Source organism: Elephas maximus, chromosome 5, assembly GCF_024166365.1.
Source record: "Elephas maximus indicus isolate mEleMax1 chromosome 5, mEleMax1 primary haplotype, whole genome shotgun sequence".
Classification (NCBI taxonomy): Eukaryota; Metazoa; Chordata; class Mammalia; order Proboscidea; family Elephantidae; genus Elephas; species Elephas maximus.
Window position 1 is genome coordinate 125,589,335 of NC_064823.1, and position 72,089 is coordinate 125,661,423.

The window sequence follows — 72,089 nt, forward strand, 5'->3', positions numbered from 1 at the left end:
AGTATTCCGTCTTTTTCTATACTTTGAAATACCTTCAATAGTAATGGTGTTAAGTCTTCCCTGAAGGTTTGGTAGAACTCTGCAGTGAAGCCATCTGGGCCAGGACTTTTTTTTGTTGGGAGTTTTTTGATTACCGTTTCAATCTCTTTTTTTGTTATGGGTCTATTTAGTTGTTCTACTTCTGAATGTGTTAGTTTAGGTAAGTAGTATTGTTCCAAGAATTTATCCATTTCTTCTAGGTTTTCAAATTTGTTAGAGTACAATTTTATGTAGTAATCTGATATGATTCTTTTGATTTCATTTGGTTCTGTTGTGATGTGGTCCTTCTCGTTTCTTATTCGGGTTATTTGTTTCCTTTCCTGTTTTTCTTTAGTCAGTCTAGCCAATGGTTTATCAATTTTGTTAATTTTTTCAAAGAACCAGCTTTTGGCTTTGTTAATTCTTTCAATTGTTTTTCTGTTCTCTAATTCATTTAGTTCAGCTCTAATTTTTATTATTTGTTTTCTTCGGGTGCCTGATGGATTCTTTTGTTGCTCACTTTCTATTTGCTCAAGTTGTCGGGACAGTTCTCTGATTTTGTCTCTTTCTTCTTTTTGTATGTGTGCATTTATCGATATAAATTGGCCTCTGAGCACTGCTTTTGCTGTGTCCCAGAGGTTTTGATAGGAAGTATTTTCTTTCTCGTTGCTTTCTAAGAATTTCCTTATTCCCTCCTTGATGTCTTCTATAACCCAGTCTTTTTTCAGGAGGGTATTGTTCATTTTCCAAGTATTTGATTTCTTTTCCCTAGTTTTTCTGTTATTGATTTCTAGCTTCATTGCCTTGTGGTCTGAGAAGATGCTTTGTAATATTTCGATGTTTTGGATTCTGGAAAGATTTGTTTTATGCCCTAATATGTGGTCTATTCTAGAGAATGTTCCATGTGCGCTAGAAAAAAAAGTATATTTTGCAGCAGTTGGGTGGAGAGTTCTGTATAAGTCAATGAGGTCAAGTTGGTTGATTGTTGTAAGTAGGTCTTCCGTGTCTCTATTGAGCTTCTTACTGGATGTCCTGTCCTTCTCCGAAAGTGGTGTGTTGAAGTCTCCTACTATAATTGTGGAGGTGTCTATCTCACTTTTCAATTCTGTTAAAATTTGATTTATGTATCTTGCAGCCCTGTCATTAGGTGCGTAAATATTTAATATGGTTATGTCTTCCTGATCAATTGTCCCTTTTATCATTATATAGTGTCCTTCTTTATCCTTTGTGGTGGATTTAAGTCTAAAGTCTATTTTGTCAGAAATTAATATTGCTACTCCTCTTCTTTTTTGCTTATTGTTTGCTTGATATATTTTTTTCCATCCTTTGAGTTTTAGTTTGTTTGTGTCTCTAAGTCTAAGGTGTGTCTCTTGTAGGCAGCATATAGATGGATCGTGTTTTTTTATCCAGTCCATGACTCTCTGTCTCTTTATTGGTGCATTTAGTCCATTTACATTCAGCGTAATTATAGATAAGTAAGTTTTTAGTGCTGTCATTTTGATGCCTTTTCATGTGTGTTGTTGGCCATTTCATTTTTCCACATGCTTTTTTGTGCTGAGACGTTTTTCTTAGTAGCTTGTGAGATCCTCATTTTCATAATGTTTAACTTTGTGTTTATTGAGTCGTTACGTTTTTCTTGGCTTTTTTCTTGAGTTATGGAATTGATATTCCTTTTTGTGGTTACCTTTTTATTTACCCCTATTTTTCTAAGTAAAAACCTAACTTGTATCCTTCTATTTCGCCTTGTATCACTCTCCATCTGGCAGTTCAATGTCTCCTATATTTAGTCCCTCTTTTTGATTATTTTGATCGTTTATCTATTGATTTCCATGATTTCCTGTTGTGTGTATTATTTTGTTTATTTATTTATTTTTTAGAATTAGTCTTAATTTGTTTGTTTTTGTGCTTTCCCTATTTGAGTTGCGTTGATATCAGCACGTTCTGTTTTGTGACCTTGTATTGTGCTGGTAGCTGATATTATTGGTCATCCGGCCAAACAATCTCCTTTAGCATTTCTTGCAGTCTTGGTTTAGTTTTTGCAAATTCTCTAAACTTGTGTTTATCTGTAAATATCTTAATTTCTCCTTCATATTTCAGAGAGAGTTTTGCTGGATATATGATCCTTGGTTGGCAGTTTTTCTCGTTTAGTGCTCTGTATATGTCGTCCCATTCCCTTCTTGCCTGCATGGTTTCTGCTGAGTAGTCTGAACTTATTCTTATTGATTCTCCCTTGAAGGAAACCTTTCTTTTCTCCCTGGCTGCTTTTAAAATTTTCTGTTTGTCTTTGGTTTTGGCAAGTTTGATGATGATATGTCTTGGTGTTTTTCTTTTTGGATCAATCTTAAATGGGGTTCGATGAGCATCTTGGATAGATATCCTTTCTTCTTTCATGATGTCAGGGAAGTTTTGTGTCAGGAGTTCTTCAACTATTTTCTCTGTGTTTTCTGTCCCCCCTCCCTGTTCTGGGACTCCAATTACTCGCAAGTTATCCTTCTTGATAGAGTCCCACATGATTCTTAGGGTTTCTTCATTTTTTTTAATTCTTTTATCTGATTTTTTTTCAGCTATGTTGGTGTTGTTTCCCTGGTCCTCCAGAAGTCCCAGTCTACATTCTAATTCCTCGAGTCTGCTCCTCTGACTTTCTATTGCGTTGTCAAATTCTGTAATTTTATTGTTAATCTTTTGGATTTCTACATGCTGTCTCTCTATGGATTCTTGCAACTTGTTAATTTTTCCACTATGTTCTTGAATAATCTTTTTGAGTTCTTCAACAGTTTTATCAGTGTGTTCCTTGGCTTTTTCTGCATTTATCCTAATTTCATTTGTGATATCTTTAAGCATTCTGTAAATTAGTTTTTTATATTCTGTATCTGATAATTCCAGGATTGTATCTTCATTTGGGAAAGATTTTGATTCTTTTGTTTGGGGGGTTGGAGAAGCTGTCATGGTCTGTTTCTTTATGTGGTTTGATATGGACTGCTGTCTCCGAGCCATCACTGGGAAAGTAGATTTTCCAAGTAGTCAGCTGGTGCGCTGGCTCCTAGTTCTGAAAACAGTCGCTGTCTGCCCGTATTTGTTCGTTTTCCGTCTCTAAGTCTGTGCTTGTTGTTCAGAGTTCGTAGATTGTTATGTATGTGATCGATTCCCTTGTTTTTCCGAGTCTTTGTTGCAAGAGGGATCCGTGGTAGCGTCCACCTAGTCCGCCATCTTGGCCCCCGCCTCTGGTAGTGTTCTTTTAACTTGTGAGCTGTGAGCTCTGACCCAGGTGGCTATGGTCAGAGAAAGTATGGTGAGTGTAACTGGTGATGAGTATGAAGAAGTAAATAGATGAATGTGAGGACTTCACATACAATGGATCAATCTGGATCAATCTCCACATTTTGGGGATTCAATTCATGTATACCTATATCCTTACCATGCAGTTCTATTCTTTCTTCTTTTTCTGGTATTCTTTTTATTCCTATGTTACAGCTTTAGAAATTGCCTTACAGTTATTGGGTATTCTTTTCTTATTTTCATTTTGTTTTCTCTTGCACACCAGTTTGGGGAGAACAAAATTGTGCATGCTCTTGTGCCATCTTTATGATTGTTGCTATGCTTAAGTCCATCATTGCAACCACTGTATATTTTGAGTGACTTCCAACCTAAGGGGCTCATCTTCCACCATTATATCTGACAACATTCTGTTGTTATCTGTCTTACATATGTAGTTCTGCTATAAGAGAAATATTACAAGAAATATCAACAAACAGAAGCTTATTCTCTCACAGTCTAACAGCTAGAAGTCCAAATTCAGGGCATCACCTCCAGCAGGAGGCTTTTTCTCCTTGTCATTTCTGGATGAAGATCCTTGTCATCATACTTCCTTTGGTCTAGGCACTTCTCCATGCAGGGACTCTGGGTCAAAAGGATACACTCTGCTCCCAGTGCTGAGGTCCCCCTGGATCTCTGCTCACTTCTTTTTTTTTTTATCTCAAAAGAAATTGGCTTTAGACAAAATCTAATCTTGTAGATTGAGTCCTGCCTAGTTAACATAACTGCCATTAATCCTTTTTCATTGACATCATAGAGATAGGATTTACAAAACATAGGATAATAATGTCAGATAACAAAGTAGTGGACAATGACACAGTACTAGGAATCATGGTCTAGCCAAGTTGACAGATATTTTGGGAGGACACAATTCAATTCATGACATTCCACTTTTTGATCCCCCCCCAAAATTCATGTCCTTTCCACATGTAAACATATTCACCTCATCATATAATAGCAAAAGTCTTAATTCAACTCCATGTCCAAAATCCAAAAATCCGTCATCTGTGAAATCTAGAATCCAAGTTATCTGCTTCCAAAGTAAAATGGTGGGACAGACACAAGCTAGACATTTCCATTACCAATGGGAGAAACTGGAGGGAAAGAACCATGTCTTGTGCTGAGTTCTCTAGAGAAGCAAAACCAGTAATGCATATAAATATATATAGAGAGAGATTTATATTAAGGAAACAACCCACTTGATTGTAGGGGTTGGAACGTCCCAAGACCTTGAATCAGGATAGAGCCCTTTCCCAATTCACGGAGCCACAGAAGCTGGTGAACCCAAGATGAGCAGATTGGAGAGCAGGGATTCCCACTCACATGTTGTGACGGTCGAGGAATCCCCAAGGTCAGCAGGTAAGACCTCAAGGTTTCTCCTGAGTCACTTTAGCTGCAGGGGCTGGCAAACCCAAGATAGGTAGGCTGGGGAGTAGGACTCTTGCTCGCAGGCTGTGAAGATTGGTGAATCCCAAGATGGACAGGTAAGCTGCTAGCTCAAGTCCCAAGAACCAGAGGTCAGACAAGAGACAGCTTCTGGATCCAGAACAAACCAACAATCTTTGCAAGACGAACAGGAAGGAAGTAGGTGGTGGAAGGTGGAGAAATAAAGGCTGAGGGGGCTGTGAGCCTCTACAGGCCCTACCACTGCCGGTACTACTCAGCAGATTCCATTATGGGGGTGGTCACATAGCAAATTTCAACAGAAAAGTGATCACAACATTATACAGCTGCCAAAACACTGAGAATCATGGGCCAGCCAAGTTGACACACAATCCTAACCATCATAGAAGAGATAATAGGTACCAAGCAAGTCAGCAGTACACAGTACATTAGCCCTCAAGGCTTGAATATAATTCTCTATTCTCTGAGACCATTTACACAATGGCCCTGCCCTCCAGCTTCTAGATATTGGCCACCCTCTCTGGAATCTGGATGGAAGCTTCTTGGCCCTGGGCTTCAGATCCACCTTCCAGGCCCACTGGAAGGACTAATCTGCTGTCCTGGCTTTGGGCACACCCTTCTCCTAGTCCTTATGAATGGCGACTCCACCCTTTAGGACTGAGGAAGCTCTGACTCCTGTACTCCTTGTCACTCAGGTTCTGCTTCCTGTTTCCTTGGCTTCTCAGCCCCTCAGGCCTCCCTGCTTGCCTCTGTCTGCTGTGTGAAGTGTTTCAAAGCTCTTTAGCTCCACCAATAAGTGCCTAGAGGCACCCTACTCTGCCAGTAAACTTCTACTGAAAGATACTCAGCTGTCTTGCTCTGTGGATCGACAAGCCTTGCTCCATCGATAAGCGCTCAGAGGCACCCCACTCCACCGGGAAGCCTCCTGCACAAGGGCACTCAGCTCTTTCACTCTGTGGGTCAGATCCAGCGCTGTCTTATGCTGGTCTCCTGGTTCTGCTGCTGTTTCTCACTGTCTGTTCCTCCTCCAGTGTATCAGCTTTTTTCATTTCTTTCTGAGTCCTCATCAGAATTGTCTTTGATGTCTACAATTCCACTGACAGTCTCTTCAAGACAATCTGGCTTTTACTATTAGGCACTTTAAATGCTCCCAGCCTTTATCCATTTACAGGTTCAAAACCACTTCCACATTGTAGGTATCTGCTAGAGTAACACCCTACTCTTGGTACCAAATTCTGGTTTAGTTATCTAGTGTTGTCATAACAGAAATGCCACAAGTAGATGGCTTTAACAAAGAGGAATTCTGAATTTGGAGTGCCAGCTCCAGGGTAAGGCTTTCTTTCTCTGTCAGCTCTGGAGGAAGATTTAGTCATAAATCTCCCCCTGGTTGAGGAGTTTCTCAATGCAGGAATCCTGGGTTCAAAGGACATGCTTTGCTCACAGCACTGCTTTCCTCCTGGTATGAGGTCCCCCAGGTCTCTCTGCTCTCTTTTGTATCTCAAAAGAGATTAGCTTTGGGCAAAATCTAATCATGTAGATTAAGTACTCCCTCATTAACCTAACTGCCTCTAATCCCACCTCATTAACATCATAGAGGTAGGATTTACAACACATAGGAAAATCACATCAGATGACAAAATAGTGGACAATCACACAGTACTAGTGTAGACAGGTTGACAGATATTTTAGAGGGACACTATTCAATTTATGACATTATCTGTAGGGTTTCCCTGGCTAAGTTTTGGAAGTAGATCTCCAGTTCCTTCTTCCTAGTCTGTCTTAGTCTGGAAACTGCTGAAATCATTCCACCATGGGTGAGCATGTTGGTAGCTCAAATACTGGTGGCATAGCTTGCAGAATCATAGCAACATGCAAGTCACCACAGTATGACTAACTGATAGATGGTGGAAGCTCCTAACTTTAGTTTTGAGTATTTTATTATTATTGTTATTATTATTTGTTCTTATGGTTGATAATGCTCAAGTAAATATTTACACTTGTTCCTTAAATTCCACATCTTAATGACAACATTGTTTACTAAACCCTTCATTGAGGAAACTTCTGCTGGTGCTTGTCTATAAATATCTTTATTTTCTTGAAATAAAGTTTAACTATGTTAATAATTCCAAGTTGAGTTGAGTCTCTATTTTTCTGCTGAGATTCCGATTGCCTTCATATTATTAAAAGTTATGTTTTTATTATTTTTCTTTACATGTGCATATTATTCTCTAACAAATAAATTCAAATATGTTTTATCCATAAAATTGTAAAAACCTTTTTTATTTATATCTTATATGTATTCAACATTTAAAGACTATCAGATTACTTTTCATATTAGAATTTATAGATTATACCTGAAGATTTTTGTTTTATATTGAAATTTAAAAATTGTTCCTGGAAAAATTCATGGCATATGGAAGAACAGTGGAGTATTATCTTCGATTCCTATTTGGTTTATTTAATTTATAAAAAGCTTCTATTTGAATTGATAATTCTTGGATGTTTAACAACTTTTGTTGAAAAGGAGCCTGAAACTTATGATCCAGAGATTTTCAGCGTTTGAGTGATAGTCTTTAATTCATGAATTGCTCACTAAACCTCTCTGCCTTAGGAATTCTTTGAATACTCTGAGCTATTTGGCAGTTATTTTGTAGTTTATTCCATTGGATGCCATGTGACATGCAATCTTCCTAGTGCCCAATTAATTTACATGCTGCAATAATTTTTAAAGTATTTTTAAGTGACAAGCAGAGATCTAAATTTAACTACATATGGTTCAAATTACAGAAATAAGATGACACTCTGATGAGAAATATATCGACTTTCTGGTCCCTGCCTATTTTAAGCAGAAAAAGAATTCATCAAAGATATTAGATAATGGCCTTCTAAAATGAGCCTAAAAATCAGGTTTCATTGCTACAAAATTATGGCAATTATAGAAATAGAATGGATCTAGTGAAAACCCCACTAACCCCCAGGATTTTCACCAATGAATACGGCAGGATGACACATATAGCATTGATGCCTAAACTGGAAACAACAGCTCAGTCATTGCTACTTCTGTAAAGACAAATACGTTAATTTTAATATATTAAAAGTGAGCAATACCGTGCATACTTGCCTCCTCATAAAGCTTGCTGCTTCATGTTGCTCAACCCCCAATTTAAAAAGCATGGATGTCCTTGACTGAGGGAGCCTAGAGCACATGCCTGTACTCTAGCTGCAAGGTATGCTGAGAAGGAAGGACTAATAATGGGAAAAACTGTTTTGAACAGAAATATTATCATCACTTTTCTAAGGTAAGTTTAATTTGAACATTTGCAAGGAATGAGGCTATACAATACCTAGATTACTGGGACAGTTCTTTCTACATTTGCTGTAAGATAACTGTTAATTTTACGAAGTTTAATATCTGAATATATGTATATATATCTTAGAATCAACTACGTAAGAAATAATATTTTTTGTTTATAAATAAAGAAATTGAAAATCCAGTAATGAAATTACTTGTACAGCATGTGAGTTATGGAGCAAAGACAATTTTCTCTTACACATAATACAAGGTTCACGTTAAGTAAAAGGGTAGATATTATTTTTTGGATTCACTGCAGATATAAAAGTCATGTTTTAAAATACTCCCCTTTCTGTTGTTACAGGTCAATAACAGCTAAATTTCTAGTTTATAGAGTCCATTAAAACACACACACACACACACACACAAACACACACACAAGCCTATTGCCATCAAGTTGATTCCCACTCATAGCAACCCTATAGAACAGAGTAGAATTGCCCCATTGGGTTTCCAAGGATCAGCTGGTGGATTTGAACTGACAACCTTGTGCTCAGCAGCCAAGCTCTTAAGCACTGAGCCACCAGGGCTCCAACAAAAAAAAAAAAAATAAATGAATAAAGCCAACATTAATTGGTAAATTATAGATGTTGATTTGAGATTTTAGTTGCTTTGTACAGTGCACATGGGGTTAGGAAAAAAAAATATATATATATAAATATATGTTGTTGTTAGGTGCTGACAAGTCCATTCCAACTCACAATGACCCTATGCACAGCAGACTGAAACAATGCCAGCTCCTGTGGCATGCTCATAATTGTTATTATGCTTGAGCCAATTGTGGTAGCCATTGTGTCAATCCATCTAGTTTAGGATCGTCCTCTGTTTTGCTGACTTTCTACTTTACCAAGCCTGATGTCCTACTCCAGGGACTGATTCTTCATATCAACATGTCCAAAGTATGTGAGATATAGTCTCGCCATCCTTGCTTTCAAGGAACATTCTGGTTGTACTTCTTCCAAGACAGATTTCTTTTGGCAGGTCATGGATATTCAACATCCTTTGTCAATACCACAATTCAAAGGTGTCAATTCTTCTTCAGTCTTCCTTATTCACTGTCAAGCTTTTGCATGCATATGAGACAGTTGAAAACATTATGGCTTGGGTCAGGTATATCTTAGTCTTCAAGGTGACAGTTTTGCTTTTTAACAGATTTGCCCAATGCAGTGCATCTTTTGATTTCTTGACTGCTGCTTCCACGGGTGTTGATTGTGGATCCATGTAAAATGAAATCCTTGACAATCTCAACCTTTTCTCCCTTTATCATAATGTTGCTTACTGGTCCAGTTGTGAGGATTTTTGTTTTCTCTATGTTGAGGTGTAATCCATAATGGAGGCTGTAGTCTTTGATCTTCTTCAGTAAGTGCTTTAAATACTCTTCACTTTCAGCAAGCAAGGTTGTGTCATCTGCACAACACAGGTTGTTAATGAGTCTTCCTCCAATCCTGAGGTCCTGTTCTTCTTCATATACTCCAGCTTCTTGTATTATTTGCTCAGCATACAGACTGAGCTTGTATGGTGAAAAATACAACTCTGAAGCACACCTTTCCTGACTTTGAAACATGCAGTATCCCCTTGTTCTGCTTGAAAAACTCCCTCTTGATCCATGTACAGATTCCTCATGAGCACAACTAAGTGTTCTAGAATTCTCATTTTACAAAATGTTATACATAATTTGTTATGATCCACACACTGGAATGCCTTTGTATCATCAGTAAAACACAGGTAAACATCTTTCTGGCATTCTCTCCTTTTAGCAAGGATCAATCTGACATCAGCAATGATATCCCTGGTCCTATGTCCTCTTCTAAATCTGGTTTGAATTTCTGGCAGTTTCCTGTAGATATACTGCTGCACCCCCACGTGTCTGTCAGTTTATCTCACTGTGGGCGGTTTCATGTTGCTGTGTTGCTGGTGGCTATGCCACCAGTATTCAGTTTGTGTGGACCATAACAAATTATGGATAATATTGGGAAGAATGGGAATTCCAGAACACTTAATTGTGCTCATGAGGAACCTTTACATAGATCAATACGCAGTTGTTTGGACAGAACAAGGGGATACTGATTGGTTTAAAGTCAGGAAAGGTGTGCTTCAGGGTTGTATTCTTTCACCATATCTATTCAATCTGTATGCTGAGCAAATAATACAAGAAGCTGGACTATATGAAGAAGAACAGGGCATCAGGATTGGAGGAAGACTCATTAACAACCTGCATTGTGCAGATGCCACAACCTTGCTTGCTGAAAGTGAAGAGGACTTGAAGCACTTACTAATGAAGATCAAAGACCACAGCCTTCAGTATGGATTGCACCTCAACATAAAGAAAGCAAAAATCCTCACAACTGGACCAATGAGCAACATCATGATAAGTGGAGAAAAGATTGAAGTTGTCAAGGATTTCATTTTACTTGGATCCGCAATCAACAGCCATGGAAGCAGCAATCGAGAAATCAAAAGATGCATTGGGTAAATCTGCTGCAAAGGACCTCTTTAAAGTGTTGAAGAGCAAAGATGTCACCCTGAAGACTAAGGTGCACCTGACCCAAGCCATGGTATTTTCAATCGCCTCATATGCATGTGAAAGGTGGACAATGAATAAGGAAGACTGAAGAAGAATTGACGTCTTTGAATTGTTCTTTTGGAGAAGAATATTGAATATACCGTAGACTGCCAAAAGAACAAAAAAATCTGTCTTAGGAGTACAACCAGAATGCTCCTTAGAAGCAAAGATGGTGACGCTGCATCTTACGTACTTTGGACACATTGTCAGGAGGGACCAGTCCCTGGAGAAGGATATCATGCTTGGCAGAATACAGGGTCAGCGGAAAAGAGGAAGACCCTCAATGAAGTGGATTGACACAGTGGCTGCAACAATGAGCTCAAGCATAACAACGATTGTAAGGATGGTGTAAGACTGGGCGGTGTTTTGTTCTGTTGTGCATAGGGTCGCTATGAGTTGGAACTGACTCGACGACACCTGAAAACAACCACATACTGCTGCAGCTGCTTTTGAATGATCTTCAGTGAAGTTTTGCTCGTATGTGATAATAATGATACCGTTCGATAATTTTCGCAGTTGGTAGGGTCACCTTTCTTGAGAATGGGCATAAATATGGATCTCTTCCAGCAGTTGGCCAGGTAACAGTCTTCTAAATTTCTCAGCATAGAGGAGTGAGCACTTCCAGTGCTGCATCCATTAGCTGAAATACCTCAATTGTTATTCCATCAATTCCCGGAGCCTTGTTTTTCACCAGTGCCTTCAGTGCAGCTTGGACTTCTTCCTTCAATACCATTGCTTCCCTATCGTATGCTACCTATTGAAATGGTTGAATGTTGACCAATTTTTTGGTATTATGACTCTGTGCATTTCTTGCATCTTCTTTTGATGCTTCCTGCATTGTTTAGTATTTTCCCCATAGAATCCTTCAGGATTGCAACTCACTTGAATTTTTTCATTGGTTCTTTCAGCTTGAGAAATGCTGAGCGTGTTCTTCCCTTTTGGGTTTCTATCTCCAGGTCTCTGCACATGTCATCATAATACGTTGCTTCTCTAGCTACCCTTTTAAGTCTTCTGTTCAGCTTTTTTACTTCATCGTTTCTTCCTTTTGCTTTATCTACTTCACGTTCAAGAGCTAGTTTCAGAGTCTCTTCCGACATCCATTTAGGTCTTTTCTTTCTCTCCTGTCTTTTTAATGACCTCTTGTTTAATTCATGTATGATGTCCTTGATGTCATTCCCCAACTTGTTTCGTCTTTGGTCATTAGTGTTCAACGTGTCAAACCTATTCTTGAGAAAGTCTGTAAATTCAGGTGGGATATACTCAAGTTCGTACCTTAGCTCTTGTCAATTTGTTCCAATTTTCTTCAGTTTCAACTTGAACCTGCATATGAGTGATTGATGGTCTGATCTTCCGTTGGCCCCTGACCTTGATCTGTCTGATGATCTTGAGCTTTTCCATTATCTCTTTCCACAGATGTAGTCAATTTTGATTCCTCTGTATTCCCTTTGGCCAGGTCTATAGTCACTGTTTATGTTGGTGTAAAAAAAGATATTGTCAATGAAGTAGTATTGTTCTTGGAAAATTTAATCATGCTATCTCTGGTGTCATTTCTATCACCAAGGTCATATTTTCCAAATGCCCATCATTCTTCTTTGTTTCCAATCACCAGTAATTGTCAGTGCAACCCAATTGCATGTTCAATTAATTTCAGGCTGCAGGTATTGGTAAAAATCCTCAATTTCTTCATCTTTGGCCTCAGTGGTTGTTGCATAAATTTGAGTAATAGTCATTAACTGGTCTTCTTTGTAAGCGTATGGATTTTATCCTATCACTGATAGCGTTGCACCTCAGGATAGATCTTTAAATGTTCTTTTGAAGATGAATGCAATGCCATTCCTCTTCGAGTTGTCATTCTTGACATAGTAGGCCATATTCAGAATGATCCATACCAATCCATTTCAACTCACTAATGCCTAGGATATCAATCTTTATGTGTTCCATTCTCATTTTTGATGATTTCCAGTTTTCCTAGATTCATATCTCGTACTTTCTAGGTTCTGATTATTAACGGATGTTTGCAGCTGTTTCTTCTCATTTTGAGTCATGCAACTTCACCAAATGAAGGTCCTGAAAGCTTGACTTCATCCACATCATTAAGGTTGACTCTACTTTGAGGAGGCAGCTCTTCCCCAGTCATCTTTTGAGTGCCTTCCAACCTGAGGGGCTCATCTTCTGGCACTATGCCAGACAGTGTTCTGCTGCTATTCATAAGGTTTTCACTGGCTACTTCTTTTCAGAAATAGACCATCAGGCCCTTCTTCCTAGTCTGTCTTAGTCTGGAAGCTCAGCTGAAACTTGTCCACCATGAATACAGGTGGCATAGCTTCCAGCACCACAGCAACACACAAGTCTGCACAGCATGACAAACTGACAGACGTGTGGGGGATATATATACCACCACCACCCACTGCCGTTGAGTTGATTCCAACTATTAGCTACCCTATAGAACAGAGTAGAACTGCCTCATAGAGTTTCCAAGGAGTGCTGGTGGGTTCAAACTGCCAACCTTCTTGTTAGCAGCAGTCACACTTAACCATTACGCCACTAGGGTTTCCAGGGGAGATTATATATATATATATATATTCTAAGTAGTTAGTAAATAAATGCCTAAGTAAATGGGTTGAACCTCCCCTAAGACCTCAAGATGGAAAGGAAAATTTGTAAATGCATTGTACATTGACGAACATATTGTAATCCTTATAGAAGTTTTCTATTTTAGAAATTACCTGTCGTCTGCTATGATGAAAATGGATCCAGAGAGAAGTAAGATTCAAAAGAAAGTTTTTTTATAGCCCCAAAAGACCATGCATAATTGAAAATTTTGCTCAAAGGAGAATGATATGAAATTGGTCTTTAGCCTATTAAATTGGCAAGCTTTTTCTTGAGAATTAAATGGCTGAGTAAATGGTAAATCTCAAGAGAGACTAAGAAAATTTCACTTCTGAGATTTGCATACCTCATTCCATGTTTAGAAGTATCTACTTTTGAATTCTGAATATCTGCTTTGTTATATATTAAATAAACTGTGACATTGAGATAACATGGCTATAATGGATTTATTCTATAATCTAAGAAGAGAAAGAATTATGAAATGTATTTTTTTGAGATTTTACAATACTGAGAGGCAATGAACCTCATATTGTGTCTCTTTAATAGATCTGTATCTCAGAAGCTAACATCTAGACTCTTGTTAAAGCATGATATAAAATCATCAAGAAAAGTAGAAAGAAAGGGAGAAAGGAAGGAAAGAAAAAGGTATGGAGGAAGGAAGGAAGGCATGGAGGAAGGAAGGAAGGCATGGAGGAAGGAAGAAAGGCAGGGAGGGAAGGAATAAAGAAGGAAGGGAGGGAAGTAGGGAAGGAGGGAGGGAGAAAAAGAGGGTAGTTTTCTTATTTCTTCCACCTCAAAACTTACATATTGTTTATGCAAGACACACTTCCCTAAAATTTTTTTTCTTTCTGTAATTTTTCAAATATATGTAATAAGAGGGAATCTTGCTATGACAGAGACTATGTTGGATAATGCCATGAGGCTTCACAGGATTAATGAAATGGGGTCAGCGCATGAAGGGTTGCATAGCAGAGAGAATTTTGCCATTTTCCTGTGTCATACAGGTACGTTTGCTATGCACATTCCCTTTCTAACAAGCAATAACACTCTAGTTTAAGGATGCCTTTTTTTGTTTCAGGGTGGTTATTCATGACCTGAGCCTTTGAAAATCAGAACCTCCATATGTGCTACCTAAAATGAATAACAGTATAGTCTAGTTGCATGAAATCATATCATTACTTCTTATTCATCCACAGACATCACGCAGGAAGCGATTGATGTAAGGCCCTCAGCAAAGGCCAACCAGATGATGAGCTCAGCTAAGAGGGCTCCGTAGCTCTGCTGACAGAAAGTACCCACCTGGATATTCATAGGTGTTTTGCAAACTTTGCCTCAACGTCCACAGCTGTCACTCAGACATGGTTCGGAGTACTGATTCTTTTCCTCTATCTGCAGATGTGATTACCCTTGTCTCAGGTTTTTCAGATTAGCTCTGAAGTCATTTTCCTCTTTTTTTCTGGCTTGTCCTGCAAGGTGATCCGCCACCACTCTCCTCCCTGAGTGTTGTATAATCTAGGTTCCCTGTTACCTCTTCCTAACTGTTGATGTAGAGACTCTTGCCCTCCTTCCCTTAGGGTCTTCCATTTTGATTACTTCAAGATCTTTCTTCTCTCAGCACAGTTAGCTCTTGGAAATCAAGGGCTTGGTTACACTATTTCTAATGGGTTCTTACAGGTCTTTTGTAACAAGCCTAACTCTCCCCAAAGAAATATGAATACTTCTTACTGACCAGATAGTGATTGTCAATGCTGGCTGCACATTAGAATAACCTGGAATTTTAAAAATGCTAATACCCAGGCATCAACACATGAATCATATTTAATTGCTCTGAGGTGTAGCCTAAGAATCAGTCATTTTTTAAAATCTGCCCAGGTAGTTTAACATGCAGCAACAGTGAAAAATAATATACATCGAACAAGTGATAAAAAAGTAAAGTACAATGACTAATAATTACAGATGTTACCTTGCTATAACTATTTAACACTATAGAAAATACCAATACAAAGACTGTCATAGATTGAATTATGTCCCCCCAAAATATGTGTCAACTTGGTTAGGCCATGATTCCCAGTATTGAGTGGTTGTCCTCCATTTTGGGATTGTAATTTTATGTTAAAGTGGATTAGGGTGGGATTGTAACACCTTTACCAGGTCACATCCCTGATCCAGTGTATAGGTAGTTCCCCTGGGGTGTGGCCTGCACTACCTTTTAACTCTCAAGAGATGAAATGGAAGCAAGCAAAGAGTTGGGGACCTCATACCACCCAGAAAGAAGCACCGGGAGCAGAGTGCGTCCTTTCGACCTGGGGTTCCTGCACAGAGAAGCTCTTAGTCCAGGGGAAAATTGACAAGAAAGACTTTCCTCCATAGCCAACAGAAAGAGAAAGCCTTGGAGCTGATGCCCTGAGCTTGGGCTTCTAGCCTATTAGACTGTAAGAAAATAAATTTCTCTTTGTTAAACCCAGCCACTTTTGGTATTTTTGTTATAACAGTACTAGATGACTAAGACAGAGGCTTTTTAAATATTAAATAGTTGTGATTTTTTCTAATGTTCAGACTGGCAAGCAACAGACTAATGCAACAAAAGATCCCTTGATAATAAATACGTTACCTTTAAAATTAGTGCTAAGAACTTGACAAAAGTTTCAGTCATGCCATTTTGGAGCACTGGTGGCACAGTGGTTAAGCAGTCATCTGCTAGCCAAAAGGCCTGCAATTCAAATCCACCAGCCACTCCTTGGAAACCATATGGGCCAGTTCTACTTCTGTCCTAAAGGGTCACTATGAGTTAGCATCAACTCGACCACAACGGGTTTGGTTTGTGTTTTTAATTTTGCTTCAAAATATTAACAATAAAAAATCTGGCATAGTGCTTAAGTGTTACGGCTGCTAACCAAAAGGTTGGCAGCTGAAATTCACCAGGTGCTCCTTGGAAACTCTATGGGAAAGCTCTACTCTGTCCTATAGGATTGCCAAGAGTTGGAACGGACTTCCATGGCAACAGGTTTCATTTTTTGGTTTATCACTGATTTGTAATGAGCATAATTCCTGCAGAACATGTTTTAAAATTTAATCTTCATTTTCTTGGAAGGTGGATTTAAAATTGGAAATTGCAAAAAGTGTTTATAAATATACCTGCAACTCATTTTTTTAGAATACAAATGTATCCTATTATTTTAATTTTTTTGATCCAAGCCTCATTCTAGGTTCTGTGGTTATGCCAAAATTTAATAAAATCTCTTTCGTACCATCTGAGAATTTACATTCCACTTGGCATACACCAAATAAAGATGTCATTTAAATAAAACCAAGTTTCTCTATTTTTGTCTTTTTTTTTTTTTTTTTTGGTTCTCACATTGATTGAATCTGAATGCAGCTATACATATCTTGATCAGATTAGGAGAGTAAGATTTGGGATGGTCCTTCTTAAAATGTATATTATTTAAACATAGCTATTTAACACCAAGAGCATTCCAATGATAGAGGTAGAAACTAAAAAAGTTGTTAATGAAGAAAGGCATAATCAAATAAGTATTAGCCAAGATTCCTTAGAAGCATTTCAAATAGGTGCACGACATCATCGCATAAATTGGTTAGATCCCTTTGGCTGGGGAGTGGAGGATATATTTAGTCTAGTGGAAGGCCTGGATTCAATCAGGAAAAAACAATTAAAATAATCCAAGGAAAGATGCTACCTAAACTATGGCCTCTTTTACTTATTTTTCAATACCTTTATGGAAAAATAACTTATTGGATAAGATTTTCTTCTGTGGTGAGAAATAGTCTGCTCCCAGAGAAATATCATTAAGGGCATCATAATGAGCAATGACAGTAAGACTGGGGTGAGCATACAACTTTCCAGTAAGCTTCTTGGACTATAACACACAGGCACATATACTCTAGAATATTTAATGAATATTTACTGCTTTTTACAGTTAAAACTGTGAGTAAAATGACATGTGACATTTCTGTATATATTTAATGTAAGGGAATAAACTTTGTAATGCTGAATTCCACCAATCAAAAAAGTTAGGTTTAGATAAGCTATATCTTAACTAAAATGAATAAACTACCTGGGTGTATAATTTAGTAGAAAGTAGGTAAAATAATTTGCATGAAAAACTGTCAATAAATGGTCTGTACAAAACAGTAATATATTTTGTTTCACTGTACTTTTGCTTTGCATTTTGGAAATAAGCACTGGGCTTTTTTATGTATTGAATAGAATATTAAAGTTTTGACAGTACCATGTTGAATGCAACTTGACTTTTCTGAATTGAATAAAGGAATATCCGTCTTTTCAATAATGTAATTAGTGGTATTGAGGAGCGTCGTGGGACACGCTACGTTAGACAGAGATCACCAAGTAAGCAGCTTATTCTGGTGTATGCCAGAAAGGCATCCAGCAATTTCTATGGGCTTTCAGAGATCAGATAATTTTTCAGTCTCTTCTCAGCCTGATAGACTTCCAAAACAGTGGGTAACATATGTCTGTGGATAATGAAAAAACGGGTTGAATGTAAGGTAAAGCTGCAAGATAACTGGAAAATATTGACAGTAAAATTAGCATTAGAGGATAGCTCACACATATTAAAACCGTATCTTAAAAAAAAAAAACAAAAAAAAAACTGCTGTTGAGTTGACTCCAAATCATGTAAAATTTATAAATTCATGCTTCAAGTACAGTAACAAAAAGAAATCTCTTATTGAAACCCCATTCCATTAGGAAGTCAAATGTTCTTTTATTTCTTTGGGGAAAAAAATTCAGTCCCAGATGCTTTAAAACCACCCTCTTTTCTGTCAGTAGAGGTTCTTCATTTGTATCCAAGCATAGAAAATTCCTCTTTTACTGAAAGTCCCAAGTGGTATTTTATCGTATTTTATTCTCCAAAGCCTTGGGACTATCACATGGTAGGCTTTCAATTGATGCTTCAGTACATATATTAACAACTAAACAATAATCCCTTTATTTAAAATAAAGCTTGATATATATCTGGAAAGCTTGCATTTATGAAAGTATTATTGAATGGTATATAATATTGTATAATCATGATAGTGAATTCAGACATAGAGATTTGGAAATAAGAAAACAAAGTAGAGACTATCTTCTTTAATTATTTTTGGTTCATCTCTAGAACATTGTAGCTTTTCTAGCCCATTTCAAGTACTCAGTACACTTGAATTAATATGTGCTGGAGCAATCAAAGCTGGCATTATGGATCTTAACTATAAGGTGACAAGCGCAAAATTAACCGTGTAGATAGATGGTCTGCATTATGCCCAGGACTTTTTGTTCCATGTATGTAAGTGCCAACATACATAAGATAATGAGATCAATTCTTGGCTTCCAGAAAATTATCCTGTCATTTTGCATTACAGATTTCTAGCTTCCTGGACTGTGAGAAAATAAACTTCTCTTTGCTTAAGTCATCCACTTGTGGTATTTCTGTTATAGCAGCACTAGATAACTAAGACAGAATTCTAACCCTGTGCCTGTAGATGTAATCCTGTTTGGAAATAGTCAACTCTTTGTTATGTTAATGAAATCATACTACTGTTGTGTGTGTCCTAAATCTAATCACTTCTGAGTAATATACAGAGCAGCAAGGACACAGAGACAAGTCCAAATGGAGGAAGACGGAGGCCACACAAGGGTAGGATCACCAAGGGATCAAGGATGTTTGGGCTACAGAGCAGATGCTGGAAGAGACAAGTTTCTTCCTCTAGAGCCAAGCTTCCCCTAAAGTCGGTGCCCTGAATCCAGACTCCTAGCCTCCTGAACTATGAGAAAATAAATTTCTGCTTTTTACAGCCACTCACTTGTATTTTTGCTATAGCAACACTAAGAACTAAGACAACATCCAACTGATATGAGCTCCTGATGGAAGTCAACCAACTGCACATACTGGTATTCTATGTATTCATAGTCTCCCGCTTAATTATGCTACATTATGGTAAACAATGTTTAGGCTCTCGGCTGCTAGTCAAAAGGTTGATGGTTCAAACCCACACAGGGGCTCCTGGGGAGAAAAGACCTGGCAATCTGCTCCCGTAAAGACTACAGCCCAGGAAACCCTATGGGGCAGTTCTGACACATTGAGTTGCCACAAGTCAGAATTGACCTGACAGCACCCAACAACAGCAACAAATGACTCTTTATATACCCCTAGCCAACATTTCATGACTTTTCACAGGAGGTGTTTCAAATCTTTATTCTCCTCAACTCACAGAATCTCCTACTTTTTTTCTTTCGGTAGATATCTCCAACTACTAGTTCTAAGAGCAATAGAAATAATTAAAACCAAATAACCTCTAACCTCAAAATTTACAAATATCTCCACATGTAACTTCCAGTTATTTCCTAATACATAATATAAAGGCTGTCCTTTCTCCTGGGGCTTATCACTCTGACATTGCCCTAAAGCTTTTCTCTTTTTGTATGCTCAGAGACCCTGATTTTCTGGATTATACGTTATCATTTTTACATCTTAAAATTCTCCCTCATTTGAGGCATCTTTCCAACAACATAAGATAGAGATTAAAAAAATGAAAACTTAAAAAACCACAGAAGACACTTGCTCAACCTCTCTTCTCTCTCTATTCAAAGAACCTCTTACTCAGGTCCTTCTACTTCTGAACCTTCGTCTGTCCTTTGAATCTAACATTATCTATACTGAGCCCATAAAATCTCCTAAGCCTACCTGGACTTCTCCTACACAGAAGCATCTAAGTTTTATTTTGCCTGTTTCCTCTGTAGCATTTGACACATTTGACCACATTGGTATCTTGCAATGCTCTCCTCTGTTTGGTTTCATGATAACACACTTTCATCGTTCTTCTTCTAAAATCTTAGGCTACTACCTTGGTATCTTCTATCATATAAATGTTAGTGTAGGTCGAGATTCTTTCTTAGGTCCTCATCTTATTCAGCACACTGTCCCTAGATGATGTCATTTATCCCTAAGGTTTCAACCACTATCTATCTATTGTTTCTCAGTGTCTTTAAAAAAAAAAAGATCTCTTTCTTTCTCAGAATCTTCTGATTTATATCTGATCCTCTTCTGAACTTCTCCACTTCAGTATCTTACAAGCATTTTAAATTAATATGTCTAAAATTGAACTCATTATCATCCCCTGCACCCCAGTCCCAAGTAGTTTCTACCTAATTTTTTACTTCTTCTTTTCTTACATCAAACACCAAGTACTACAGATTATTCTGCCTAAATCCCTTTGGAATCTATCCCTATCCCCACTAGTTCTACATTATTCCTAACTTCCACCTGGTCACCTAGAATCAAATATTATTTTCCTCCCATTCATTTTATTCAATCTAACTCTCTGGGAACATTTACTAACACCCAGATGTTACCTTCTTAATTCATTGCTTAAAACTCTTCGATGGAACATCATTGTCATCCGGTCAAAAAAAAAAAAAAAAAAAAAATTACCTAATAAGCCATTTAAGGCCTTTCCTGACATCTGTTAGACCTAACCCCTTGTTACTTTCTCCTTATGTTATTCACTTCAACTACACTGAACTAATTTAATTTCTCAGTATATGTGTTTTTCTCTCTTACTCAGTTCTTTAGGAGAGTCCTCTCCCTATTCTCTGTGCAAATGCCACCCTTATACGTACACAGACATACACACTCACACATACTCCACTCACTTGTCTGCCTAGTTTATACTCACCATATATGCCTTATTTTAGCTCTCATTTACAATAGATAATTTTCCCAGAACAATTTCTAACACCCATCCTGACCCCCACTTCCAAATTCACGTTGGATGTATGTTCTGTGTGCTTTCTCAGTATCTGTTCTCCCTTTCATAGTTCTTACAACACTAAACTATAATTTCTTATTTATGTATTGTCAACATAGCATGGGTGAAACAAGGGTTATATTTGCTATATTTTTACCATTCATCCCTAATTCCTGCCAAAACAATGCTTGGTATTCAATAGACCCTCAATTATTAGTCTTGGATGCATTGTTCTAATTATACTCTATTCACTGTCCTCAACTTTATCCTCCCCCACTTCCCATCTTTCTGCCTGAGATGCAAAACAGTACTCCAAATCTGAAGAAGTCCTACTTGGAGCTATCACATGGTAGGTTTTCAATTGGTGAAAGTACATGTATTAACTAATAAAGAAAAATCCCTTTATTTAAAACAAAGGTTAATATACCTGGAAAGCTTGCATTTATGAAAGTATTATTGAATAATATATATTACTGTATGATCATGATTTTGTTTTTTGATACAGATAGTGAAATCAGAAATACAGACTCACAAATAAGAAAATGAAGTAGAAACTATCTTCTTTAATTATTTTATGTTTGTATCTAGGACACTGTAGCTTTTCTAGCCCATTTCAGGTACTCAGTACAGTTGGATTAATAAATGCCAGAGCAATCAATGGCATTATTCATCTCAACTGTAAGGTGAAAAAGTGCAAAATTAACCATGTAGATTGCTGTATTATGTTCAGGACTTTTTGTTCCACGTATGTAACTACCAACTGTACCTCTTCATTGGGATAAAAGCACTTATAAGGTAATGAGATAAATTCTTGTCTCCCAGGAAATTATCCTATAATTTTGCATTTTTAAGCCACACTCATTTGACTTTACATTTGTTTTAGGAAGGGGATGTCAATTAAGGCATGCATCAATATAGTATTTTCTTTGGGCGGAGGGATCTAGACCCAAATAAAGTGAATACATGTAAATAGATGGAGCTGATTATTAGAGTTGAGCAAACTATTGGTGTGTGTGTGCATGTGTGTGTGTGTGAGTGCACATGCATGTGTGCTCACCATTCAGTAAGTTTTACTTGTTTGAGTGATTTTTCAACCAGTAATGCAAGTCAATCCACTAAGCCATGAGACAGATTCTTAATACTGAAGTGAATGTTATCAAAACATCATCAGGATTTTGAATGAACCAATGATCACGTGAAAGGAAATTAACAAGCAAAGCAGAGAGGGCTCTGGGGACCATGGTCTCAGGGAACATCTAGCTCAATTGGCACAAAATAGTTTATAAATAAAATGTTCTGCATTCTACTTTGGTGAGTAGCATCTTGAGTCTTAAAAGCCTGTGAGCAGCCATCTAAGATACTCCGCTGGCCTTACCACTCCGGGAGCAAGGAAGAATGAAAAAAACTAAAGATACAAGGGAAAGATTAGTCCAAAGGACTAATGGACTACAGCTACCACTGCCTCCACCAGGCTGAGTCCCATATACCTAGATGGTGCCCAGCTATCACCTAACTGCTCTGACAGGAATCATAATAGAGGGTCCCAGACAGTGCTGGAGAAAAATATAGAACAAAATTCTAACTGGCCAAAAAAAACCAGACTTACTGACCTGACAGAGACTGGAGAAACCCCAAGAACATGGCCCCTGGATACACTTTTAGCTCAGTAATGAAGTCACTCCTGAGATTCACCCTTCAGCCAAAGATTAGACAGGCCCGTAAAACAATACGAGACTAAAGGGGCATACCAGTTCGGGGGCAAGGACTAGAAGGCAGGAGGAGACAGGAAAGCTGGTAACAGGGAACCCAAGGTTGAGAAGGGAGAGTGTTGACATGTCGTGGGGTTGTTAACCAATGTCATAAAACAACATGTGTACTAAATGTTTAATGAGAAGCCAGTTTGTTCTATAAACCTTCATCTAAAGTACAATAATAATAACAATAATTAGCAAAGCAGAAATATAAAATTAAAAGTATGCTACAAGGCCATTTCCTCTCCGCTTATCTAATTGCCCTTCATGCTTTATGGCCTCTAGGTGGCCAATTTTAGCGAGGGCTACGTTTTGCAGAGTAGTTGTCACTAAACTTAAAAGGCAACATTTCCCATTTATACTTGAGGATAAATAATCATATTTAAGTGCAGACAACAATGAAACAATAGACATTATAATTTTATAATATATGTATTATACACTAAAGCAAAGACATTCAAAAGTTTTGTGGTATTTTACTATTCCAAAGAGCTAAATATTGAGCAAATTATGTACACAAGGGACCATTAAGTACCCAAATATAATGCATTTTTAAATTCTGCAGATCATGATCTGGCCCAAAGCTTACCTTAGAAGCATCAATTATATTGTATGGCTTATTAATGAAGAAAATTATGCAGCATTTAAATTCTGAGTATGGTAAAAACCAGAACCATGACAGCCGCACTTCAGCTTTATGCATTGTGAAACCGTTGGTTTACGATTACGTGATAGTATTTTTTACGTGGAACCCGTTTTTCTTTACAGCAAAGTGTCTATTAGAATGAATTTTGACTTAAAGTCTGTACCTATTTTATCAGAGATTATTATTGCCACTTCTGTTTTTCTCTTTTTGGTTACTATTTGCTTGATATGTAATTTTTTCCCATCCTTTGATTTTTAACTCATTTATGTCTTTGTGTCTAAGGAGTGCCTCTTGTAGGCAGCATATTGATGGATCATCTTTTTTTTTTAATCCATTCTTCCACTCTCTGTCTTATGACTAGTGCATTTAAGCCATTTACATTCAGTGTGAATATTGGTACACGTGAATTTACTGCTGCCATTTTGTTATCCTTTTTTTTGTGTGTGTGTGTGATGTTAATGGTTTCTTTGTTCCACTTAATTTTCTGTGCTGAGTTCTTCTTGTTTATGGATTTTCTTTTTGGAATCTTCATTTCTGTTGATTTTGTGTTTACTGAGCCTTTTTAAAAATTTTCTTCTTCATTATTTTAGTGAGTGGACTTATTAATTTTCTTTGTGGGTACTCTGAAATGAATCAGTATCTTCCTAAATTTAAAAGTCTTATATATTGTTGAGGAGCCCCCTTGGGGCAGTCGTTAAGCACTTGACTGCTAACCAAAAGGTTGGGAGTTTGAACCCACCAGCCACTCCTTGGAAACCCTTTGGTGTGGTTCTTCTCTGTCCTATAGGGTCACTATGAGTTGGAATTGACTTGGTGGCAACCAGTTTGTTTGCTTTTTTTTTTTGTTGTTGTTGTTGTAGTTATATATTTATATCACTTTGACTTCCTTTCCTTATGGAATTTCTATAACTGCACCATTTATCTCCCCTTTTAGTTTTGAAGTTGTTGTCTTTTACACATTTACATCACTGGTTCCCTGTTTTCAGTCTTGCAGCTTTATTTTATTTTCGAGGATTCTTTATCTGGTTTTTATCTGAGTGATGCTGTCGTGTATCTTAATTTCAGGTTGTTGTCTGATGTCGCTGGTTCTCTGCCCAAAGGACTCCCTTTAATATTTCTTTCAAGGTTTGTCTCAATTTTACAAATTCCCTTTATTTCTGTTTATTTGGGAATGTCCTAATTTTGCCATTGTATTTGAATGACAGTTTTGCATCCATTGCCTTCTTGTATGCAGGCTTCTGCCAAGAAATCAGCATGTAGTCTTATTGGTACCTCTTTGTAAGTGATATTTCATTTTTCAGGAACTGCTCTCGGAATTTTTTTTGTCTTTGGTTTTTGGAAGTTTGATTGTGATCTGTCTTGGTGACTTTCTTTTGATGCCTGTTTTGTATGGGGTTTGTCGAGTTTTTGGTTGGAAACCTTCTCATCTTTCACGATATTAAGGGAGTTTTGACAATAAATTTCAAAAATTCTCTCTATACTTCTTTTTTCTCCTCCTTTTCTGGAATTCCTATCTTGGGTAGATTATTCCTCTTGATAGTGTCCCATGTAGCCCTTAGGCTTTCTTCATTTTTCTCCTTTCTTCTTTCTGGTTGTTCCCCAAACAAATTAGTATCAAGGAATTTGTCCTCTATTAAGGTGATTTTTCCATTGATTCAAGTGTACTTCTGTATCTTTCCACTGAGTTATCAATTTCTGGTATTTTATTATAATCTTCTGGATTTCCAGTTGCTGTTTTTGAATGCGGAAACCCTGGTGGCATAGTGGTTAAGTGCAGTGGCTGCTAACCAAAAGGTTGGCAGTTCAAATCTGCCAGGCGCTCCTTGGAAACTCTATGGGGCAGTTCTACTCTGTCCTATAGGGCTGCTATGAGTCGGAATTGACTCAATTGCACTGGGTTTGTTTTGGTTTGGTTTGGTTTTTGAACACTTTTATTTATTTTGTTCTTGTATTGTTTTCCCGAATTCTTCTAGAGATTTGTCTGTGTTTTCCTTGATCTCTTTGAGGGTTCTATATATAAGTCTTTTGAATTCCTTATGAGGTAGTACTATTATTATTTCTTCCACAGGAAAGTTTTCTTCTCCTTTATTTTACACACTTGCCTGAATCATTTTATCCTGTTTCTTCATATTATTTTTATTGTTTGCTGTCTCTGAGGCAGTTAAAAAAAAATTAGGTATTATTTATTTATATGTTTCTTTATTGATTGTATATATGTTTGTTTTTTGCCAATTTTTTTTGTTTTGTTTTGATGTATTGGAGCTTTCTTCTCTTTCTCTTTAAAATGTCTTCTTTCATTTGTATTATATCAGTTGTTGCTTTGTGGTTCTGATCTGTGTGTGACTTTGGTGGTGTCTGTTGGGTGGGTGTGATTTCCTCTCACTAGTGGGCATAGTGGGTCACACCCATGTGTGAGTTCTCTGTGGTTAGGCTCCTATAATTGATTGAAGGTAGGAGAGCAGGTACTTTCTTTGATATTGGGTGACAAATATTGAGTGGTCAGGGTCCCTCCACATCCACTGTGGGACTATAGGGTCCTTCCAAGTTGGTTCTAGCAGTTAATGGATCCTTGGAGGTCAGAGCAGGACATCTTCATATCTACTGGAAGGGAGTGCTACCCAAATGGACAGTATAGGCCCAGTGTGCATGCATGAATTGGCATCTTAGTAGATGGTGGTGTATAAAGGGGTTTCAGTGCAAATGCAGATGGCCTACAGGAACTGTTCTGGTGTGGGATGTGTGACACTGCAGCTGGGCAGACACTGGATGAGGCAATACCATCCCTTGTTTTTCATTTTGCAGAGGTAAAGATGGCACCCGTTAGGATGTGACTGGTGTTGCTGGTGAGGTGTTGTGTCTTTCTAGATGACCACTGGCATGGGGGGCAGGAAGTGTGCTTGGGTCACTGGGTGGGTTGCATGGGAGCTCATACCGCCAGTTCCAGAGTGGGTGTGGTTACAGTGGTAGGGGAGGGAGACCTTGATCCTCAAGTCACTGGTCTGGCAGCAGAAGTGCATGCTATAGGTTGCCAGGTATGCATTGCTGTGGTGCAGGGGTGTACAAGGCAGGAGCAAACCTTCGGTCACTGGTCTGATGGTGTGGGAGAGTGTGCTGTAGTGTAGGCACAGCAGCATGGGGTGCGTGGGGCAGGTGCAAACCTCCAGTAGTCGGCTTGATGACTTGAAATTGTGTACCACGGATCATTGGGTGGTGGCGGGATAGAGACACACAACTGGTCATTAGGAGGGCAAGGGTGGAGGAGGGGTGGAGCCTGTTCCCTCAGCCCCAGTGTGGCACTGGGGTACTACCTGCAGAGGGCAGGACCCACCCCAAACCAATGCAAGGAGGTGGGGGTGCTGTTCAGAGTTTGATCAGATGGGGCATGTCTAGGTGCCAGTCCAAGAATCCTCTACTCCATGAGTACTACCCACCCAAATGATCAGAGACCACTGCTGGTGCGAAGTTCTGTCCCTATTTTATGACTTTCTCCCTGTTCTTTGGTCACCTGGATCTCTAGGGCTCTTGCCCACCTTCCTGTGCCTTCCCTCCTTAGATCCAGATCATGTTCTGCTCATCTCTCTTTGCTCTGGCTTTATCTACACAGTATCTCTGTCTCCTATTGAGCATTCTGTGAAGTTGCCTTCTTGTGCTCCTCATCCAGGAATGCTACTTGCTTTGTCTCAAGATGGCCACACTACACTGGGTCAGCTGACAGGGGGCCTACAGTCCACAAATGTCCATATTTGCTGTTTTTATTCAGTTTCTCCTTCCTTTTGGTTTTCGGTCTAATTCTTCATCCTCCCATTTGCTGTTCTTGGTTCCCAGATTGTCACCTGTATCTTTTTCACCTGGTTTCTTGGTTCTTTGCAGTAGAGTTATGGCACGGTTTGTCTGACTAAGCCACTGTCTTGGGCCATCTCCCCTTTTTATACCTATTTCTTGTCAAGTGTTTTATAGATTATATATTCTTAATATAATATATATATTAATACATACCTATGTATATGCATATTGATATGCACCTTTGAAGAGAAAGAAAGATACTCAAATTAGTGAACATTTTGGCCTGCCTTACTCAGAGACAGTATTTAAATTCTGTCTGCCTGCTTAAAAATATGTAATCTTTTTATAGGACTACATGCTAATGAGTCCATTAAGCCCCCATATTCGATATTCTATGTCAGTTATCTATTGGATTTCATTTGTTTGTTTTTGATTGTTGAGTATAGCAAAAAACAAAAAAATAGTATTTTTGTTTAAAAATCTCAAATCTGAGAGTTTCAATCTCCTTTGATCATCAGGAAAAAATGTTTCTAAAATTTTTTATTTAATATTCTAATATGATCTAATATGATTAGTGTAAAACTAATCACAAATCTTGGCTAATGTGATCATTTGGCACTTTGCATGTACAGCATTGCTGTATATTTTATTAAAGCTATTATCTGTAAAGTTTATCATAAATACTTTATTGAAAATAGACACAGAAGAGTCCTCTGTTTTCCATGATGCATTTTGTTATCTCACATCTGAATTCTGTATTACACAGTTCAGTGGGAACTCAGACTAACCTCTCCATGCTGGCATCCATCTCCAATATGGGCAGCAGAACTTTGTTCATTCTGTACTAGAACTTTATTTGAAGTGGGGAACTCACCCAGTCCTCAGCTTTTAAGCAAGCAAGGATGAATTGCCAGGTAACTAACACCCTGTGGAAAATTCTCAAAGAAGGATGCATAAGATTCTAGATATAAATGTCTCTTGACCCCCTTTTTCAAGTGTGCAATGCTGAGAGTAACTCTATGCTTTCAGAAAGTACCATTACAGTAGAATCTCTGTATCTCACAGTAGTGACATCAACAACCTCAATAATGGCTTTTCCTCCTTTTTTGATTCACTCTTAAAGCTGTTGCCTCCTGCATCCTGAGTTTTTGGCTCCCAAATATACCATTATGCCTTCAGAAACTAAGTCTTTACTTCAGACTCTGCTTTGGGTGGAATTCAGACTAAAATCAATCCAATTTCATTAAGTATCTTTCATATATCAGGCATGCTATATAATTTATCTTCATTATAATTTCAAGAAAATTCTATGGCATTGTCTCTATTTCCCCAATTTTGCAGAAGAGGAGAATGTGTGATATAAGGAGTAGCTATCAATTCCAGCTATATCAATCCAATTCCCATGAATTTGCCAACTTCACCTATCCCCAGTACTGTCAGACCCAGGTGCATTTTAAGTTAAAAAATTACTGGGTGATATCCTCAGATGGATAGTACCAGAATTCATTCTCAATTCTTAGACCTAACTTGATCAGGGTTCCTAAAGCTTGGCACCAATGAGACTTAGGCTGAATAATTCCTTGTTGTGGGGGCTGTCCTGTGCTTTGTATTATGTTTAGTAGCACCCCTGGCTTCTATTTATTAGATGCCAGTAATATTTCCCCCTCCTGAAAGTTGTGACAACCAAAAATATCTCTAGAAATTGCCAAATCCCCCTTGGGGGGCAATATTTCCTTCCCCCTACACACATACTGTTTAAAACTACTGTGCTAGAATAAGCTCCAAAAATATAAAGACTACAAAGACTGCCTCACCCTCGTGTTCTCTTCCCCGATATCATTCACAGAGGTTTTCCCACAATCAGGGTTTAGTATGTATATACTACAGAAATGAACAGATAAACTCCTTGGAAATTAAAAAGAAAACACCTAAAAGTTTATAACTCATCTCTCTCAAGAGACAGTGTAAATGATTTACAAGATAGTTTCCATTCCTCCTCTGTCTTATTTGCTTGCTATTACATAAAGGTATCCTTTTTTTTTTTTTTTAAGCAATTAACTTCCAGAGGGAAAAATTCTCCAAAAGAAAATCTAGTTTTTTTAATTTTCGTTTTTGCATTTTTACTTCTTTCAACTAAAACTTTGAATTGGGAATTAAAGGCTCAGTATAATGAATTGCTTTTATTTTCAAATGACTGTAAAGTTGTTTGAGCTCAAAGAAAAACCTCATTTTATAGTTTATGACTTGCGCTATCCCAGTATTGTTCATTAATGCATCTTCCATGAAAGCTTCTCCTGCCTCCATAAAATACATTTCAACTTACTGAATAATATAAGTTTTTCAAGCACAGTGATTTTGATGGCATTATGGGAAAATAGAAAACCCTGGTGGTGTAGTGGTCAAGACTTCTGCTGCTAACCAAAAGGTCGGCAGTTCAAATCCACCAGGTGCTCCTTGGAAACCCTATGGAGGAGTTCTACTCTGTCCTATAGGGTCTCTGGGAGTTGGAATCGACTCGACAGCAATGGGTTTGGGTTTTTTTTGTTTGTTTATATGAAAATAAAAAGGTAAATCTATAGAAAATTAGGTGTAACTAAAGCTGAATTCCCATGATTTATTATGTCTGCAGAATATCTAGGAGTAAGAACCATGAGCTAAATACCTCAGGGTAAAATTTTATCACTTTTTTAGTACTTAAAATATAATAATCTCATCAAATTTATCAGTAAGTTGTTTCAGTGTGTTACATGGTATTTAAGAAACAACTTAGCATTCCTTTATTCATTATAAGATCAATAAACTTGTTCATATTTCCAAAATACAATATTTTGTATCTTCATAAAATCAGTGGTTTAGATGTATTGCCATAATATGTTTGAAAGAATTACATTTATTAGAAAAGTACGTTAAAATCTGTACTGGAGATAAAGTTATTTTCTTTTGTATACCTGGTATCTGTTTTATAGAAGCAAAACCAAACAAACAAAAAATTGTGGTTGATTAAATTAGGGCTTAATATATGGTTATGAATGTGTACTGCAAGGGGATTTTATAAGTGTGGTTTAACAAGATTTAAACACATTTTTACTGTCTAAAATATCTTTCTTCTTAAATATAATTTCTAAATTTTATTATAAGGGCAACCTTTATTCCAAGTTTATTCAGAGATAGTATAACAGGGTATGATGCCTTTGGATCGTGACTACCTGGCTTGAAATATCCCTAGTGCCACAGTAGAACGTAGGTTCAATGAGAAGAGATATTTAATATGTTTTGTCTACTGATGTAGTCCAAGTGCTTATAACAGTGCATGGCACATATTAGGAACTCAAAAAAGATTTCGTAAATAAATGAATGAACAAAATCTTTACATTGCGCATCCCTTTCAAGATGGAATTCTTTTTCACTTTAAATTCTTTGTTGAAATTTGTTTTTATTTCCATTAATGCAATGCATGCTAAACCATTGAGTGTGTCTGAATTGAGTATGTCCCTCTGGACTCTGGGGGGTAGGATGGTGGGACACATCTTATTGGTCTATGGGATGCATATTTCCCTGTGGACAGTGTTACAGGTTGCAGGGCTGCATTCCTCAATGAGACTCTAGAGGAGAATCAGATTCCCTGCCTTTCCAGGCTTTTGGAGCTCTGGTGGCACAGTGGTTAAAAGCTCAGCTGCTGACCAAAATGTCGGCAGTTTGAATCCACCAGCCACTCCTTGGGAACTCTAAGAGTCAGTTCTACTCTGTCCTGTACGGTTGCTGTGGGTTGGAATCAACTCGATGGCAATGGGTTTGATTTTTGGTTGAGTATCCCTTGGCTCCTGGTCTACTTTTATCTTCAAAACCAGCAATTGCTGGTTGAGTCTTTCTCATATTGCATCACTCTGAATCTTCTGCCTCCTACTTCCATTTTTAAGGACCTTCATGATTCCACTGGTCCAACTGGATAATCCTGAATATTCTCTGTAAATTAAGGTCAACTGTTAGCCACCTTCATTCTATCTGCAATTTTAATTCTCCTTTGTTACGTGATATCATATTCATAGGTTCAGGGATTGGGATGTAAATATCTTTAGGGCTACTATTCTGCCTACCACACTTTGCCACTCACCATTCAAGCAAATCTGCGTAAATTACTTAACCATACCGTACTATTCCCATATCTATACAATGTAGAATGTAATAGTTGCAATTTCATCAAGTTGTTATGAGTATTAAGTTATTGCATGTGAAGTTCTTAGAATATAGTACACTGTTATTGCATAATAGAATGTAGTCCTTATTATTATTATTGTTCTTAGTTGCCATAGACTTGGCTCTGACTCATGGCAACCTTAGTGCAACAGAGTGAAATGTTGTCCAGTCCTGCAGCACTATTGTTATATTTGAGCCCATTGTTGTGGCTATTTTGTCAATTCATCTCATTGCCAAAACGAAACCACACCTGCTGCCATCAAGTCAATTCTGACTCATAGCGACCCTATAGGATAGGGTAGAATTTCCCTATAAGGTTTCCAAGGTGGATTCAAACTGCCGACTTTTTGGTTAGCAGCAGTAGCTCTTAACCACTACACCACCAGGGTTTCTTCATCTCATTAAGGAGACCCTCCCTATATTTTACCTCGTTTTTGCTGACCGTATGCTTTACCAAACATGATATCTCCTTCTAGCAATTGGCCTTTCTTGATGATGTGTCCAAAGAAAGCAAGATAAAGCCTCGCCATTCTTGTTTCTAAGGAGCATTCTGGTTGTATTTCTTCTAAGACTGGTTTGTTCATTTTTCCTGGGCAGTCCAAAACCCAAACCAAACCCGTTATCATGTTGTAGGATTATTCTGAGTTTTTTTCCAAAGAAGTAGGTAGAAAGAACTTAGAAAACAAATAAAAAGGCAGAAACAAAAGCACTAACTGGAAGCAGAATTTTCTTTTTCTTTTTTTTTTTATTGTACTATAGATGAAGGTTTACAGAACTAGTTTCTCATCAAACTGTTAGTACACACATTGTTGTATGACATTGGTTAGAGACCCCACAATATGTCAACACTCTCCCTCTCAAAACTGGGTTCCCTATTACCAGCTATCCTGTTCCCTTCTGCCTTCCAGTCCCTGCCCCAGGGCTGCTGTCCCCTTTAGTCTTGTTTTGTTCTGTGGGCCTGTTCAATCTTTCGCTGAAGGGTGAACCTCAGGAGTGACCTCATTACTGAGTTGAAAGGGTGTCCAGGGGCCATACTCTCAGGGTTCTTCCAGTCTCTGTCAGGCCAGCAAGTCTGGTCTTTCTTTTTCAGTTAGAATTTTGCTCTACATTTTTCTCCAGCTCTTTCCGAGAACTTCTATTGTGAATCCTGCCAGAGAAGTCAGTGGTGGTAGCTAGGTGCCATCTCGTTGTACTGGACTCACTCTGGTGGAGGCCGTGGTAGATGTGGTCCATTAGTCCTTTGGACAAATCTTTCCCTTGTATCTTTAATTTTCTTCATTTTTCCTTGCTCCCAAAGGGGTGAGACCAATGGAGTATCCTAGACGGCCTCTCACAGGCTTGTAAGACCCCAAGCACTACTCACCAAACTAGAATGTAGAACATTTTCTTTATAAACTATGTTATGCCAATTGAGCTAAATGTTCCCAGAGACCATGGTCCCCACAGCCTTCAGCCCAGCAATTCGGTCCCTTAGGGAGCTCGGATGTGTCCAATGGAGCGTCCACGACCTTGCCTTGTAAGGTTTTGCTGGCTTGCCTCGTATTGTGTGTTGTTTTACCCTTCACCAAATTTACCACTTATCTATTGTCTATTGTTTTTCCATCCCCACCCTGCCCCTCCCTCATAACCATCAAAGATCTTTTTGTGTGTAAATCTTTTCATGAGTTTTTGCAGTAGTTGTCTCATACAATATCTGTCCTTTTGTGAGTGACTTATTTCACTCAGCATAATGCCTTCCAGATTCATCCGTTATGAGATGCTTAACAGATTCATTCTTGTCCTTTATTGTTGTGTAATACTCCATTGTATGTATGTACCACAGTTTATCCATTCATCTGTTGATGGGCATCTAGGTTGTTTCCATCTTTTCACTATTATGAACAGTGCTGCAATGAACATGGGTGTGCATATGTCTATTTGTGTGATGACTCATTTCTCTAGGATATATTCCTAGGAGTGGGATGGGTGGATCATATGGTATTTCTATTTCTAGCTTTCTAAGGAAGTGCTATATTGTTTTCCAAAATGGTTGTATCATTTTGCATTCCCACCAGCAGTGCATAGGAGTTCCAATCTCCCCACAACGTCTACAACATTTGTTATTTTCTGTTTTATTGATTTGTGCCAGTAATGGCAGAGTGAGTAAGATGGTATCTCATTATGGTTTTGATTTGCACATCTCTGTGTCCTTGGTCACTTGAATGTCTTCTTTGGTGAAGTGTCTGTTCATTTCCTTTGCTCATTTTTTAATTGAATTGTCTTTTTGTTGTAGAGGTGTTGGATTTTCTTGTAGACTTTAGAGATTAGACCTTTGTCTGATTTGTAATAGTCAAAAAAATTTTCCCGGTCTGTAGGTTTTCTTTTTCTTTTTTTGTGAAGTCTTTTGATGATACGAAAAAAAAAAAAAAAAAAACAAACCCGGTGCCATCGAGTCGATTCCGACTCATAGCGACCCTATAGGACAGAGTAGAACTGCCCCACAGAGTTTCCAAGGAGCGCCTGGAGGATTTGAACTGCCGACCCTTTGGTAAGCAGCCGTAGCACTTAACCACTATGGTGTGTAAGTTTTAGAAGATCCTAGTAATCTAGTTTATCCTAGTAATCTGGTTTATCCCATTAATGCCATGTATTAGGGCCCCTAGCGCCATTTGTTAAAAAGACTGTCTTTTCCCCATTTGATGGACTTTGGGCCCTCGTGAAAGATCAGGTGACCATAGGCTGATACATTTACATCTGGATTCTCAATTCTGTTCCATTGGTCAATGTATCTATTGTTGTACCAGTACCAGGCTGTTTTAACTACCATAGCTGTATACTAGGTACTGAGGTCAGAGAGTACGAGTCCTCCTATTTTATTCTTCTTCTTCAATAGTGCTTTAGTTATCTGGGGCTTCTTCCCTTTCCCTATAAAGTTAATGATAAGTTTTTTCATCTTTTAAAGAATGTTGTTGGTATTTGGATCGATATTGCATTGTATTTGTAAAATGCTTTGGATAGAATTGTTATTTTCACAATGTTGAGTCTGCCTATCCATGAGCGGGGTATGTTTTTCCATTTATTTAGGTCTCTTTTGTTTCCTTTCAGTAGTATTTTGTAGTTTTCTTTGTATAGGTCTTTTACATCCCTGGTTAGATTTAATCCCAAGTATTTCATTTTTTTTAGGGGCTATTATAAATGGTATTGTGTTCCTAATTTCCTTTTCATTGTTGTCTTTATTGGTATATGGGAATCCAACTGATTTTTGTATGTTTATCTTGTATCCTGCTAATCTGCTGAATCTTTCTATTAGTTTCAGTAGTTTTCTCATGGACTCTTGATTTTTCTACATATAGTATCATATCATCCGCAAATAGGGACGGATTAACTTCTTCATTACCAGTTTGGATGCCCTTTATTTCTGTTTCTTGTCTTATTGCTATAGCTAGGGCTTCCAACACAATGTTAACTAGGAGTGGTGATAAATGGCATCCTTGCCTTGTTCCTGTTCTCAAGGGGAGTGTTTTCAGCCTCTCTCCTTTAAAAATGTTGACCGTTGGTTTCACATAGATGCCCTTTATTATGTTGAGAAATTTCTCCTCCAAACCTATTTTTTTGAAAGTTTTAATCAGGAACAGGTGTTGGACTTTGTTGAATGCCTTTCCTTCATCAATTGAAATGATCATGTGATTCTCTTCTCTTTTTATATTTATGTGGTGGATTATGTTGATTGATTTTCTAAGGTTAAGCCATCCTTTTATACCTACTATGAATTCTACTTGGCCTGGTATATTACTTTTCTCATATGATGCTGAATTCTATTAGCTAGAATTTTGTTAAGAGTTTTTGCATCAATATTCATGAGAGATATTGGTCTGTAATTTTTTTTTTTTTTTTTTTTTGTGATATCTTTGCCTGGTTTTGGTAACAGAGTATTTTCCCCATTCGATGGACTTTGGGCCATTGTGGCCCTTGGCCCATAGGTGGATGGATTTAAAACTGGGTTCTCAATTCTGTTCTATCGGTCAGTGTATCCCTTGTTGTACCAGTACTAGGCCGTTTTGACTACCTTAGTTGTACAGTAGATTCTGAGGTCAGGTAGTGCAAGTCCTCCTACTTTATTTTTCTTCAGTAGTACTTTACTTATCTGGGGCTTCTTCCCTTTCCATGTAAAGTTAGTGATAAGTTTTTCCATCTCTTTAAAGAATGTTGTTGGTATTTGGATTGATATTGCATTGTATTTGTAAATCGGTTTGGCTAGAATTGTCATTTTAACAATGTTGAGTCAAAATATCCATGAGCATGGCATGCTTTTCCATTTATGTGGATGTCTTTTGGTTTCTTGCAGTAGTTTTGTAGTTTTCTTTATATAGGTCTTTTACATCCCTGGTAGATTTATTCTCAAGTATTTTATTTTTTAGGGGCTATTACACATGGTATACTTTTCCTGATTTCCTTTTCATTGTTCTCTTTATTGGTGTATAAGAATCCAACTGGTATTTGTATGTTTATCTTTTATCCTGTCACTCTGCTGAATCTTTCTATTACTTTCAGTAGTTTTCTGGTGGAGACTTTTGGGTTTTCTACGTATAAAAAAAAAAACATATAGTATCACGAAAAACAGAAACCCAGTGCCATCGAGTCGATTCCGACTCATAGCGACCCTATAGGACAGAGTAGAACTTCCCCATAGAGTTTCCAAGGAACGCCTGGCGGATTCAAACTGAAGACCCTTTGGCACTTAACCACTATGCCACCAGGGTTTCCAATACTATCATATCATCTGCAAATAGGGAAAGTTAACTTCTTCATTACCAATTTGGATGCCTTTATTTCTGTTTCTTGCGTTATTGTTCTAGCTAGGACTTCCAACACAATGTTAAATAGGAGTGGTGATAAAGGGCATCCTTGTCTTGTTCCTATTCTCCAGGGGAGTATTTTCAGCCTCTCTCCATTAAGAATGACTTTGGCCATTAGTTTTGCATCTATCCCCGTTGTTATGTTGCGAAATTTTCCTTCTATACCTATTACTGAGAGTTTTTATCAGGAATGGGTGTTGGGCTTTGTCAAATGCCTTTTCTGCGTTAATTGAGATGATCATGTGACTCTTTTCTTTATATTTACGTGGTGGCTTACGTTGATTTATTTTCTAATGTTGAACCATCCTTGCATACCTGGTATGAATGCTACTTGGTCGTAGGGTATTATTTTTTTGATAAGCTGCTGAATTCTATTGGCTAGAATTTTGTTGAGAATTTTTGCATCTATATTCATGAGGGATATTGGCCTGCAGTTTCTTTTTTTTGTGGTCTCTGCCTGGTTTTGATATGGGAGTTACACTGACTTCATAGAATGAATTTGGAAGTATTCCTTCCTTTTCCATTGTTCTGAAATAATTTGAGTAGTGCTGGTGTAAGCTCTTTTCTGAATGTTTGGTAGAATTCTCCAGTGAAGCCATCTGGGCCAGGGCTTTTTTTCTGTTGTTGTTGGGAGTTTTTTTTTTTTTTTTTTAATTCCCTTTTCAGTTGCTTGTTATGGGTCTGTTCAGATTTTCAACATCATTTTGTGATGGTTTGTGTAGGTAGTGCATTTCTAGAAATTTGTCCATTTCCTCTAGATTTTCAAATTTGTTGGAGTATAGTTTTTGTAATATTCTGTTATTATTCTTTTTATTTCAGTTGGGCCTGTTGTCATGTCCCCCATTTCATTTCTTATCTGTGTTGAGTCCACTTCTGTTTTTCTTTTGTCAGTTTGGCTGGTGGTTTGTCGATTTTGTTGATCCTTAACAAGAACCAACTTTAGGTTTTCTTGATTCTTTCTATTGTTTTTCTATTTTCTATTTCATTTATTTCTGCTCTGATATTTATTATTTCCTTTCTTCTGGTGGCTGTGGGCTTCTTTTGCTGCTCTCTATTTGTTCAAGTTGTGTAACTAATGTTTTGAATTTGTCCCTTTCTTCTTTTTTGATGTGTGCATCTATTGCTATTAATTGACCTCTGAGTACTGCCTTTGCTGTGTCCCAAAGGTTTTGATATATGTGTTCTCATTCTTATTTCATTCTAGGAATTTTTTATTCCATCTCTGAATTCTTCTATTACCCAGTGGTTTTTAAGCAGGGTGTGGTTTAGTTTCCATGTAACTGAATTTTTTTTCCTTTTTCTTCCTGTTGTTAATTTCTACTTTGATGGCATTGTGGTCAGAGAAGATACTTTGCATTATCTCAATGTTTTGTATTTTGTTGAGGGTTGCTCTGTGGCCTAAGGTGTGTCTATTCTAGATAACATTCCAGGTGCATTGGAAAAGAATGGGTATTTTGCAGCTGTTGGGTGGAGCATTCAATATATGTCTATGAGGTCAAGTTGACTAACTGTGTTCTTTAGCTCTTCCGTGTCTTTGATGAGTTTCTTTCTAGATGTTCTGTCCTTTACCGAGAGCGGTGTGTTGAAGTCTACTTTTATTGTGGAACTGTCAATTTCTCTTTTCACTGCTGTTAAAGTTTGTCTTCTGTATCTTGGAGCCCTGTCATTGGGTGCGTAGATGTTTATTATGGTTAAACCTTCATGATGGGTCATCACTTTAATAATTATATAGTGCCCTTCTTTGTCTTTTATGGTGGATTTTGTTTTAAAGTCTATTTTAGCTGAGATCAGTATAGCCACTCTGGATTTTTTTTGGTAGTTATTTGCTTGATACATATTTTTTCATCCTTTAATTTTTAATACACTTACATCTTTGTTTCTAAGGTGTGTCTCTTGTAGACACATATTGATGGATTCTATTTTTTTTATCCATCCTGTCACTCTGCATCTCTTTATGGGTGCATTTAAGCCATTTACATTCAGTGTAATTATTGATAGGTGCGAGTTTATTGCTGTCATTTTGTAGTGCTTTCTTTTGTGGTGCTGACATTTTCTTTTTTCCTCTTGCTCTCCTGTGCTGAGTTCCTTTTGTTTGTGGATTTCTTTTGTTTTGATAGATTTTGTTTTTATTGAAACTTTATGTTTTTCTTCTTTATATTGATGAGTAGGTTTGCTAACTTTTTTTGTGGCTAGCTTGAAATTTACTCCATCTTCCTAGGTTTGAACCAGTCTATTACTTGGTATTGCCTTACCTTCCCCTCCTTTAGAAAGTTCTGTGCCTATACCATTTATTCCCTCTTTTATTGTTCTGATGTTGTTGTTATTTACAGATTAACCTCTCTGGTTCCCTGTTGCAATTGTTTTGGTTTCAGATAATCCTCGAGGGTTCATTTTCTACATTGGTATCTGGCTGGTACGATCTTGAGCACTAGATTCAGGCTGTGGTCCGATATTGTTTGTTCTCAGACTGAAGGACTCCCTTTAATAATTCCTGTAAGTTTGGTTTGGTTTTTACATATTCCCTTAATTTCTTTTTTATCTGGAAATACCCTAATTTCACCATCACATTTGAATAAAAGTTTTACAGGGTATATTATTTGTGATTGGCAATTTTTTCTTTCAAGATTTTGTATATGTCATCCCATTGCCTTCTTGCCTGCATGGTTTCTGTGTAACAATCAGAGTTTATTCTTACTGTTTCTCCTCTGTATATGACTTTTTTTTTTCCCTCAAACTGCTCTCAAGATTTTTTCTTTGTCTTTGGTTTTAGAGAGTGTGATTATGATACACCTTGGTGATTTTCTTTTAGGGTCTATCATATACGGCGTTCATTGAGTTTCTTGGATGGTCAGCTTTTCATCGTTCATGATATTAGGGAAGTTTTCTGCCAGCAGTTCTTCAGTGACTCTCTCTGTGTTTTCTGTTTTCTCTCCGATCACTTACAAATTTTTGGTTTTAATTGTATCCCACATAATTCTCAAGGGTTCTTCATTTTTCTTTGTTCTTTTTTTCTGATTTTTCCTCAGAGTTGTATCCAACTGTTTGTATTCAGTTTTGCTGATCCTGTCTTCCATCATTTCAAAGTTGCTCCTTAGCCCTTCTACAACATTGTCCATTTCTGAAAACTTGTTTATCTTTTGTATTCCTAACTTCTAGTTGTGAATTTATTTTGGCATTTTGTTCCTGTATTATTTTCCTGAGTTGTTCCATTTTTTGTCTGTATTTTTCATGAATTTGCCTGTCTTTTCCATAAATTTGTCTATTTTTTCCTCATTTTTGTCTGCTTTTTGCTTCAACTCTTGGATTGCTCTGAATATTACAGATTTGAATTCCCTATCAGGTAGTTCTAGTGCCTTTTCTTTTACTGGAAAGTCATCTGGTGTTTTTTTTTTGGGGGGGGTGCCTACTGGAAACTTCCTGTCCTTTTTTTTAAAAAAATGTTTTGGTATTGTCTGATCTCTTCGAGACATTCAGTGCTTATTTTCTTCTTTTCCTGATTGTAGATGTGCTTTGTTTTGTCCTGTTTTTTTTGTCTTATTTAGTTATGTCTGAGAAGGTGGGCTGTGCATTCTTTGTTGTTTGCTTGTCTGTAGTCACAATACTTTTCACCTCCATATCCAATGGGCAGTGCCAGTCACTCTGCTATAGTGGAGCAGAGTAGGTCGAGCCAAAGGGGAGGGGCTGGAATGGGTCATTTGTGGCATGTACTAAGGCCAACAGGTGGGCCAGGAATCAGTGCTGGGCAGGTTTCAGTAGCTGTGCCTGTGCTGCTCATGGGTATGATGTTCAGTGCACAATGCAAGTAGGCAGGAAAGAGGAGGGAGGTTGTGATATGTGGAGCTAATATAGGTATGGGAAAGAGAACAGAAAGGAGAGAGACACAGGAGCCAAAAATAAGCAAACAAACAACAACGAAAAAAGAGTGCTAAGGGAGCTTGCTGTTGGAGTGGAGAAATAAGAAACTGAGAAATGGAGAAAAGGGGGAGAAAAAGAAAGTAGAAAAAATGTGGAAAAGAAAAGCCCCCAGGGATCCTGCTGGTGGCTGTGAAAACCCGGGAAGTTGCTCCCAGGATGTGCAGTATAGCCTGGCTAGAGAGGGTATAGATGTCACACAGCAGCAGGTATTCAGGAGATAGGAAAAAAGGTAAGTATAGAGAGACAAGAACTGAGAAATGAAGAAAGACAGAAATGGAAAAAGAAAAAAAAAGAGTGAGAGTAAAAAGAAATACCCCCAGTGATCCTACTTACGCAGCTGCACAGATTCGGGAAGTGGCTCCTATGCCTCGCAGTGCAGCCCGGCTAGAAGGGTGGGAGCAAAATTTTGGTCAATATTTTACTTTTCACTACTACTAGGATCACTGCTACTATTACCACTGCTACATCCCCATTACCAATAGTAACAATCACAGCAATAATAACTAGTATTGTGCCAGAAAGTTTGCCAAAAGCTTTATACTAAATTATTTATTTTTACAAATTTTAATCATTTATGTACAAATGTAGTGCTTTTTCCACATCTATGTATCATCTACATTATTATTCACTGTTTTTTTAACCCATGTAAGCCTAATAGTCTTACTTATTTTAGCCTCCTCTTGAAAAAATGAATGCATATTTTAAGTTTTTTTTTTTTTTTTTCTAATCTTCATTAAAGGACTCTGGTGGTGCAGTGATTAAGCATTTGGCTGCTAAACAAAAGGTCAACTGTTCAAATCCACCAGCCGCTCCTTGGAAACATTATAGGTCAGTTCTACTCTGTCCTGTAGGGTCTCTATGAATCAGAATTGACTCAAGGGCAATGGGTTTTAATCTTCATTAAAGTAAAAACTATTATAATTTTTTTTTTTTTTAAGTTTATCCATACAGCTCTTCAAGTAAGTTCTTTCTCACCATTGGTTTGGTAACTATACTTCGGGAAAAGATTGGATGCATTGTTTACACCCATTTCACAGATGGTAGAATAGAGGTTTATTGACACCGCGTAATTCATTTAAAGTACTTTTCAAAGCAAGTAAGAGGCCTAATTTCTTTATCAGTGTAATTTGCAATCTCGTAGTATGGTGAGTTTTAAGACTGTGGTATGCTAATCAAAATTGTTACTATTTTATCATGAATTTTTTTTCAGGGTGGCTTCTAGTGTTGAGAAAAAGGCAGTGCCAGATATCCCCTCAAGCCATTACAAGCTTTCAAATGCCAAGAGAGCAAGCTCATGTTTATCCTTGGATTGTGCATTTTATTTCTCTCATATCGAGTTATGCATTTGCTTGAGAACATTGTGACATTTATTAATTATCCAGCTGGATTCTCATTTTCAGTAAATGGCACCTTACACAGTGGGGCCATGTCAGACAGGAGCCTTGACTAGGGAACAAATGTCAGTGTGGTGAGGAGACTGCTGAGTGTTTAATAACTACAAATGAAGTACACTGTTAGTGTTATACAGCATCATTCCATCACCCTGTAGGTTTCCATTGTAAGTAAAGATAAAATGAGTTGGACAATCTGAACTGAATCCATTAGTTTTAACTCTGAAAGCACCAGGCAAGTCAAAACTTCTTTAAATAGAATGAATGCTGGAAAGGAAAGAACAAAAAGGTCTTTATCAAATAAGAAAATATTTTCAGCTTAATCAATAACTGTACAATGCCATGGCATTGCAAAATGAATTTGACAATAAGTACTCATAAGCTATTTTTGAGTGCTATTTATTCTCTACATATAATGGAGATAGAGTTGTACGTATGTTGTAACCTTATCTATATATGATAAAACTGAAGAAGACAAGGAAAAACGTTAAAACTAATCCTCAAGGAAAATAACTGAATTGAACCTGTTGCCATTGAGGCAATGTAGGACTCCTTCATAGGTTTTTTTTTTTTTTTTTTTTACTGTAATCTTCATGGAAGCAGATCACTGTGTCTTTCTTCTGCAGGGCAGCTGAATGAGTTTGAACTTCCAACTTTTCAGTTAATAGTTGAGCTCTTAACCTTTTGCTACAACCAGGACCCAGTTCAGTGTTTATAAGCACCTGAGTGCAGTGGTTAAGAGCTTGGCTGCCAACCAAGAGTTTGGCAGTTGGAATCCACCAGGTGCTCCTTGGAAACTCTATGGGGTGGTTCTACTCTGTCCTATAGGGTCACTATGAGTTGGAATCAACTTGATTGGAACAAGTTTTTTGGTAGATCTCTCAAAAATAGACAATAACAATAAAATGAGGACATCGTACATAATAAAGGGTGACATATTGTCCTTACAGCATATAGTATTTCTTTTAGCAAAAAAAATAAAAATTTTGAAATCATCTTAGATTATAGATTACAAAAGGGCAGTGCTTGGCAAGGGTTGAGGGTAAGTAGTAAAAACCAGATTAAACATGAAAATTTCACATTTAACTATTTGTTCAATTAATACCATCTCATTTAGTTCTTTCAGCAAGCCTGTGAATAGATATTATTGTAAGATTATTTAAATCTTATAAAATTAATGTTCAGCAAGTTGAAGGGGAGTCAGAGTCAATTAGAGCATGGGAGATCAAATGTATGATCTTGTCATGACACTACTTTAATCCAGTTGGGTAGTTTTTCAGAGAAATATGGGTGAATGTCAGATTGTGAGATCCATCAGTGGTGGTTATACTGACTCTAAATCACATAAAAAACTTGGACTACATTCCATGGACAGAATTACATGTGCATGGAAAATAGTAGCCAGCATTAAAGAATCATTTACAGAAGCCAAAGCAAACCTGTAGAGGGATAGAAGGGGAAAGAGAGAGAGAATCTTGTTTAAGTGCATCAAGAGTATCATTGGCTCAACTATTGTTAAGCCATTTCTGAAAGTCCCATCATTTGAGCTTCTCTTGCTCCTCCTCAGATGTTAAATCACCTTGGTCATCTTTAATCCATTTCCACAGTCTATTCCGATTTTAAATGACCCAATGAGATAGAGTAGAACTGCCTCACAGGGTTTCCAAGGCTGTAAATCTTTACAGAAGCAGACTGCCACAGGTTTCTCCTGCAGAGCAGCTAGTGGGTTAACCACTGCACCTCCGGCAGCCTGTAATTATCACACCTATATTGGAGGCATTAAATAGAGCATGTAGTTTGGGAAGCAGCAGGTTTGAGTTTGAATTCTTTTCTTCTTTTCTTGCTGAATTTAATTCAAAGTGTTTATCTTTAAAATAGGGGTAAATTCTCATAAGCTGTATATGAACATTAAATAAGACAATGCACATTTGCTCTAGTGAAGTGTAACAGATGTTTACTATGGCATGAGTTTTACAGAAATTTTTTTTCTTCACATCTTCAGGGTTTTTCTACTAATATAGTTAAGTGACTAAACTTAGATGACAAATAGTAAGAGACTAGCCTGTTCTCTTGCAGCTGATATATCTCACAATTTAGCATAGTTTGTTTTGGGAGCTCATTATGGAATTTTACCATCTCTTTATATAAACAAGAGGCAGCAAGGTATAAATACTCTTACTTAAGCAGTTGAACATGGATCCAAAGTATAAAGGAACCCTAGCAAATATGACTTACCTTCAGGAAATGTATGTTTGAAAAGATGCAGTAATAGAATTTGATATGCTTGCTTTTGTCATTTATTTTTGTGAAAAGTACAAATTCTGTGTTATTTCAAAATTATTACAAATTTTTTTTTTGAATAAAAGAGAGGTTGTTATGGAGGAATATTTTTAGGATAATTTAAAAATATAACTTCAATATACCCTCAAGTCTAGTTGCCTAATTATTGTAGTTAATATAACTAATTTAAGAAAATACCTCTAAATTTAATCATGGAGGAGAAAATGCTACTCTCCAGAGAGAGCCAGCTTTAAGTCAGTAGGTGGTACCCTTTCCTTAAAAGGACACAATATTTTCATTTTGATAAACATCATGATATGACTATTATTTATATTTAAAGAGAGAGGAGTAGGTTATCCATATTCTTTTCTGAAGATGCGGTACCATACTAAGCATATCAGAATTTTTCTTTGAAATCATTTCTATGACAGTTCAGCTTGTTGTTAAAATTGTAACTGAATACAAATTAGAATCTTTGTTCTTTTCTTTGTCATCAGCTCTAGGAACTTACTTATTAGCACTAATGACTGCTGTTTTTACATATTTTGACATTAACTTTATTAGAATAAAAAGGAAAAATTATGTCCAAGACATTTACAACAAATAACAAATCTGCTGTCCTGTCAAATATTTTTAAATGAACACTTCATCTTTGAAATGAATATAAAAAAAAATAGCTAAAGTTCTTTCAAAACTTTGTAAGAGCAATGTAATTTTTTTTTTGTTTTAAGTTAGCGTTTTCTAGATAATTTTGCTCATAAAAATACTACTGAGAATTTCTAGTATTTGTGAGGTGTGTAATTCCCTTTCAGTAAACAAATTGCCCTTTGGTCCTGATTCCTGAGAGACAGATCACAGTGGAGGGCAATGAGTAGAGGGCTGACCAGACCAAGAGGGACTACCCGTGGACTCAATGCTTACTGAGTCTCAGGAGGCATGATGTAATCCATCATGGTCCCATGGTGAGGCCAATGAAGGCTTTGGAAGACAGTGGCTCTGGGGAGCTTCCTGAATGGTGAGGGTGAACATCTGCTCTGTGCAAAGTAAGGGCATCCCCTGGGGATATGGAAGCTCTGCGTTTGTACCCTTTTCCCTCCTGGATTAAAGATAGCCTTTTCCCTGGATTTTGTGAGCTGTTCTAATGAACCACTCAACTTAAGAAACAGAGAAGGGATTTTTACCCACTGATGAAGTTCCAGGTGGTAAAGGATGAGGGAGAGAGAAAGAGCCAGTACCCACAGAACTAACCCTGGGTGAATGGGGATAAGAAAGAAAGGGCCACACTAGCACCCGAGGTCTGGACTGACCAGGGAAGGGAAGATGAGTATACAGTTGGCATATGGAGTGGGATTTATTATCCACCACACAGGTGATGTTAGAGAATGGATGACCTTAGCTCCTCTAGACTGGTTTTGCACAATTGCCACAGCAAGTATGGCTAGGTAGAAGCTCAGTATTTTTTAGCGGCTTCTGAAACATGCATGCTCTCTTTAAGTTGTTAAATATATAGAAATAAGTATATATAAATGATGATTTTTATCTATAATTTTATACCATAGGTAGATGAATATAACTAAAAAGGAAAAACACTGAAAAAGATGTAGCAAGTAAGTTAGAGTGAAGAACGTTTGTTTAATATTGATGTGGTTTTTTAATTTAATTAATGATTTACAGCACTCCATTTTTAGTGTGAAAATGTGTTTCACATATCTATTTCCATGTGCTTTATAGCTACCTTTGCTCTAATACAGATGCAAACAAAGCAGAGCCAAGGTAAAATTGAAAGAAAATCTAAGTTTGTGTATCCTAACCTCTTTGTCTACCCACTTTGAACCCATATTGGAAGATATATAATTCTTTCATATTACATTCAGTTTTGCATGGAAATAAAAAAAATAACAATAAACGGAGAAACAGAACTTTTTATTTTTAGTGTGAAAAGTTTTGATACTAATCTGCTAATTATTTTCAATAAAGGAGGTTCTTGTTTTGAACAAGAAAGTAAGTTAAACTCGATCGAACTGGTCGTTTTAACCAAGAGTGTCTCTATTTTCTTTATCAATAAATATATACTTAAGTATCATTTTATATAGCAATTTGAGAGTTTACTACCCAAAACTTACCATGAGATTTAATAAAATCACACCCCAAAAATATACAATTTGCTAAGAATAACATTTATAAAGAAAATAGAATCTTTTTTATAGAATAACATCTCTGGAATGATTTCTGACTGAGGCAGTGAAAATACTCTACACTTGAACATAAAATGAATGTTTTATAGCAAGATTAAGGACCTGAGATGAGACTGGTAGCATGTGTTAGCTGGATTCAGACACACATTATACAAATTTTTATTTTTTTATTTGCTATATTACTTAGTAAATATTTCTTTAAAAATAATTCCAGGAATCACATAAGATTTGGTAAGACCAATGATTTACTCATTGGAAATACCTTTTTCGACAACATAAGCAATGATTATACACATGGGCCTTACCCAATGAAATACACAGGAATCAAATTGACTACATCTGTAAAAAGAGATGATGGAGAAGCTCAATGTCAGTTAGAACTAGACAAGGGTCAACTATGGAGAAGACCGTCAGTTGCTCATATGCAAATTCAAGCTGAAGCTGAGGAAAATTAAAACAAGACCATGAGTACAACCTTGAGTATATCCTACCCAAATTTAGAGGCCATCTCAAGAATAGGCTAGATGTATGAACACTAATGACTGAAGACCGGAAGAGTTGTAGGATGGCATCGAAGACATCATGCCAGAAGAAAGAAAAAGATCGTTAAGAAAACAGAAAAAGAAAGAAAGTAGCTAAAGAAAATGGAAGAAATGAAGAAGTAAAAAAGCTGAACAGAGGATTTCAAAAGGTGGCTCCAGAAGACAAATGATTAAAATGAAGTGTGCAAAGACCTGGAGTTAGAAAACCAAATAGGAAGAACATGTTCAGCATCTATCAAGCTGAAAAATCAAAGAAAAAAATCAAGCCTTGAGTGGCAATATTGAAGAATTCTATGGGCAAAAATTTCGACAACACAGGAAGCATCAAAAGAACATGGAATACACAGAGTTGCTGTACAAAAAAAAAAAAAAAAAATTGGTTGGCATTCAATCATTTCAGTAGGCAGCATAAAATGAAGAACCAATGGTACTGAAGGAAGAAGTCTAAGTTGCACCGAATGCATTGGTGTAAAAACAAGACTCCGGGAATTGATGGAATACCAGTTGAGATGCTTCAACAAATTGATGCAATGTTGAAAATGTTACCTTGTCTATGCCAGGAAATGTAGAAGACAGCTACATGGCCAACCAATTGGAAGAGACCCATATTCATGCCCATTACAAAGGAAGGTAACCCAATAGAATGCAGAAATTATTGAATAACATCCTTGGTATACATGCAAGCAAATTTTTGCTGAAGGTAATTAAAAAATGGCTGTAGCACTAAAATGACAGAGAACTGCCAGAAATTCAAACCAGATTCTAAGAAGAGCTTGTAACAAGGGATTTCATTGCTGATATCAGATGGGTCTTGGCTGAAAGCAGAGAATACAAGAAAGATGTTTACCTATGTTTTATTGACTACACAAGGATATTTGATTACGTGGATTATAACAAATTATGGAAACATTGCAAAGAATGAGATTAATTGTGCTCATGCTGAACCTGTACATAGACCAAGAGTCAGTTGTCCAAAAAGAACAAGTGTATATTTTGTGCTTTAAAATCAGAAAAAGTGTGTGCAATGTTATATTTTTTACCACACTTGTTCAATCTGTATGCTAAGAAAATAATCCAAGAATCTGGACTATATGAAGAAGAATGCAACATCATGATTGGAGGAAGACTCATTAACAACTTGTTACATGAAGATGACATAACCTTGCTTGCTGAATGTGAAGGGGACTTGAAGAACATACTGATGAAGATAAAAGACTACAGCCTTTGGATTACACCTCAACAAAAAGAAAACAAAAATACAGCTAGACCAATAAGCAACATCAGGATAGAGAGACTATTGAAGTTGTCAGGGATCATTTTACTTGGGTTAACAATCAATGCTCATACAAATAGCAGTCAAGAAATCAAATGAAGTATTGCATTGTGGAAATCTTCTGGAAAAGATCTCTTAGTAAGTACTGAAAAGCAAAGATGTCACTGATGACTAAGGCACACCAGACCTGAGCCATGGTATTTTCGATTGCATCATATGCATGTGAAAACTGGACAACGAAAAAGAGAAACCAAAGAAGAATTGATGCATTTGAATCATGGTGTTGGCGAAGAATATTGAATACACCATGGAATGCCACAAGAATGAACAAATCTACCTTGGAAAAGTACAGCCCAAATGGTCCTTAGAAGCAAGGATGGCAAGACTTAATTTCACTTACTTTGGACATTTTATGAGGCGAGACCAATCTCTAGAGAAGGGCATCATGCTTGGTTAGCCAAAAAAAAAAAAAAAGGAAGTCCCACAATGAGATGGATTAACACAGTGGCTGCTACAATAGGTTCAAGCAACTACGGTGAGGAAGGCTCAGGACTGTGCTACATTTTGTTCTTTTATACAGAAGGTCTCTATGAGTTGAAGCTAACTGAAGGCACCTAACAACAGTAACAACAAACATTCCTTTACTATGTGTTATCTTTTCCAATAAAACATCAGTATTCTTAAAAGCAAAATTCATTTCTTTTCTTTTTAAAATTTCCATGGTAACCTGATACAATCCTCTGCGTATACACTGTACACTGGAGATTATTGAGTAGTCAAAAATGGTATAATGAATTCTGTAAGCAAAACATGAAATTTGTGCCTAGCGTCTTTCTTATCTATTCTTATGAAAACACTTTTAGTAACATAAACTTTTATAAAAATTAAACTCCGATCTCATTAAATGCTGAAAAAATCTATGAATTATTATTAATTCACAAACAGTATGCTATAGATTCCCAATTTTCTGACATCAATATTAATTATCAGCAGTTATAAATTCCAGAAAACAATGCATGTCTGGTTTTAAACATGTTGTCCCTTTTGAATACTATATAAGTTTTTCATTCTTAAAACAAAACACAACCCAACAAAGAACATTTAAAAAAAAATTAATGTAGGGCTATAGGTTACTTGGAAACCCTGCTGGCGTGGTTAAGAGCTATGGCTGCTAACCAAAAGGTCAGCAGTTCAAATCCACCAGGCACTTCTTGGAAACTGTATGGGGCAGTTCTACTCTGTCCTATAGGGTCGCTATGAGTTGGAATCCACTCGACGAAAATAGGTTATAGGTATATTAAGAATCTTAATTGTATTTTTCTAAATTTACTAGGGTATAAGTTACATGTAATGAAATAAATCTATTTTGTGTTTTGTCGTTACTTCTTGTTAGGTGTCTTCCAGTCGATGTCAACTCATGGTGACCCTATGTACAACAGAACTAAGTCCTGCGCCATTGCCATAATCTTTTTTACACTTGAACAGATTGTTGCAGTCATGGAGTTAATCATCTCCTTGAGGGTCTTCCTCTTTTTTCGCCAACATTCTACTCTACCATGCATGATGTCCTTCTCTAGGGACTGGTCCCTCCTGATATCATGTCCAGAGTATGTAAGACAAAGTCTCACTGTCCTTGCTTCTAGTGAACATTCTGGCTGTATCCCTTCCAAGACAGATTTGTTACTTCTTCTTGCAGTCCTTGGTATATTCGATATTCTTTGCAAACACCATAATTCAAAGGCATCAACTCTTCTCCAATTTTCCTTATTTAGTGTCCAGCTTTCACATGCATATGAGGTAATTTATAACACCAGGGCTTGGGTCAGACACATCTTAGTCCTTAAAGTGGCATCTTTGCTTTTCAGCATTTTAAAGATGTCTTTTTTTGCAGCAGATTTGCCCAATGTTTCCTTTGATTTCTTGACTGCTGCTTTCCATGGGTGTTGATTGTGAATCCAAGTAAGATGAAGTCCTTTTACAACTTCAATCATTTCTCCCTTTATCAAGATGTTGCTTATTGGTCTACTTGGGAGGATTTTTGTTTTCTTTATGTTGAAGTTTAATCCATACTGAAGGCTTTAGTCTTTGACCTTCATCAGTAAGTGCTTCACGTTCATGTCACTTTCAGCAAGCAAGGTTGTGTCATCTGCATATTGCAGGCTGTTAATGAGTCTTCCTCTAACCCTGATGTCACATTATTCTTCATATAGTCCAGTTTTCGGATTATTTGCTCAGCATACAGATCGAATAAGTATGGTGAAATGATACAACTCAGGTGCACACCTTTCCTGACTTTAAACCACGCAGTGTCCCCTTGTTCTCTTTGAAGACTGCCTCTTGGCCTAAATACAGATTTCTCACAAGCACAATTAAGTGTTCTGGAATTTCCATTCTTAATGTTATCCATGATTTGTTATGATCCACACAGCAGAATGCCTTTGCCTAGTCAATCTTTCTGGTATTCTCTACTTTCGGACAGGATCCATCTGATATCAGCAATGATATCCCTGGTTCCACGTCCTCTTCTGAATCCAGCTTGAATTTCTGGCAGTCACCTGTCGATGTACTGCTGCAGTCGTTTTTGAAAGATCTACATCAAAATTTTACTTGCATGTGATATTAACGATATTGTTTGATAATTTCCGCATTCTGTAGGATCACCATTCTTTGGAATATGTACAAATATGGATCTCTTCCAGTCAGTTGGCCAAGTAGCTCTCTTGCAATTTCTTGGCATGGACCAGTGAATTCTTCCAGTGCTGCATCTTTGTTGAAACATCTCAATTGATATGCTGACAAGTCCTGGAGCCTTATTTTTAGCCTGTGCCTTCAGTGCCGCTTTGACCTCTTCCTTCAATGCCATTGGTTCTTGATCATATGTTACCACCTGAAATGGTTGGATATTGACCAACACTTTTTGGTATAGTGACTCTGTATATTCTTTCCATCTTCTTTTAATCTTTCCTGAGTTGTTTAATATTTTTCCCATAGAATCCTTCAATATTGCAACTCGAGGCTTGAATTTTTTCTTCAGTTATTTCAGCTTGAGAAATGCTGAGCATGTTCTTCTCTTTTGACTTTTTAACTCCAAATCTTTGTATATTTTATTACAATACTTCGTCTTCTCAAGCCTCTTTTTGAAAACTTCCATTCAGCTCTTTACTTCATCATTTCTCCCTACTCTAAGTTCAAGAGCAAGTTTCAGAGTCTCTTCTGACATTCATGTTGGTCTTTTATTTCTTTACTGTCTTTTTAATGACCTTTTGCTTTCTTCATGTATGATGTTCTTGATGTCATTCCATGACTCATCTGGTCTTCATTCATTAGTGTTCAATGAGTCAAATCTATTCCTGAGATGGTGTTTAAATTCTGGTTGGATATACTCAAGGTCATAGTTTGGCTCTCTTGGAATTTTCATATTTTCTTTAGCTTCAACATGAACTTGCATAAGAGCAATTGGTGGTGTTTCATAGTTGGCCCTTGGCTTTGCTCTGACACATGATATTGAGCTTTTCCATTGTGTCTTTCCACAGATGTAATTGATTTGATTCCTGTGTATTCCAATTCCATCTGGTGAAGTCCCTGTGTATAGTCACCATTTACATTGTTGAAAAAATATATTTGCAATGAAGAAGTCATTGGTCTTGTAAAATTCTATCATGTGATTTCTGGTGGTGTTTCTACGAAGGCTATGTTTTCCAACTAATAATCCTTCTTCCTTGTTTCCATCTTTTGCATTCCAATCACCAGTAATTACCAATTCATCTTGTATGCAGAGTTGGATAACATTTTGTATGTAGAGTTTGATAAATTTTGAAAATGAATAGCTTTGTGTAACCACATGGTAATCATTATATAGAACATTCCCATCACCCCAGAAGTTTTTGTGTTTCCCTTTTCCAGTCATTCCTTCACTCCTAGTACTGGGAAATCAGTGATTCCTTTCCCTTCCTATAGAAAATACTTGTCTGCTCTATTGTGTCATAAAATGGAATCTGATATAACACTTTGTGTCTGGCTTCTTTTGCTCAGCATTGTGTGTTTGAGACTGAAGAAGGATTTATATGTTTGAATTATGGTGTTGGCAAAGAATATTGAATATATCATGGACTGCTAGAAGAACAATTTGTGTTGAAAGAAGTACAGCCAGGTACTCCTTGGAGGTGAGGATATTAAAAATTTGTCTCATGTACTTTGGACATGTTATCAGGAGGCACCAGTCTCTGAAGAAGGACACCATGCTCTGTAAGGTAGAGGGTCAAGGAAAAAGTGAAAGACCTTCAATGAGATGGATTAACATAGTGGCTGCAACAATGGGCTCAAACATAGCAAGAGTTGTGAGAATGGCCCAGAACCAAGTAGTGCTTCCTTCTGTTGTTCAGTGTCACTGTGCATCACAACCAACTCAAAGGCATTTAACAACAATAAAAAAATGTGTTTGAGAATCATTCATATTTTAAGCATGTGTGTTTTCCTTTGTACTGCTAATTAGTATTCCATTAAAAAAACAAAACAAAACAAAAAACTCATTGCCATGGAATCGATTCTGACTCATAGTGACTCTATAAGACAGAGTAGAACTGCCCCATAGGGTTTCCAAGGAGCACCGGGTGGATTCAAACTGCTGACTGGTTAGCAGCCAAGCTCTTAACCACTGCATCACCAGGGTATTGTTAAGGATATGCAAAAATGTGCTTATCTCTCCACTTATTGATGGACTTTTGAATTGGTTCCAAATTTTGGTTATTGCAATAAATAAATATTCATGTATAAGTTTTTGTGTTGATATGTTTTCATTTCTCTTGGGTAAATACTTACAAATAGAATGGCTTGACTGTATGCCAAGAATACAGTTAACTTTTTAAGCAACTGCCAAAATGTTTTTGGAAGTGGTTGCACTATTTTACAGTTCTACCAACAGTGTATGAATATTCTAGTTATTCTCTACTTTTAGCAATGCTTGGTTTCCTCAGACTACTGATTTTAACAGTTTTATGGGCATATTGTGCTTCCTATAAACTCACTGCACTCCAGTTGATTCTGACTCATAGGGACCCTAAAGGACAGAGCAGAACTGCCCTGTAGAGATGCCAAGGCTGTAAATCTCCTCAGGAGGAGACAGCCACATCTTTCTCATGAGGAGCAGCTGGTGAGTTTGAACCACTAACCTTTTGGTGTGCAGATGAGTGCTTTAACCTCTGTACCACCAGAGCTCTTATATGCTTCCTGTAGTGGTATTTTCATTTCCCTGATGATTAATTAATATGGTGAGCATTTTTCATAGGCTTATTTGGGACTTACATATTGTCTTTTGTAAAGTGTTTAATTTTTTTCCCATTTTTTTCAGTTGGGTTATTGTGTTCTTATAATTGAGTCTGAAAGTCCTTTATATAGTCTGGATACAAGTAATTTGTCATATATATGTATTAGGAAAATTTCCTTTCTGTGTCTTTTAATGTTTTGATGATGTATTTTGAAAGAAGTTTTTTTTTAATGTTGATGAGTTCCATTTATCAATTATTGTATATGTGTGCTACATGTGGTTTCTTTAAAAAATCTTTAGTATAAAGATTTTTTTTTTCATGTTTTCTTTAATATATTTCATACTTTCTTTGGGGCCCTGGTGGTGCAGTGGTTAAGAGCTACAGATGCTAACCAAAAGGTCAGCCATTGAAATCCACCAGCTACTCCTTGGAAACCCTATGGAGCAGTTTTACTTTGTTTTACAGGGTCATAAGTTGGAAATGACTCAAACAGTAAAGGGTTTGGGTTGGGTATACTTTCTTTAAAATTTATTTTATATATAAGATCCATTTTGAACTAATTTTTGGGTGTAGTCTGAGGATTGAGGTTTTTTTTTTTTTTTTTTTTTAATCATATAGATATCTAGTTGTTTCAGAACCACACCTGGAAAAGATTATCTTTTCCCCTATTGAAATATCTTTCCACATTTGCCCCTGATTTTGCATGTATTTTTTAAATTTCCTTTTTCCTATTTAGTTTGGACCTTTTTAAATCTTCTTTTTATTGTTTCTTAAGTTGTAAATCTCATTAATTTTAATTCTATTTTCTTTTATAACATAGCATTTAATGTTATACATTTATTTCTAAACACAATTTAAATAAATCCTACACATTTTGACATATTTTAATATTTTCATTCAGTTATTTTCTAAATTTCTTACTGTTTTCTTCTCCCATTTATGGGTTATTTAGAAATGTTTTCTAATTTTCACATATTTGTAAGCATCCCAGATATCATTCTTGTGGTCAGAGAAAACACTCTGTATGATTTAATTTATTTTATATTCATTTAGATAGATTTTATGACCTAGCATTCTATCCATCTTGCTGACTCATGACAATTTGAATAAAATCTGTATTCTTACATTGGGTAGAATGTTCTCTAAATGTCTATTAGGTCAGATTGGTTGATAACATTGCTTAAATCTTCTGTATTCCTTTTGACTTTGATTGAAAGGAATATATACTTGCTATATAAACTGCTGGAAATTGGTGGAGTAATGGTTAAGAGCAACTGCTGCTAACCAAAAAGGTCAGCAGTTTAAAAACACCAGGCATTCCTTGGAAACTCTATGGGGCAGTTCTACTCTGTCGTATAGGGTCGTTATGAGTCAGAAACTGACTCAACAGCAGTGGGTTTAGTCCTTGTCCAAAAATGTCATATAAACTGCTGAGGAATTTATACTTAATATATAAAAAATAAAAAATAATTTTTTTTAATATAAATTGCTGATAAAAAGTATCTTAATCTCTATAATTTGGGGTTTGTTTATTTCAATTTTCATGTCTGTTTTTGTTTCATGTATTTTAAAAATCTGTTATTAGGCTCCTACTTACGTAAGACTGTTTTGCCTTCTTGATCAATTAACTTTATTAAAATTGTAAAAAGGTCTTTACAATGACTTTTAAAAATAATTCTTTTTATAAAGCCTACTTTGTCCAATATTAATGCTGTTATTGCAGGTTTCTTATCTTGGTGTCTACATGGTATGTATTTTCCATCTTTTGTTTTTAGGCTACTTATGTCTTTACATTTAAAATTAGTTTATTAATGTTAGCCTGTGGTAGAGCCCTGCTATTTTTCAAGTTTGGTGATACTTATCTCTTAACTGAGCCAACCGTTTATAAGTATGCCATTTACATTTAATGTAATTAATGATTGATTTTGATTTAAATCTACCACTATTTTTTTCTCATTTGTATTATTATTCTTTGTTCTTTTTAAAAAGTATTATAAGATCTCTTGCCTTGTTTTTGATTAACAGAGTTTTTTAAATTATTATTATTTTTTTAGATTTAGCTGTATCTCTTGAATTATTTTGGTGTATGTGGGTGGATATGTGTGTGAGTGATTGTTATGGGTTTTATAATAAGTCTTTTAACTTTTATGTTTTACCTTCAAATAATTGTTTATGCCTCTTTACATATGATGTATGAGTCTAAAACAATACGCTTCCATTTTCTTGTCCCATTTTTTGTTATTTTTGTCATCCATTTTACTTCTATGTCATAAACCTCAGAATCTATTGTACTTGTTTTTCTTTAAATTAACTTAAAAAAATTTTAAAATAGTAAAGAGAGTGTATTTTCTATTTATCCTTATATTTATCCTTTTTGGTGCACTTCTTTAATTTTTGTCTATGACACCATCCACCGTCATTTTCCTTCTGCCTAAAGAACTTCTTTTACCATTACTAGACGAACAGATATTTTGAACAATAGGTTATTTCAGCTTTTATTCCTCTCATAATATCTTTTTTTTTAACCTTAATTTGAGAAAGATAATTTTTTCTGCGTATGGAATTTCAGGTCGCTACGAGTCGGAATCGAATCCACGGCAGTGTGGAATATATTTAGACCAAAACTCGCTGCCATCCAGTCGATTCGGACTCATAGTGACCCTATAGGACAGAGTAGAACTGCCGGATAGAGTTTCCAAGAAGCACCTGGTGGATTCAAACTGCTGACCTCTTGGTTAGCAACCGTAGCACTTAACCACTACACCACCAGGCTTTCCCCTGGTTAAGTGCTAGGCTTAACCAAAGCCTGCTAACCAAAGGGTCGGCAGTTCGAATCCTCCAGGCGCTCCTTGGAAACCCTATGGGGCAGTTCTACTCTGTCCTATAGGGTCGCTATGAGCCAGGATCGACTCGACGGCATTGGGTTTGCTTTTTTGGTTTAATATATTTAGAGTACTTGTTCTCAGCACTTTAAAAATCCATTCTATTTTCTCCTGGTTTGCTTAGTTTCTAATGTGTGTTCTCTGGATCATTGTAAACCTACTCTTTTATGTATAATAAGCCTTTTTTATCACTTGGGATTACTAACATCTTGTTTATCACTGTATTTCAGGTATTTGATTGCAGTGTGTGTGTGTGTGTGTGTGTATCCTGCTTTAGTGACACTGACTTCATGAATTAAGTTTATAACTTTTGTAAATTTAGAAAATTTCAAGTCATCTTCTCTTTAAATACATTTTGTGCCCTCCCTCTCATTTTTCCCTGTCTAAAACTCCAGTTATACAGATGATATGAACCTGAGGTGTTTCTTTTCTGTTTTGTTTTGCCTTTTTTTCTCTTTGTCCTTCATATGAGAAGAGTTCAGTTAGTGCTACAAGGGCACTGATTTATGCTTTTTTTAGTGTCTAACCTATGAAATATATTTCTAATTTTTAAAAATATTTTTATATTTCTCTTACTTTCTATATCATGCACATATTTTATTCTACCTCCCTGAACTTATGAAGCATAATTTTAATAACTGTTTTAATACCTATGCCCTCTAATTATTGTCCTTTCGTTATTTCTAGCTCTCTACCTATTGACTGAGCTTCTCCAAGTTATATTTTCCCACTTCTTTTATACAGTAATTTTTACTGAATGGCAGATACTATGAATTTTGTACTATTGAGTGTTGGTTTACATTGTACTCCTTTAAAGAGTATTGGGCTTTTTTTTTTTTTTTTTTCTGGCTAGCAATTAATGAACTTGCAGATCAAGGCTTACTTTTAAAACTCTTTTAGGTTGGTCTTAGAGTAGCCTTTGCTCTAGGGTTAATTTTGTTCTACTTTTAAGTTATGGCCTTTCTGGAGTTGCTGCTGAAGGCCCTGTATATTAAATGAAATCTTTCTCCATAATTAGTGGGTTTTTAATCTATTCTTGACACTCTATGACCCCAGAATTCAGCTAATAGGTAAGACTCTGTTATGCTTCTCTTCCCTAAAATTTTTTGTATTCACTCTTTTTTTTTTTTTTTAGCTCTTCTGCTTTTCTTTCTTTCTTTTTTTTTTTTGCCTTATATTTGCATGTCTCATGTCTGTGGCAGAATCAATGTCCCAAGGGAACTAGTTTTTCCTGAGCTTGTTTATCCTCAGTAACCAGAGCATTTATTTCGTATCCCCATTCACTGTCCTCCTTTCTCTCTTCCTTTTGCTTTCTTCCTTCTACCACTTTCCAGTGCCTTATCCTTCTGTGTAGTCTCAGGTGAAGTTTAGGGACCAGAATGGAACCAGGAAAATCGTATATTTTCTACTTCATTAGTTTTTAATTGGTCCTTTATGTTATATAGATTGCATTTGATTATTTTGTTTTCTAGACTTATTATTTCTTATATAATATCATTTATATTATTACTTATCCCTATATTAATTGATAATTTCTGTTTGTTCCTGTTAATTATTAAATAACACATTAATTGGAAACATAGACAACAAAATTCAGTCCACCTGATTTATCAGGTTATATTGATTTTGCCTTTGTTTTGGAACAAGTAATTTTGGTTTCCAACCCTGAAAAGCCATGATATTAAAGTAACTACATTTTTAAGTATCTCACTCAACTTTAATTTGATTATGTGGACATGCTTAGGGGACAATATGAAATATGTAATTGTTTATAAATAGTTTTTAGATGATCATGTTTTCACAGAAAATGAGATTAATTTTTGAGAAACAATGAAATACCTAGATAATGAAAAAGGAAGATGGTGGCTATGGACTTCATATCTATTAATTAAAAAAAAAAAAACATAGTTATTAAGAGTTACTTGACTTAATGCATATTTGTGGATAAGAATCTAAAGCATAGAACTAAGTAGGCTTGCCTTTTGTGAAAATTCAATTTGTTTTTTTTTGTATTCTCTACCTAGAAAATGGAATAATACCTCCTTGATACCAGATTTTTTATGAATAACATTCAAAGACTATAAGACAGTATGTATGTTAATGCTTTGCATTAGCATCATATATCATTCATTGCAAGATGAGTTTTTGTCACACTTCAAATTCACTCGAGAATAATGAAACTTCATTATTAATAAAATCATCAAGCTGTATTCTAATGAGAGCAGCTTTTATTTTTGCTTCTTTGTGTAAATCCTTCCAATATAAAGGATTTGATGATGATGGTTTAGTTGTTGTTAGGTGCCATCGAGTCGGTTCCGACTCATAGCCACCCTATGCCCAGTCCTGAGCCATCCTTACAATCATTGCTATGCTTGAGCTCATTGTTGCAGCCACTGTGTCAATCTATCTAGTTGAGGGCCTTCCTCTTTTCCACTGACGCTATACTCTGCCAAGCATGATGTCCTTCTCCAGGGACTGATCCCTCCTGACAACATGTCCAAAGTATGTAAGATGCAGTCTCACCATCCTTGCCTCTAAGGAGCATTCTGGCTGTACTTCTTCCAAGACAGATTTGTTCGTTCTTTGGCAGTCCATGGTATTTTTAATATTCTTCTCCAACACCACAATTCAAAGGCATCAATTCTTCTTTGGTCTTCCTTATTCATTGTCCAGCTTTCACATGCATTTGATGTGACTGAAAATACCATGGCTTGGATCAGGCGCACCTTAGTCTTCACGGTGACGTCTTTGCTCTTCAACACTTTAAAGAGGAGCTTTGCAGCCGTTTGTCGTACTGTGAGGGCTTGCGTGTTGCTGTTATGCTGGAAGCTATGCCAGCGGTATTCAGATACGAGCAGAGTCTCCCATGGAAGACAGGTTTCAGCTGAGCTTCCAGACTAAGACAGACAGTCTACTTCTGAAAAGCATTAGCCAGTGAAAACCTTATGAATAGCAGTGGAACATTGTCTGATGGTCTAGTATGATGGTATAAATACTAAGTTAGTCACAGTTAATCTATTTTTGCATAGCAAACCACCTCAAAACTCAGTGACTTAAAACAACCATTTATTTGTTTATGATTTTATGTGTTGGCATTGTGGACATCGCTCTGTTGGGTCAGCTGGTTTCTGCTTCCTGTGATATTATCTAGGCTTACTCAGTGTTTGTAGTCACTGGATGTGTTGGCTGAGGCTGTCTAGTCCCATAAAAACGTAATCGCTTTTCTGTAGCCTTAGTTCCAATGGCTGGAAAGGCTGGTACAGTTTAGCCTTTTTCTCTACGTAGTCTGTCTCTCCCTCAGGATTCTGTCTTGAGCTTTTGCTTCTGGACGGTAACGGCAAAAGTTACAAGGTCTGTTAAAACTTGGACTCGGAAGTCATACAATATTCCTTAATACACATTCTATTGGTCATGGCAAGTCCCAAGGGCAGCCAACACTGAAGGGGTGGGGAAATACTGTACCTCACCATAAGAGAATTTTGGACATGCTTCATTTGCCACACTATCTAATTTTAAAGGATACTTTATTTAAAATAGTGTTGGAGTTTTTTTTTTTTTTTTTGCAAAAGGTTTCTTTCAAGTCTCCATTTCACAATGCAAATCTCTTTTAAATGTTAATATTTTCCAGGAGATTTCAGGAAAGAAAAAGACATCAACATATTTATGTAAATACAAGAGAAGGTAGAGGAAAACACTTTTTTAAGTAAGAAGACCTATACTGAGATCTCTGTTCTTACTAGCTGTACAATTAATATCAGTTGTTTAATTGCTTTGATTCTTTCTTTCCACACTAATAAACTAGAGATATAAGTTAGAGATAGATAGATAAAGTCAGATAACAATATAGATAATGCATAAGGAAGAACTCTGAATGCTGAGAATATTATGCAAGTATAAGGTAGCCATTTTAATCCTATGATACTTAAATTTGGGCCGTATTCACTATAAGGACTTTGGGGTACACACACACCACTGTATTCCTACCTGCTATAGATTGCCTTCTCAGTTCTTTTCATAGAAGTGTTATTGCCCTATCATTGGTGTCAATTCTCTCCTAGACCTCTAACTGGAAAGGGTCTACTCAGCAAGACCTCAAAAAAAAAAAAAGCCTATTGGTCATTAGGACCAGAGCTCTGATAGGGGTCTGGCTCTTGCTGTAGAAGAGATTTCGTCTCAGAAATACTCCAGGTATGATCGTTGACTTTGGTGACTCTCTGCATTTTGCCCTGTTGATGGATGATGGATAATACAATTTCATCTAGCACATTTTCTTATGTATTTCTCTCAATTCAGTAGGCATTGCTGCCTTTTTCTTCCTTTTGTCTCCCTGTCATATGATACTCTGAGTTTAATCAAGAAATTTTCATATATACTGTTTTGTTTAACCCTTGCAAACACAGTGACACATTATCATTTCCATTTTATGGATTAGAAAAGTAAAGTTAAGCCATTCTGTAAAAATTCTCAATAGATTGATAGCCAAAAAACCAAACCCAGTGCCATCAAGTTGATTCTGACCAATACCAACCTTATGGAACAGAGTAGAACTGCCCCATAGAGTTTCCAAGGAGCTCCTGGTGTATTCCAACTGCTGACCCTTTGGTTAGCAGCCATAGCACTTAACCACTACGCCACCAGATTTTCCCAATAGGTTGATATTGATTGCTAACTTTTGCTTGTCTGTTTTTCATGGTTTAGCAATACAACTCTTTGTAAATGTACAGAATTTTTTAACTGACCATTTTTGTTAAAAGAAAAAATATCGAAGCAATATATGAAAATTAGACATATTTGTTGCTGCTGTTATTATTGTTGTTGCTGTTGTTGTTATGTGACATCAAGTTGGCTCCCACTTACAGTGACCCTACGGCACTGGGTTTTTTTTTCTTTTTTTTTTTTTGTACGTACAACAGAAGGAAACACCGCCTGGCCCAGCACCTTCCTTATAGCTGTTGCTGTTTGAGCTCATTGTTGCAGCCACTGTGTCAATCCATCTCACTGAGAGTCTTCCTCTTTTTTGTTGACCCTTTACCTTGTCAAGCATGATGTCCTTCTCCAGAGACCGGACCCTCCTGATAACATGTCCAAAGTACTTGCGAAAAATCTCGCCATCCTCACTTCTAAGGAGCATTCTGGCTGTAATTCCTCAACAACAGATTTGCTCACTCTTATGGTAGTCTCTAATATATTCAATATTCTTTGCCAATACCATAATTAAAATATATGAATTCTTTTGGTCTTCCTTATTCAATTTTCCAGCCTTCACATGTTTATTAGCCGATTGAATATACCATGGCTTTGGTCAGGCACACCTTAGTCCTCAAGGTGACATCTTTGCTTTTTAACACTTTAAAGAGGACTTTTGCAGCAGATTTGCTCAACACAATGTGTCATTTGATTTCATGACTGCTGCTTCCAAGGGCGTTAATTGTGGATTCATGTAAAATGAAATTCTTTACAAAGTTAGTAGTTTCTCCCTTTACCATGATGTTGCTTGTTGGTCCAGTTGTGAGGATTTTTGTTTTCTTTATGTTAAAGTGTAACCCATATGAAGGATGTAGTCTTTGATCTCCATCAGTAAGAGCTTCAAGTCCTCTTCACTTTCAGCAAGCAAGGTTGTGTCATCCGCATATTGCAGGTTTTTAATAAGTCTTCCTCCAATCCTGCTGTTGCGCTCTCCTTCATATAGTTCAGTTTCTTGGATTATTGGCTCAGCATACAGACTGAATGCATATGGTGAAAGGATTCACCCCTGGCACACATATATCCTGATTTTTAGCCACGCAGTACCTCCTTGTTCTGTTTGATCAACTGCCTCTTGATCTGCATCTTAGTCAGCCAGTTCTGCTATAACAGAAATACTTGAGCAACGTGGATGGCTTTAGCAAAGGGAAATTTATTCTTTCACTCTCTAGGAAGCTGAAGTCCAAATTCAGGATGCCAGCTCCAGCTAAAGGTTTTCTCTCTGTGTAGGCTCTGGGAGAAAGTCCTTGTTATCAGTCTTCCCCAGTAGAGGAGATTCTCAGTTCAGGAAGCCCAGGTCCAAAGGACACCCTGTTCTCCTAGTTCTTGTTTCTTGATGGTATGAGGTCCCTTTGTCTCTCCACTCACTTTTCTCCTTTATATCTCAAAAGAGATTGACTTAAAACACAGTCTAATCTGGAAGCACCCACTCCTCTATGCCAAGAAATATGGAAGACAGCTTCCTGGCCAACTGACTGGAAAAGATCCATATTTATGCCTATTCCAAAGAAAGGTGACCCCACCAATTGTGAAAATTATTAAGCAATATCATTAATATCACACGTAAGTAAAATTTTGCTGAAGATCATTCAAAAGCAGCTGCAGCAGTATATTGACAGGGAACTGCCAGAACTCAAACCAGATTCAGAAGAGGACATGGAACCAGGGATAACACTGCTGGTGTCAGATAGATCCTGGCTGAAAGCAGAGAACACAAGAAAGATGTTTACCTGTGTTTTATTGACTATGCAGAGGCTTTTGACTATATGGATCATAGCATATTATGGATAACATTGCGAAGAATGGGAATTCCAGAACACCTAACTGTGCTCATGAGGAACCTGTGCATAGGTCAAGGGGCAGTCATTCGAACAGAAAAAGAGAATACTGTGTAGGTTAAAGTCAGGAAAGTTGTGCATCAGGGATGACTTCTTTCACCATACTTATTCAGTCTATATGCTGAGTAAATAATCTGATAGGCTGGACTATGTGAAGAAGATCAGGGCATCTGGAGAAAGACAAATTAACAACCTGCAATATTTATATGACACAACCTTGCCTGCTGAAAGTGAAGAAGACTTGAATCACTTACTGATGAAGATCAAAGACTACAGCCTTCAGTATGCATTATACCTCAACATAAAGAAACAAAAATCCTCACAACTGGACCAATAAGCTACATCATGATAAAGAAGAAAGACTGAAGTTGCCAAAGGTTTCATTTTACTTGGATCCATAGTCAACACCCATGTAAACAGCAGTCAAGAAATTAAACAACACATAGTATTGGGCAAATCTGCGGCAAAACACCTCTTTAAAGTGTTAAAAAGCAAAAATGTCACTTGAAGACTAAGATGGGGCTGACCCAAGCTATGGTGTTTTCCATTGCTTCATATGCATGCAGAAGTTGGAAAATGAGTAAGGAAGACTAAAGAAGAACTGATGCTTTTGAATTATGGTGTTGGTGAAGAATATTGAATATACCAGCGACTGCCAAAAGAAGGAACAAATCTGTCTTGGAAGAAGTACAGCCAGAGGGCTCCTTAGAAACAAGGATGGCAAGACTAGGCCTCACATACTTTGGACGTGTTATCAGGAGGTATCAGACCCTGAAGAAGGGCATCAGGCTTGGTAGATTGAAAAAAAAAGTTTCTTTCAAGTCGATTCCGACTTATAGTGACCCTATAGGACAGAGTAGAACTGCCCCATAGGGTTTCCAAGGAGCGCCTGGTGGGTTTAAACTGCCAACCTCTTGGTTAGAAGCCATAGCTCTTAACCACTAAGCCACCAGGGTTGGTAGAGTAGAGGGTCAGAGAAAAAGAGGAATACCCTTAACAGGATGGGTTGACACAGTGGCTCCAACAATAGACTCAAAGCAATGATTGTGAGGATGGTGCAGGATCAGACACTGTTTCTTTCTGTTGTATATATGGTCAGTATGAGTCAGAACTGACTCGATGACACCTAACAACAACAATGTTGTGGGTTGAGTCCTGGATCATTGTAACTGCCTCTAATTCTGCCTCCTTAACACCATAGAGGCAAGATTTACAACACACAGGGTAATCACATCAGATCACAAAATGGTGGACAATCACACAAAGCTGGGAATCATGGCCTAGCCCACTTGACATACATTTTTGATAGTGTATGTACAATCCATGATAGTGTATGTACAAGTTCTGCAAAATCACAGTTAAGTGTTTTGGAATTCCCATTCTTCGCAATGCTATCCATAATTTGTTATGACCCACTGGTTATGACCCACACAGTCAAAAGATGTGTAGTGAATAAAACACAGGTAAACATTTTTCTGGTATTCCTGCTTTCAGCCAACATCCGTCTAACATGAGCAATGATATCTCTCCATCCAAGTCATCTTCCGAACCTGGCTTGAATTTCTGGCAGTTTCCTGTCGATATATTATAACAACCATTTTCGAATTATCTTGTTATTTTATTTGCATATGATATTTATGATATTGTTTGATAATTTCCCCATTCTGTTGGATAACCTTTCTTTAGAATAGGCATAAATATGAATCTCTTTCAGTTCGTTGGCCAACTAGCTCTTTTCAAATTTCTTGGCATAGACAGTTGAGGGCTTCCTGTGTTGCGTGTGTTTGTTGAAACATTTCAGTCAGTATTCCATCAATTACTGGAGGCTTATTTTTCATCAGTGCCTTCAGTGAAGCTTGGATTTCTTCCTTCTGTACCATCGGTTTTTGATCATATGGTAACTCCTGAAACGGCAGAACATCTACTGATTCTTTTTGGTACAGTGACTGTGTATTTCTTCCACCTTCTTTTGACGCTTCTTGGGTATTCAATTTTTTGTCCATAGAATCATTCAATATTGCAACACGAGGCTTGAAATTTTTCTTTAGTCGTTTCCACTTGAGAAATGCTAAAGATGTTCTTCCCTTTGGTTTTCTAAGTCCAGATCTTTGCACATTTCATTGTAATACTTTACTTTGTCTTCTAGTGCTTCCCTTTAACATCTTCTGTTCAGCTCTTTTGCTTCATTTCTTCCTTTCTCTTTAGCTACTTTAAGTTCAGGAGCAAGTTTGACTCTCTTCTGACATCCTTTTTGATCTTTTTATTCTTTTCTGTTTTTTTAATGACCTTTTGCTTTCTTCATGTAGGATGTGCTTGTTGTCATTGCACAACTTGTCTGCTCTTCGGCCACAAGTGTTCAATGTGTCAAATGTATTCTTGAGATGGTTTCCAAATTCAGGTGGGATAGAAACAAAGTCGTAGTTTAACTCTTGTGAACTTGTTTTAATTCTTCAGCTTCAACTTGAACAAAGATTTGATTCCTGTGTTTTTCATCAGGTGAGGTACATGTGTATAGTCAACATTTATGTTGTTGAAAAAAGGTATTTTCAATGAATAAGTTGGAGGCCTTGCAAAAGTCTGTCATATTATCTCATGGGTAGTTTCTATCACCAAGGCCATATTCTCCAACTAATGATCCATCTTCTTTGTTTCCAACTTTCACGTGCCACTCACCAGTAATTATCAATGCATCTTGATTACACACGTCTGATCAATTTCAGACTCTAGAATTTGAAAAAAATCTTCAATTTCTTCATCTTTGGCTTTAGTGGTTATACATAAATTTGAATAATAGATTAACTAGTATTCCTTGTAGATGCATGGATATTATCACTGATAGTGCTTTATATCAGGATAGATCTTGAAATGTTCTTTTTGACAATGAATATGACACCATTCCTCTTCTCTTTGTCATTCCCAGCATAGTAGGCTATATGATTGTTTGATTCAAAATGGTCAACACCAGGTCATTTTGGCTCACTAATGCCAAGGATATTGATTTTTTATACATTCCATTTTTCACGGATTCCAATTTTCCTTGCTTAGTACGTCATACATTTCATGCTCCAATTATTAATGGATATTTGCAGCTGTTTCTTCTCATTTTGTATCATGCCACATAAGCATTCGAAAGTCCCGGAAGCTTGACTCCATCCACATTATTAAGGGCAACTCTACTTTCAAGAGGCAGCTTGAGTATTTTGAGTGCCTTCCAACCTGAAGGGCTCATCTTCTGGCCTGATATCAGACAATGTTCCACTGCTATTCATATGGTTTTCACTGGCCAATTTTTTCAGAAGTAGATTGCCAAGTCCTTCTTCACTGCCTTTCTTAGTGTGGAAGCTCCACTGAAACCTGTCTACCATGGGTGACCCTGCTGGTATTTGAAATATTGGTGGCATTGTTTCCAGAATCATAGCAACAAACAAGCCACCACGGTATAACAAATTGACAGAGGATTGGTGGAAACAACCATTATAATTATCTAATTTTATAACATTTGAATTACCACAAAAAAGAAACCCCTTGCCTATTTGCACACACTCCCTGTTTTCATCCCTGACTTCAAGCAACAAGTAATCTATTTTCTGTTTCTATAGATTTGCCTACCGTGAATAGCTGTGACTGGCTTATTTTGCATAATGTTTTCAATGTTCATCCATACTGTAGCTTATATCAGTACTTCATTTCTTTTTATTGTAGAATACTATTGTATTATGTGAATGAGGCACATTTTATCCATTAACCAGATGATGGACATTTGAGTCATTTTTCTGTTTGGCTATTACGAATAGTGCTGCTACGAATATTTCTGTATAAGTGTTTGTGTGGGTGTGTGTTTTCGCTTCCCTTGATTATATATCTAGAAGCACAATTGCTGGGACTCTGGTGGTGTAGTGGTTAAGTGCTACGGCTTCTAACCAGAGGCTCAGCAGTTCAAATCCACCAGGCACTCCTTGGAAACTCTATGGGGTAGTTCTACTCTGTCCTATAGGGTCACTATGAGTCAGAATCGACTCGACGGCACTGGGTTTTGGTTTGGATGGTAACTCTATGGTTAACATTTTAAGGAACTGTGAATCTGTTTTCAAAAAGACAGTGCCGTTTTACATTCCTAATGATAGACTCTGATGTACAGAATTATTGAAGCAACAAGTTAGTTATTTCAAAACTCTTATATATGTTGACACATTGATTTAAAAAATATACTAGTGTACACCTCTGCTCACAAATAATGCTTTAATTATTCAACTTTATTTTTAGAAGAGTTTCACATATATAGAAAATTAAGCTGTATACTGAGCAAATAATCCAAGAAGCTGGACCATATGAAGAACTCATCATCAGAATTGGAGGAAGATTCATTAACTACCTGCAATATGCAGATGACACCACTTGTTTGCCTAAACTGAAGAGGACTTGAAGCCTTTACTGATCAAAGATTATAGCCTTTGGTATGTATTACACTTCATCATAAAGAAACCAAAAATCCTCGTAACTGGACCAATAAGCAAAGTCATGGTAAACGGAGAAAAGATAAGAGTTGTAAAGGGTTTCACTTTACTTGGATCCACAATCAACGTTCATGGAAGCAGCAGTCAAGAAAACAAATGACATATTTCATTGGGCAAATCTATTGCAAAAGACCTCTTTAAAATCTTAAAAAGCAAAGACGTCACTTTGACGACTAAGGTGCACCTGATCCACATTATGGTATTTTCAGTTGCCTCATGTGAACTGTGGATATGAATAAGAAATATTAAAGAAGAATTGACACATTCGAATTATGTTGCTGGCAAAGAATATTGAATATAACACGAGCTGCCAGAAGAACAAACAAATTTGCCTTGGAAGAAGCATACCCAAAATGTTCCTTAGAAGAAAGGACGGCAAGACTTGGTCTCTCTTACTTTGGACATGTTGTAAAAAAAAAAAAAAAAAATGTTGTAAGGATAGACTAATCCCTGGAGAAGGCATCACGCTTTGCAAAATAAAGGATCAGCAAAAAAGAAGACCTTCAATGATATGGACTGACACAGTGGCTGTATCCATTGTCTCAAACATATTATTGTGAGGAAGATACAAGACCAAGCAACATTTCATTTTGTTATACAGAAGGTAGCAATGAGTCTGAATTGACTTGATGGCACCTAACAATTACAGTTTTCATCACACACTTATCCTACCCTATGCATGAGTAGAGCATTTATCTTATTGAGATAAATTTACACAGTGTTTTAAGTTGAAGATTTTCAACTGAATTTTTTCCTAGGCAGTTTTAAAGAACATTGCTAGAAATATGCACACATAAATATTCATGGGAAGGCATAATATGAATATTTATAAAGCATTGGAAAGTTTTTTGAATTGGAAGCCATTTATTTCTTGAAACAACAGTATTAGCAATTGCAGCTACTAAATTCCCCTTATCGCTTTGTTATCTCGTTAGGAGTTGCTATAAACATATGAAAAACCTCTGGGCAAAATACATGCAAAGGAGCCAAACTTTGCTCGCATTTGATTTTATTTAAATGAAATATTTGAAATACTTTTTCCTATAGATTTCACAGTACAGTACAATAAAATAAATGCATGTACATAAGCCAATTTTATTCCCCAATATGATGAAAATTAACCAAATCTGGTGTTACTATTGGAACAAATGCTGAACTTTCTTTTCCTCTTTCTCCTTCTCTCTCTCTCTCTCTTTTTAACAACCAAACCAATACCGTCGAGTTGATTCCGACTCATAGTGACCCTATAACCCAGTAGAGACCCTATAGGACAGAGTAAAACTGCCCCATAGAGTTTCCAAGGAGCGCATGGTGGATTCAAACTGCTGACAACAGACCTGTGAAATAGTAACAATGAGTAAGAATTGACTTTGTGGCAACGTTTGCTTTTTTTAATCATTAGTTCGAAGAAGAGGCAACTGAGGTTCACGGAGTATGTGCCTTGCCCAGTCTCAGCTAGTACAGGATAGACATGGAGTTTTGTTGTCTTTTGGGGGGGGTTAACAATATACACAGCAAAACATACACCAATTCAACAATTTCTACATGTGCAATTCATTGACATTGATTATATTCCTTGAGTTGTGCAGCCGTTCTCACCCTCCTTTACTGAAATGCTCCTCCCCGATTGATATAAAATCATTGCCCCCTAAGGTTCCTATCCAATATTTTGATTTGCTGTTGTCAATTTGATCCCATATAGTGTGTGAAAGAACATAGTGCTCAAGGTAGACATTTTTTACAAGTTAAGTTAAACTACTGTTTGATTTTAAGACTTCGAGGTATATCTTTGGTTTAAAGTTTAAAGATTATCTCAGTGAAATAGTTTCAAGTATTCATCCAGCCTTCATGGCTCCAGAAAGGCTGGATTCCATGAAAATTGAAATTCTGTTCTATATTTTCCCCCTTTTCATCAGGATTCTTTGATAGAATTTTGATCAAAATGTTCAATAATGCTAGCCAGACATCATCCACTTCTTTTGGCGTCATGGCAAAGAAGACGGTTGTTGATGGATGCAATTAGCCACACATTTCCTATCCTCCTCCTATTCCTAAATCTCCTTCTTCCTCTGTTTCTCCAGGCAAATAGAGACCAGCTGTCATGCCTTGAATGGCCGCTTGCAAGCTTTTAAGACCTAAGACACTACACAATAAATTAGGAAGTAGAACAGAAGCACTAAACATGTTTTTGGCCCAATTAATTGGTTATCTGGGATGTCTTATGAAACCATGACCCTAAACCTCCAAAGCAAGGAATCAAATCCTATGAGGCTTTTGCTTGTACACAAGCAGCCTCAGCAACTCCTCTTCTTTTTTTTTTTAAGTCATTGCTGTTGGTATTATATCCTTCATACAACTTGTGTTTATATAAACAAAATACAAATAGACAGCTTTTGTATATATATCAGTTCAACTTTTTACAGGTGTACAACTTATTGACAGCAATTAAAATAATTGGCTGTGCAAGCATACCTTTATGCTATGCGATCTTTCCATCATCATTAACACCCCGTTTTCTCCTCTCTTCTACACTGGTAACCTGGTAACTAATAAACTTTGGTCTCTACATATTTGATTTTCTTGTCTTTTTATATAAATGAGGTCATACAATATTTGTCCTTTTGTGATTGACTTATTTCACTCAGCATAATGTCATCAAGCTCCATGGAATTTTGTTTCTTTTTAAGCAATAACTCTCCATTCCCATCAAGACAAGCTTTTGCTTGGTTGCTGTGAATCCATGGCTGTTTGTCAGAGTTACTATGAGGTTGATTCTGAGAGTTTCTGTTTTTTTTATATATTTTTTTAATGTTTCTCTCTGGGGCCAAAGCATGGAGCTTTTCACTTTGTGAACTTGTTCTCAATAGTGAATTTTCAATACAGAATCATTACTGAAGACTTGGAATGTTCATTATATTTGAATTCTTACATAATATCTGTTTATACACATATATTTGAAATCATGGGTGTATTCTCTCATCTCCAAAGATTAACTAAGAACATGGACTAGACACATATTAAGAATGACATTATTTTTAATATTATGGATCCATAGTATTCTTAAAAATAATTTTAGTCAAAATACAGAATTCAGGTATTGCAATTTGTAGCACAGCTAGAAAGACATAGTTTTTGTCTTCAGTTGAATATGGCTGATTTAACCTTCATTTTGCAAACCAATGATCCAAGAAATTGGTACTTAGGGACATCATCTTTTGATGTTTCTTCAGGTGATCTCATTTATAGTCCATTAATTCTTTGTTTAATAACAATAATAAGGATAATGATAACATCAATAGAATACTTACTTTGTGTCAGGCACTTGTCTAAGCACCTCTAGTAAGCTGAATTTTTATTTTTCACACTATTAAAGAAACAGTTAAGCCAATTGTCATCAAGCTGACTCTGACTCATGGTGACTTCATGTATGCCAAGTAGAACTGTGATCCAGTGGCTGATTTTCAGAAATAGTCAGACCTTTCTTCTGAAGTGCCTCCAGTTAGACATGAACCCCCAACATTTTTGTTAGCAATCAAGCACATTGACTGTTTTTATCACCCAGGGGTTCCTTCACAGTACGTAGATAGGGAAATGAATGTTGAAGTATTTGAACTACTTGCCTATCGGTCTTATCAAGTTTGCATCCTGACGGGGATTCAAGTTCCAGGTGACCTGATTCCAAATATCTGTTCTCTTCTGCTTTGCTGTATAATGTATCCAGATGCCCCCTCTGGATCAAACAAACAAAAATCTCATTAATGCATATCAGGAAAAAGAAATAAGAAGCACTGATCTCCAAGTGAAAATTGGATGTCATGAATGAAAATGTTTGCAATTATCTCAAATATGTACTCAAAGTCTTTTTATTTGGAGCTTTTATGTAGTTCTAAAAATAGACAATTTTAATTAATATGAAGAATATGAAAGAAATTTAATAAAATCACATTGAATACAAAACAGTAGTAAAGAGTATCACAGAGTAAATAGTAAAATATAACTAGGAAAGACATTCAACTTGATCATATTGTTGGCTGATGCTACTTTCCATATTCACATTGGATAAACTTCAGTTTTCACTGCATTTCCACACAGTACTTGTATTGATTTTCTATTGTTGCATTAGTAAATTTAAAAAACGAAACAAAAACAAAAGGAGAAAGTACTTCAATCTTAATTTCAAAAGAGTAAATGTTATAAACAAGAACAATAAAATTCTTACAGATGTATGAAAGTCTGAAAAACTAGCTCATGGTGCATCAAAATAACTAATATAAAACACACAGAAAAGTGCTCCCTGGAAAAAAAAAAAAAAGACCAAACCCGCTGCCATGAGTCAAATTCCAATTTATAGTGACCCTATAGAACAGAGCTGACCTGCCCCATAGGGCTTCCAAGGCTGTCAAACTTTTCGGAAGCAGTCTGCCACATCTTTCTCTTGTGGAGCGGCTGGTGGGTTCCAATATCCGACCTTTCCGTTAGCAGGCAAACCTTTACTGCTATGCGGACCACCTTGTTTTCAAACAAATTGCTTTTACTGAAAATTTATTAGCTAAATTTTGTGCAGCAAATGCCTGGGCGTCTACTACATGTTGACAACATGTTTATTTCTACAACGTCTCATTCATATTAAGCATCAATTAATGATACCTGTTATTAGTTTTATTATCATTAACATAGTTTTATCACTTATTTGCTTAATAATAATGTTATAATTACTTAATTTATATGTGACTCACTTTCCTTTTTCAAAACATGTGCATAATAGTACCCACATGACAGAGTGGAGAAGTAAGCCTTTGGATATGAAATGGTGAGTTCAGTACATGGCACATAGTAACTTTTCCAGAAACAATGACTTTATTGAGGTATTAACCGATTAAAGTTATACCTCACAAGGGAGGCCTGGTTTTATTTATAACATCGTATTTTCTTACTTCAGTTATGTATTGGAGCTAATAAGTTTGAACCCAGTCTTTCTTTTTACTATAATCTAAAATTTTACTCTGTTTCTGTCCTTTTT